This window comes from Ranitomeya imitator, chromosome 6, assembly GCF_032444005.1.
Source record: "Ranitomeya imitator isolate aRanImi1 chromosome 6, aRanImi1.pri, whole genome shotgun sequence".
NCBI classification, from domain to species: Eukaryota; Metazoa; Chordata; class Amphibia; order Anura; family Dendrobatidae; genus Ranitomeya; species Ranitomeya imitator.
This window is the reverse complement of record NC_091287.1, coordinates 281,216,825-281,288,913: the sequence shown is the minus strand read 5'-3', so window position 1 is coordinate 281,288,913 and position 72,089 is coordinate 281,216,825.

The window sequence follows — 72,089 nt, the reverse complement described above, 5'->3', positions numbered from 1 at the left end:
CATGGGAAAGACTGAATTCTCTAGCCCCTTTGAACAATAGATTCGTTCAACATCATAGAAAATTAGTGCATGACTTGTTAAATAATACGCAACCCCTGGCAGATTGTTGGATCTGTACCCATTCACCAGTATCAGCCACAAGTATACCTTTTCTAGCAGTTCCCGTGTCAGCTGAAGAAATATTCGCTTGGCCTAATTGTTCAGACAACCTGGCCAACAACCAACCTGGCAATACTAGACTATGGAATACTACAATCACCATACCAATTGTGGGATGGGTAGAATTTCCTTGGTGGCAGGGCAATCTTACAGGAAAAATAGACAACTTACAATATTTAGCATTCAAGGGAGGAAAATGGGTACCTAGGAATAAGACTGGATTAACTGATTTAGGACAGGTCCCCACTGAAAATCTACAGCTCAGTTTCAGTACAACCACCCCTTCCTCTGATGCTTTCAAACCTACAGTATTGGAAAGATACATACATAATAGAAAATGGGAACATTCTGAGTTGTTCCCCCAAGGTGATGCAGACAGTTGTACAAGTAAGCCGGGGAACCTGGTTTGTAATGAATCCAATGAGTATGTCAACGGAATGAATGTATGTGGGAATCCCGCAGCCGGGTACTGTAGCCCCTTGGGACAAAAACCCTCTTGGTGTATGCTTCAGAATGTATCTAGTTTTGTGGATTTGGCTCACAGATTGGTATTGCAGCACTCAGCTTTGTGGGATCTGCCTGAGGGTACATTTTGGATATGCGGAGAAGGAGCATATAAATGGCTTCCCGTAGGTATAAAGGGTACTTGTACATTAGGACGCCTAACCCCGGCTACTTTCATAATTTCAAATAAACAAGTGAATATGCAAGCCGTGCCCAAGCACACACTGTATAAAAGAGCTGCAGATAACTCACCACGTCCCTCGGGGAGGCCGCATATAGTACAAATGGGAATTCCCAACAAAATTGCTAGTACCATTTTTATTTATCCTATGTTAACACAAATGTGGGATAAATTAGTTAGAGCCACGGATTATCTAGATGATCAGATTTGGGATATATTGGACATATTAAATACTAGTATAGCTGTACAGAATCAGCTTATAATAGTCACTAACCAATATACCCTGGTATTGGATTACCTTACTGCCTCACAAGGGGGTATGTGTCAAATCATCGGACCCACCTGCTGTCATTATATAGACCCGAATAGTACTATGAGTATGAGATTTAAATTAAAAGACGTACAACGACTCAGGGATCAGTATGACAAAGACAATGACCAAAATAAGGATAGCTGGTGGTCAGATACCTTTTCTTTTCTTAACCCGGCCAATTGGTTCAGAGGGATCGGTGGGTGGGTTACCGGGATTATGCAAAGCCTAATACATACAGTTATGGTTATTGTAATTATATATGTATTATTCAAGGTTGTACTCAAGGGTATCTCGGTATGCACAAATAAATTTTGTGTAATGGATGCGAGAATATAAAGTTTTTTTTTTTTTGTAATATCACAAAAAGAATGACTAAAATGATCGACAAGGTTTTGAATGGAATATGTCAAAGGGGGGATTGTGAAGAGCAGAACAAAAATGATTACCTCAATGAACAAAAATAAAAAAAAAGAATTTGTGATAAATATTGACCTGTCCATTCAAGGAAATTTTAGCTATAGTATGAAATCCTGTTTTTCTTGTCTGTGGAATTGCCTTTGTACTGTTTGTTGTGAAACTGCCGCCCACGAAACTGTTTTCTTTTCTTTTCTTTCTTTCCTGTTTTCTCTCTTTGTTTAAACATGCAAAACTTGTATAACCACTAAACCTACTACCTACTGAAACAACTATATAAAGAAGGGATAGCACCTTGAAGGCAGGCGTGCTTCAGAGACTTCCCAGTGATACACTATACAAGACGTGTCTTGTGTATTATTTCTGGTGATTCCCCACTTCCAAAGGCTGCTCCGACTGAGTGTGATCCCGACACCATATATGAGTCAGAAAGGCATGTAGGCATCTTCTCCATGCTGTTCTCATTTAGTTTTAGCTCTTTTCCATCCAGTTCAGCTTTTTTTCTGGCCCCCCGACCTGTTTGTTGGGTCCAGCAGAAAAATATTTGACTTTCCCATTGACTTGCATTGGATTTTTTATTGGATACGAATACACGGATATTAGAAATTATTTGCACCGATTTTCCCGAATCTGAATATTTCACTATTCGCTCAACACTACTCTTATGTAATTGGGTGTACAAACCTGTCTGCCTTCAAAATAAGATAACAATTTACACAGCCAGGACAATGTGGTACTATAAGTTACCTATGTACTAATTTTCAAAGAGCTCACATCAGAATGTATCACCCTATCCCTAATATTTCTATTAAACTTCAATGAAAATAGAGGAGGTTACATAGTCACAGGCAAAGTACCGGAGGGGAGATATGTATCACTGATGTTATTAGCTTCAGTGATGCGAACCTAGAAAAATGTTTTTGCACACTAAGTGCTGAAAGGTGTTATTTGGCAATATTAAGGGCTAGGGCTAGTAAACAGCTGAAAAATAGGTGGGATACTATTCACCATACCTCCACCACAGGGTGTGATATAGGAGGTAAACATTCAGCCTTTTTGAGTAATTTGTGTTCAGTGTGCCTGAGACTCGGCTAAAACACAGTATATATGTGAAAGAAAGAGGAAGCTTGTTGTTTACCCTGAGCGAGCGGTTCTCCACAAGTTTATGGACAGTGCTATAAATTATCTTTTGTTTTGCCGTTATGCCAGAAAGGTCATGTTTATATCGCTGACCTGTGAAATGCTTTATGCTGTACTTTTTAACTAAACAAGAGAAAGTCAAGAAGGATTCCTGCATCTACCTCTGTGAGCAGCTAAGTGAGCCAATTTACCACAAGGGGGATTGCCAAGTTCAATAATTTCAAGTAAACTTTTGCCTAGTTGCACTCACAATTTTTTTCCCTAAAAGAAAACACCATCATTAGTTATTCTGTTTAGGTGTTATTTCATATTTAGGATTTTAAAGAGAAAAGAGTGGTCCATAATATTTTTCTGTTACGCATGTATTTTTATTACTGTGACCTATATTGCTACTCAGTCAGGCAGAGAATGGGTGTATGTGTTGTTCAGCAACTGAGCAGGAATATTCAGCTATCTACTATGGTGTTAGGATCACATAGTGAGGTCGATCCCTGAAGCCTCAGGTCTGAGTTGGCACACGGATCTCTAGCATCGGTGCAGCAGTCAGGAAGACTCATAAGTAGCAAGGAGGACTACTCACACACAGAAATCTAAGGTTTAGTATTGCATATGAAGAGGAACCTCACAAGGATGGATGCGGAGTAAAGGAACAGAATAAAGCAATAGCTTGTTTGCTTACTGCAACCAGTGAATGAATCCAGATATGACAAAGAGAAATTTAACCTACTGAGCTGCAGATTTGCAGGATCGGAGAGAGTTTGCAAGTAAAAGCACAAATAGTGGAGCTTATAAAACACAGCACACTATTGTCTTAATCTAAAGACACAGGTGTTTGTCTTAGTGGGTCTTAAATAGGTCTAGGGAAATTATGTCTTGGAGCCATATCTGACAATTTACAAACTCTAACATGGTGCACAGAGAGAAAGAAGCAGAACCTGGGATATCTTGGGCAAAAAGTGGCAAATGGGGAAGTACCACACTCTACTTAAACTCTCAGCATATCGCTAGGAGTTGCCAATTATAAGTATAGTAGATGGTTGCCTGATTATAACTCATCAGGTATTCTAGAATATGTATGTAGTATATAGCACAGCCACATACTATATTGCACAGCCACGTAGTATATAGCACAGTCCACGCAGTATATAATGCAGCCCACATAGTATAGAGCACAGCCCACATAGTACATTGCACAGCCACGTAGCATATAGCACAGCCCACGTAGTGTAGAGCACAGCGATATAGTATATAACACAGCCCACGCAGTATATAACACAGACCATGCAGTATATAACACAGCCCATGCAGTATATAACACATGTCACATAGTATATAGCAATGTGGGCACCATATCCCTGTTAAAAAAACTATTAAAATAAAAAATAGTTATATACTCACCTGCCGGCGTCCCTCGATCCAGGCCAGGCCTTTACCGATGCTTGTTGCGATGCTCCATTCCCAGTAATGCCTTGCGGCAATAACACGTGATGATGTAGCGGTCTCACGAGACCACTACATCATGTCCGGTCATTGCCGCAATGCATTCTTGGGACCAGAGCATCGCGAGGACCGGGAAAGTCTGGCGTGGATGGCGGAAGGTGAGAATATAATGTTTTTTTTAATTATTATTATTTTTAACATTATATGATTTTACTATCGATGCTGCATAGGCAGCATCAATAGTAAGAAGTTGGGCACACTTACACGGTTAATGGCAGCGTTAACGGACTGCGTTACACCGCATTATGCCGCGCTGTAACGCAGTCCTAAAATGCTATGTGAGCGCTGACTGGAGGGGAGTATGGAGGGCCACTGACTGGACGGAATTAGGGAGGGGCCATTTCAAGGCCGAACTGTGCCTTCTGCTGATTGATCGCGGACAACCGGCTGCGACCAATCAGTGACCCGGGATTTCCATTACACGATTTCCGTTATATGTATGTAGTTTATTTATGAAGTTTTCAGACTAATGCAATTTATACACAGGATTTGGCCGGCCGGGCGTGACCAATTAGCGAAGCGTGGTTCAAATTCCGCGCCAATTCCCAGATGGACTTCTCCTGTTGCTGATTGTTTGCTGCCGGCCGGGCGTGACCAATCAATGAAGCTGCTCCAGGTTTTTGAGGGCCCCAGGTGAAAGAGTCTCAGTGGGCCCCCCTCTTTAACACGATTCATAATGCACAGATACAGCTGAGAAATATAGCACAGCCCACATAGCATATAGCACAGCCACGTAGCATACAACACAGCCCACGTAGTATATAACACAGCCCACGTAGCATATAGCACAGCCCACGTAGCATATAGCATGGTCATGTAGCATATAACACAGCCCACATAGTACACAGCACAGCCCACATAGTATATAGCATAGGCCATGTAGTATATAACACAGTGAAGTAGTATATAGCAGAGCCATGTAGTATATAGCACAGCCCACACAGTATATAGCACAGGCCACGTAGTATATAACAAAGCCAAGTAGTATATAGCACAGCCATGTAGTATATAGCACAGCCCACGCCCGGATCCAGGCCAGGCATTTAGCGATGCTCCTCGTGATGCTCCGGTCCCAAGAATGCATTGCAGTCTCGTGAGATGATGACGTAGTGGTCTGCGAGACCACTACGTTATCATCTCGCTAGACCGCAATGCATTCTTTAGACCGCAGCGTCGCGAGGAGCGGGAAAGGTGCCGGAAGGTGAGAATATAATGATTTTTTATAATTTTTAACATTAGATCTTTTTACTATTGATGCTGCATATGCAGCATCAATAGTAAAAAGTTGGTCACACAGGGTTAATAGCAGCATTAACGGACTGCGTTACACCACAGCAAAACGCGGTGTAACGCAGCCATTAACCATGTGTGAGTGCTGACTGGAGGGGGCACTGATGGAGAGTAGGAAGTTGTGACTTCGCGGCCGGACTGTACCCGTCGCTGATTGGTTGCGGCCTGCCAGCCGAGACCAATTAGCGGCACGGGGTTTCTGTGACAGACAAACTGACAAACAGACAGAAGTGACCCTTAGACGATCATATAGATAGATACTGAACCTGATGATTCTCCTTTTGCTCTGATATCTTACCCTTAAAGCTTCATTCCTATTGATGATCTTGGATGGAATTTACCTTTTGCCCGCTTTACGATTCTGACTCTTACTATGTTCTCCTTGTTCCAACTTTGACTACCTTGCTGATCTTCTTTCTGTAACCTGAATTTTATTTTTCATCTGCCATTCCTGGTTTTGACAAGGCTAACTAAAGTAGCTCTCATCTGCCAACTTGAACATCTGACTGGTAGCTACTTTGAGGACGCAACCTGAGGGACCCTATTGTCAGTTGAGATTCCCACAAAGATCCGTCGCCCCAATCCGCTTTTTCAATTGCGCATGCTCCAAAAAGTAGATACTTTTCCCAGACAACCCCCAAGTAATGGATCCGTCAAAAAAACGGATCCGTTAGAACCGTTTTCTCAACAATTGTGACGGATCCGTCGATCCATCACTATGTCGGAAGTGACTGACGCCAAACAACTGAAGTGTGAAAGAAGCCTAAGAGTAAATCCAGTTTACCTCTGGTTCTTGTTAAGTGGCGTTGCTTGTGCAAAGTCTGTCCATGGAAGCTCTATTAAGATTTGCCAGGTTTCCACTTATACTTGCCTTGTGCATTGTCCTTTTTCAATATTCAGTAAATATATAACTAATATTGTATTATGTTTTAATTATTTAAGTTTGGAAACTTGTTTATCATTTGAGTAGGTTCAGGCCTCATCAGTTTCATGAGCCTGGAATAGAAAAATACATCCATCTAAAGACAAATACTCATGTGACTACACATACAAAACATTATATCCACACTGAGAGTAGCAGTTACAGTCACTGCCCTTCGCAGCTGCACAACGATTATATTCAGACATTTTCATATTAATGAACAAATGGAGTACTTACATTTTTATTATCTTCTTATAATTACTGTAATTAAGATATTCATATGAATGAAGCATGGCATAAATTCCAATAAGTTTCCCTTTGCTAGTAAGATGAATACTTTTTTTACTGCAGTCGACAATTAATAGAGCGCAGTCCTGCAATTTTAATATCCGGCTCTAATAAATCTTTGGGTAAAAATGAAAAATAAATGATGTTTTAGCATCTCAAAGTACAAAATGACTGCTAATAGTAAAGAGTTTTATCTTTTTGTCTGGCATTATAAAACTGACACTATAGTAAATGTAGGTTAGTTTAGCCTTTCAAAATTCAATATGAAAGTGATAAATTGTTAAAATATACTGATGTTCTGTGCTGCAACTCTACAATCTTACTTTTTTTTTGACGGCTTCACTAATGAAGTCCCCCAGGAACGTATTATGTCATATATGGTAAGAACTAAGCAAATGCTCTAAACTACACAGGCATTATCATTAAAAGTAGGAAATTCAATCAAATGAAAAGTCTCTCAACTCCTGTAAGTCTTGCTTAGCAGATTACCAAACTCATTTAATAAATGATTTCTATTCATGAAGATAATAAGAAATGTTTATTATTCAGAGCAGCAAAATAACCCTACAGGGGTTGACCCACAGGTAAAAAAATAACTTGATCTGTTAGATCACACGAAAAATAACAATTTTGCAAAGGCTATATTAAAAAAAAAATAAACAAGAAAAATAAAACCTTCCAACCTAGATACCGCTGTTACATACAGTACTTGTTAAGACACTGTGTGAAATTGTTACACTGCCTGGGTTCCTTAGTACAAGGGTGGGCAGAATGACTCCTGCTATTCTGTTGGCCAGTCAATAAGAATCCCTGAATTAGAAACAGCTTGTTCTCTGTAGCTCTGGATACATTAGATTGACGTGCTGAGAGCAAATCAATAGAACATAAAGCTCCATAAAAATAATACAAAAAAAATTAATGAGATAGAGGGACAAATAATGAAACAGCACTCCATATGGTGAGACAATGGTCAAACTGCAATGTTTTCAATGGGGCCATTCGTAAAGGGAATCTGTCAGTGGGATTCCATACCCTTACAGTATGTGCTTGTAGTAGTTTCAAAGACAAATCCAGCAATACCCCTACCTACAAATTCAGGTTCTACATTCCTGAGAAATCAATGTTTGAATTGATATACACATGAGGATATCAATTTTAATCCTCTGCCACTCCAACTTTATTCCCTGACCAACACTGCCTCTTCTTTCTTGATTGATGTCTCATTTGTCTGTTTTCAAAGAGCCTAGAAGCCATCAGTCAAACAGGAGTAGGCAGTTCTGGGCAGAGCTGTAGTGACAGAAGCTTTAGTCTCATTTATATAGCAATTCAAATACTAATTATTTAGAAAGGGAGGAAGGCACTGGCCATGTAAAAGGTATTTATGAACTTTTCTTTCTAAGAGCTAAATAAATGTGAAGTTTATCTCCCAGAAAATTACTACACTCACACGTTTTGTTATACATTTGTTGATTTCCTTCGTGTGTATTAGGACAACACAAAAAAACTGAGAAAAAAAAGGCAAATTGGACATAATTTCACATAAGTCCCACGAAATGGGTAGGGCAAAATTGATGACACCTTTCCAAAGTTGTGGCTAAGCAATTTTATTTCAAACATGTGATGCTAATTGAAAACTCACTTGTGGTAAGTCACCAATTGTTGGTAATATGAAAATCACACCTGAAACCAGACAAATTGTGGCCTGTTGTCCTCATAAAATTCATTCCTATGCACTATTTCATTAGCATGTTGCATCCGATGCTCTCGCATTGGAGGCCATACGCTAGTCTGACCCCGGTCTAAATCTGTGCATATAGTGTAGTGTAGTGTCAGGGCTCACACTCATCTGCATAAATAAAATTGCTCTGATGTTGTTCCAGAAAAGTAGGACGGGTGTCATGGAAGTTTGATGCGAGTACAATTTTCTCTTCCACCCATTGACTTGCATTGGGGAGTCTTGTCTAATATTTGCGGGCACACGCAGCATGCTGCAAGGGATGGGAGCAGTGTTCTGGATCACTGCGTTGAGAAACACGTGATGGTGTCTCTGCAGTGTTGGAGAAACCATCACGAGGTCATTCATCCTTATGTTTATAGTCCTTTTACTAGGCACTGCTCCTAATAGCCAGTTTCCTACTCCACACTGATGAGGGCCAAATACCCCAAAACAGCTGTCTGTGTTTTGGCATAGGTGGTTTTCCTTTTTGGATGCTGCCCTTCCCATGGTTGTTCTTTCCCGGTGCAAGACCTGGCTATTTATTGCTTGCGTTGAGAAACACGTGATGGTGTCTCCACGGCTTTTCTACATACTTTTGAGTCATTGGCTGCTATGGGCATAAAAGGAGATAAACTCATGGTGTGGCCACCATCTTCCCCTGACCTCAAACCTATAGAGAACCTTTGGAGTATCATCAAACAAAAGATCTTTGAGGGAGGCAGTTTACATCAAAACAGCAGCTCTGGGAGGCTATTCTGACTCCATGCAAAGAAATACAAGCAGAAACTCTCCAAAAACTCACAAGTTCAATGGATGCAAGAATTGTGAAGGTGATATCAAAGAAGGGGTCCTATGTTAACATGTAACTTGACCTGTTAGGATGTTTTGGAGTTAAATAGCTTTTTTTGTTCAGTGAATATGACCTCCTAATGCTGCAAATTCCACAAATGAGCATTTTCAGTTCTTTAAAACATATCAAATGTTTAGAAATTCTACTGTGCCTAATAATTTGGAACAGTGCATTTTGAGTTTTTATTCATTTTGGAGATTATACTGTTATCATTGGGAGGTTTCTTCCATAAAATTTGATGTATACTGTAACGGGTGATGACTTTTATTAGACTGACTGTTATTTGCACTGACCATTTAGGAAAATCTGAGAAAAATGTAATGGTGTAGTCTTCCGAGCATTCACTCGTCACTAGTGTTGAGCGATACCGTCCGATACTTGAAAGTATCGGTATCGGATAGTATCGGCCGATACCCGAAAAATATCGGATATCGCCGATACCGATATCCGATACCAATACAAGTCAATGGGACATCAAGTATCGGAATGTATCCTCATGGATCCCAGGGTCTGAAGGAGAGGAAACTCTCCTTCAGGCCCTGGGATCCATATTAAAGTGTAAAATAAAGAATTAAAATAAAAAATATTGTTATATTCACCTCTCCGGCGGCCCCTGGACATCAGCGGGAGGATCCGGCGTCCGGCACGGCTTCTTTCTTCAAAATGCGCGCCTTCAGGACCTGTGGAATGACGTCCCGGCTTCTGATTGGTCGCGTGCCGCCCATGTGACCGCCACGCGACCAATCAGAAGCCGCGACGTCATTCCTCAGGTCCTAGAAGGCGCTCATTCTAGGACTTTAGCTGAGGAATGACGTCGCGGCTTCTGATTGGTCGCGTGGCGGTCACATGGGCGGCACGCGACCAATCAGAAGCCGGGACGTCATTCCACAGGTCCTGAAGGCGCGCATTTTGAAGAAAGAAGCCGTGCCGGACGCCGGATCCTCCCGCTGATGTCCAGGGGCCGCCGGAGAGGTGAATATAACAATATTTTTTATTTTAATTCTTTATTTTACACTTCCGATACCGATACCCGATATCACAAAAATATCGGATCTCGGTATCGGAATTCCGATACCGCAAGTATCGGCCGATACCCGATACTTGCGGTATCGGAATGCTCAACACTACTCGTCACTGCTACTGCTGGTTACAATAATCTTGGCTGAAGAGCCAGCAGTAACCAGACAAATAACATGAGCCTGAGCAAGATGCTGGGACCGATGTCTATGCTCAGCAGCACTTGCATGGCCAAAGCTGGATGGGAGACTGCAGATGCATGCAAGGCTTGGGATCTACCCTATGTAGCGGGAGAATCCCGGCACCTTACAGACCCCTTCCAACCATATAGCCCAATTAGCCTCCTCTCTCCCGAAGGTGCACTTTTTGGGTTTATGGTAAACCCCGCTTTCCTTAGTGCATCGAGTACCGCCCGGAGCTTTTGTAGGTGACTTCCTCAATCCAGGCTGAAAATCACAATTTTGTCCAAATAAATGGTGGCGTATTTCTTGTGAGAGCCTAGAATTCGGTCAATAGCCCTCTGCAAGGTGGCTGCGGCTCCTTGCAGTCCGAAGGGCATCCGAGTATAATGAATGCACACGTCAAGTGTAGAGAAGGCCGTCTTATCCTTGGCAGTTGGAGACAGGAGAATTTGCCAGTACCTCTTCCATAGGTCCAGGGTAGTGATGTACCTGGCTGACCCTAGCCTCTCAATAAGCACATTGACCCGGGGCATCAGATACATGTCAAACGTGAACACCTCATTGAGATTCCTGTCATCGTTACAGAAGCGCCACTCTACACTTGTCTTTGGCACAGAACAATAGGCCTGGACCAGCCGCACTTTGACTCCTTGATGACACTCAGGCTCAACATTCTCTTCACCTCCTGGAAGATTACCTCACAGCAAGCTTTAGGAATCTGATACAGCCTTTAGTTCACCCTAACATGTGGTTCCATCAGGATCATGTACTCCACCACCTGCGTATATCCTGGTAACTTAAAAAATACCAGTCTCATTTAGTTGAAGTAGCTCATGTCATTGTTGTTTCTGGGCCGGCAACATTGTCTCTTCCACATCATCGACTTTTGATTCAGGATGGGCCCCTAGGCATGATGCTTCTACCAGATCCCTCTCTCGCCATGGTCTCAGCAGGTTAATGTGGTACACTTGGCACAGCTTCCTTCTCCCTGGTTGGTGGACCTTATAATTGACATCACTCAACTTCTTGACCACCTTGTATGGCTCTTGCCACTAGGCCAGGAAATTGCTTTCCACGGTGGGGATCAACACAAGTACCTGTCCCCAGGGCTAAATTGTCTCATCCTTGCTGCCCGGTTGTTGACCCCCGCCTGGGCCATTTGTACTTGAACAAAACTCTCCGCCACATTCGGCATCATATTTGCGATTTGATCCTGCATTTGGGCCACATGCTCAATGATGTTCCGGTGGGGTGTAACTTTTGCTTCCCAAGTCTCCTTCGCAACATCTAGAAGTCCCCAGGGGTGCCGTCTGTATAACAGCTTGAACGGTGAGAACCCCATAGAGGCCTGTAGGACTTACCTGATGGAGAACAGTAAGTATGGTAAGAGGCAATCCCAATTTCATCCATCCTTCTCCACGACCTTCTTCCGCATGGACTAGGTCTCATGCTATAGTTCAGGCGGAGGAGCTTCTCAGGGGTACCACTTCCGGGTACTGCATAGCATAGTCCATTCCCATGAGGATGTATTGATGACCCTGGCAGACTTATTATGGGCCCGACCAGATCCATGGCAATCCGGTTGAATGGGACTTCGATTATTGGTAACGGAACTAGGGGACTACATACTTTTAAAGTATTGTGGTAGATCGGCTCATGTGGCTGCACATGGATGTAGTCAATGGAACACTGTGTTAGGGCTAGCAGAACACACCAAATAATTAGGAAGGTGCGTTCGCACCTCGGGGTCCACAGTGCAGCGATGGAACCTGCTGCTGAGTAGTGACGGACTATATGGTGGTATAATGTGGATACACACACGAGTTAGATTCACCCGGTATGAAGGAAGCGAACCCTGTTGCGTCACAGGGCCGCAATACTGCACAAAGAGCGCAAGCAAGGAGTCACAGAACTCTATCCCAAGACACAAGGAAAGAGTTCCTCTAGACCTCTTGCGCTCGACACCGTTACTGTCAGAGTTTAACAGAAATAATAATTTAATGCACAAGAGTGCGTGCAGTGTCGCTCTGGCGGACGCCACTAACCACCCAGACTTGGGTCAGGAAAGCGCTCTAATAGTGCACAGCGCCACACTTGCGGCACTGCAAACAGATGCTGTATTGTGTGTTAAGTGCAGATTGCATGCATCCACCATTGCATGCATCGGGCGCTAGATAGCATGCATCCACCATTCACGAGCAGTCAACAACACTAGGAAGGGGATGATTAATGAGCGACTTTCACACATCTGCACACACATGTTTTCAAGTATACACTAGCGCATGGCCGAGCCGCCATACGAACCTTTTATTGCAGTAGTGCTATGGGACCTTCCAGATGGTCCAATAGGAGCCGCAACAGGCCTTGAGTATGTGTTCCCTGAGCTCCAATGGGAGGTCGTTTCGTGGGCATGCTCAGTATGGGAAAAGCAGGACTTAGTCCCAGAAAGACCTGCTCGCTGCTGATCAGTGCTGGCTACAAAGGCAGAGCCTGGATGAGCAGCAGTAACCAGTCGCACAGTATCAGCTTGAGCCAGATGCTGGGACCGACATCTCCGCTGAGTAGGCTCCACTGCAGCTGGAGAAGAATGGGAGACCGCAATGGAGATGGTTCGAGATTCACCTGTGCAGAGGCGAAAACTCGACACCTAACATACTGCACCTTCACGGCTGCACTTGGTTTATTAGTACAGCATAAACCAAGTTCTAGAGGTACCGTCACACTCAGCAACTTTGCAAAGAGAATGACATTGCAGCGTCCTGGATAGCGATCTCGCTGTGTTTGACACGCAGCAGCGATCTGGATCCCGCTGTGCCATCGCTGGTCAGAGCTAGAAGTCCAGAACTTTATTTCGTCACCAGGTCGGCGTGTTTTGTCATGTTTGACATCAAAAGCAATGATGGGGGGCGTGGCCTGTCTTCTGATGGTGCAGGTCGCATAGCGCGGGAGCTCCGTTCCCAGGATCACTAAAGCGGCACACAGCGGTGCACGAACGGCACCTTCTCCCCTAAATCTCCCCACACCTATTCCTTACCGGTCGGTGAGTACATAGGGAAGACTAAATCCGGCGCAGGGGACCCCTTTAGGCGCATAGTGGACTTCTTTGCGGCCTCCTCACAACAGCCCCAGAAATCCAAAATGGCGCTGCTGTCTCCCAGATCTTCCCGGGCTGCACGCCGAGGCTCTCATTCCTCTGCTTCAAGTGCAGCAGCGGCTGATCTCTCCGATGCCCCGGTCACAGCAGTGCTGCTCAGAGAAATGCTGGGAGATCTCCGAACCTCCCTGCAAGAAGATATGCGCTCCATGCTGGCAGAGCTCAGGGGGGAGGTGGAGGAGCTGGGGAGTCGCACAGACCATTTAGAAAATAAAATGTCTGAACTGGTAGCTTCACACAATGATTTGTGGGAAGCTCATGATTATCTGCAACTGCTTCCTACCAAGACTCACGCTAAAACCCTGGACCTGGAGGATAGATCTAGGAGGAACAATGTCAAGCTCAGAGGCATCACTGAAACAGTTGGGGCTGATGATCTTAAAGCCTTCCTACAAGACTTTATCCTAGCTGTCCTCCCACTTTATACTAAGGACGGCATCATAATCGACCACATACATCGGATCCCCAAACCTTCAGGACTCGATCCCTCGGTCCCTAGAGATGTACTGGCTAGCATCCATTTTTTTGTTATGAAGGAGGAATTTCTGCAGGCACTGAGAGCAAAGCCGTCGCTGCCTGAACGATTTGCAGCCATTGCTGTTTTCCCCGATCTGTCTCCAGGAACTCTAGCCCTACGTAGGGCGTTTCTACCTTATACCACAATCCTGAGGGAAATAGGTATACTATACCGCTGGGGATTCCCTACCAAGCTCTGCATTCGCAAAGACGGATCAATTACCACCTATCCCCGTCGCAGGCAGCCAAGACTTTGTCACAATGGGGCTTTGACCCTCCCGGACTTCCTCCTGCCTCTGCCCCCTCCAAACCTGGTGGACCTAACCCCCAGAGACGCCGCATCACCCCAGATTGGAAGGTCGCCTGAAGTGTCATCCTTTTCCATCTCCTGGTTGGAAAAATTTCTTTTTTTCCTTTTTCCCGCATAGTTATAATTTTCTTTTTTTTTTCTTTCCGCTGATTTTTTGCTGAGGCTGGCCCCTGGATGGTCCTTCCTCAGCTTATTGCCCCATAGGTGAACTGTTTGCTGTTTTCACCTTGGACTCAGGAATTCCCTGGATGACCCTGTGTTTAAATGTCTGTTTTTTGTTTGTCTGGTTTTCCCCTCCCACTTCCCTCCCCCTTCCCTCTTCACACTTTAGATCAATATCACTTGGTATCTCAGGACGCTATTGCATTCCTTTACTGATCATAAGTTTGCATATCTCCATTGGCAATTTTATATTTGTTTATTATGAGTGTTTCTTTATATTCTATTAATGTTAACGGCCTTAACTCCCCTGGTAAGAGATCACTTGTTTGGCGTCAGCTCGCTAAATCTAAGCATGACATTATATGTTTACAGGAAACACATTTACTAGAACAAGATAACGCAAGAATGTACTCGAATCTATACCCTTACCAATTTTTTGCAAACGGGAAAACAAAAAAAGCTGGGGTGGCAATATTCTTTAGAAAAGCTAACTCTTTCCAGCTAATTAATTCTGTAGTTGACCCTGAGGGCAGATACATTATAATTTTATGTTTAATCAACAATACCCCCTACACCATCGCCTCTGTGTATGGCCCAAACTTTGGTCAGGTTAAGTTTTTAAATAGCTTATTTCAAACACTAGGTAATTTTCAGCATGGTTATAAATTAGTTGCCGGAGATTTTCATATTCCAGTGTCTAGGAATCTGGACTGCTCATCGTCTTCTTTGTCTAGGGGTGAGGCGGCACAGCTGATTAACTCCTGCAACCTCCACGATATTTGTAGATATCTTCATTGCAATGAGAGAGACTACACATTTTGGTCGCCTTGACATGGCTCTTACAGTAGAATTGATTATATCTTAGTAGATAACGTAGCCCTTCCTCACTGTATATCTGCGAATATAGGTAACATCACTTGGTCTGATGATGTACCAGTGTCAGTTACTCTAAAAGACCCTCTTGCAATCAGACCCCCTTCACACTGGCGTCTCAATGACTACCTTCTATCTGAGCAAGTGAACTCTACACTAATTGAAAACTCTTTGCAAGAATTCTTTACTATTAATGATTCTGCGGAAGTGCGTGAGGACTCCCTTTGGTTCGCTCATAAGGCAGTAGCTCGTGGCCTTTTTATTAAAATGGCTGTGACAACTAAATGCAAATATAACTTAAATCTTCAATCTGCCTTAGCTGAAGTGGCCCGATTGGAGTCTTGCCACAAGGCTCATCCCTCTCCCCAGTTATTTTCTAACCTTTCTACTGCACGCCTTCAACTTCGCCAACTCCTCCTTCACAGAGCAGAAAATTCGCTTAGGAAATCGAAGGCTAAAATCTATTCTATGGGTGATAGAGCAGGTACTTTACTTGCTAAACGCGTTAAAAAAAAAGAAGCCCACTCCAAAATTGCTTATCTTCTCAAGTCGGATGGTTTCCGTATTTATAATCCAATCCATATTGCTGAGGAATTTGCTTCATACTATTCTTCGTCATATAATCTCGATTCTGACCCAAACACCCCACAACCTTCTCAAGCTTCAATAGCCGCCTTTCTGAGTAAAGCGAACCTTCCTGTGGTCAATTCGGAGCAGCTATCTTTCCTTAACGCTCCCATTGAGGCTTCTGAAATTTCCCAAATAATCAGAGAGGCCAAAAAACGTTCTGCTCCGGGTCCGGATGGCTTTTCCTTCTCATACTACTCTCAGTTTCTCACTATCCTCTCTCCTTTTCTCATACGTTTATTCAACTACTGGCGCTCCATGGGTACCATCGAGAAAGAGGGATTGGAAGCTTGTATAATAATAATAATAATAATAATAATTTTTATTTATATAGCGCCAACATATTCCGCAGCGCTTTACAAATTATAGAGGGGACTTGTACAGACAATAGACATTACAGCATAACAGAAATACAGTTCAAAACAGATACCAGGAGGAGTGAGGGCCCTGCTCGCAAGCTTACAAACTATGGGGAAAAGGGGAGACACGAGAGGTGGATGGTAACAATTGCTTTAGTTATTCGGACCAGCTATAGTGTAAGGCTCAGGTGTTCATGTAAAGCTGCATGAACCAGTATGTAGCAGTACAGACACAGAGGGCTAATACTGCATAAAGTGTATGAGAACATGATGCGAGGAACCTTTTTTTTTTTTTATTATAAATGGGCCACACAGGGATCGTTAGGTTAATGCATTGAGGCGGTAGGCCAGTCTGAACAAATGAGTTTTTAGGGTACGCTTAAAACTGTGGGGATTGGGGATTAATCGTATTAACCTAGGTAGTGCATTCCAAAAAATCGGCGCAGCACGTGTAAAGTCTTGGAGACGGGAGTGGGAGGTTCTGATTATTGAGGATGCTAACCTGAGGTCATTAGCGGAGCGGAGGGCACGGGTAGGGTGGTAGACTGAGACCAGGGAGGAGATGTAGGGTGGTGCTGAGCCATGGAGTGCTTTTTGGATGAGGGTAGTAGTTTTGTACTGGATTCTGGAGTGGATAGGTAGCCAGTGTAATGACTGGCACAGGGTAGAGGCATCGGTGTAACGGTTGGTGAGGAATATGATCCTGGCTGCAGCATTCAGGACAGATTGGAGCGGGGAGAGTTTTGCAAGAGGGAGGCCGATTAGTAGAGAGTCACAATAGTCCAGACGAGAATGAATAAGTGAAACAGTAAGAGTTTTTGCAGAGTAGAAAGTAAGAAAAGGGCGAATTCTAGAAATGTTTTTGAGATGCAGGCAAGAAGAGCGAGACAGTGATCGGATGTAGGGGGTGAATGAAAGGTCAGAATCAAGGATGACCCCAAGGCAGCGGGCATGTTGCTTTGGAGTAATGGTGGAACCGCACACGGAGATGGCAATGTCAGGCAAAGGTAGGTTAGTAGAATGAGAGAACACGAGGAGTTCAGTTTTTGACAGGTTTAGTTTCAGATAGAGGGAGGACATGATGTTAGAGACAGCGGTAAGACAATCACTGGTGTTTTCTAAAAAGGTCGGTGTGATATCAGGAGAAGAAGTGTATAATTGGGTGTCGTCAGCATAGAGATGGTACTGGAAACCAAATCTACTGATTGTTTGTCCAATAGGGGCAGTATACAACGAGAAGAGGAGGGGGCCTAGGACTGATCCTTGAGGAACCCCAACAGTAAGGGGAAGGTGAGAGGAGGAGGAACCAGCAAAACATACAGTGAAGGATCGGTCAGAGAGATAGGAGGAGAACCAGGAGAGAACGGTGTCCTTGAGGCCGATGGAGCGGAGCATAGTGAGGAGGAGCTGATGATCCACAGTGTCGAATGCTGCAGAGAGATCCAAGAGAATTAGCATGGAGTAGTGACCATTAGATTTAGCTGTTAGTAGGTCATTAGAGACTTTAGTGAGGGCAGTTTCAGTAGAGTGTAAAGAGCGGAAGCCAGATTGAAGAGGGTCGAGAAGAGAGTTTTCTGAGAGATAGCGGGTAAGACGGGAGTGGACCAGGCGTTCGAGGAGTTTAGAGATGAAGGGAAGATTAGAGACAGGTCTATAATTAGCGGCACAGTTTTGATCGAGGGATGGTTTTTTAAGTAATGGATGTATGATGGCATGCTTAAATGAGGAGGGAAAAATACCGGAAGTGAGGGAAAGGTTGAATATTTTTGTTAGGTGAGAGGTGACAGCCGGGGAAAGGGACTGGAGGAGATGTGATGGAATGGGGTCACTGGTGCAAGTGGTCGGGCGAGAAGATGCAAGGAGCCTGCTTACTTCTTCTGTAACTGCTTCAAAGTCAGAGAGTGAACTAGATGCAGTGGGGGAGGGAGGACAGTGCATGGTATGAAGAGATTGGGAGAGGATTTCCTGTCGAATGTGGTCAATTTTTTCTTTGAAGTAATTGGCCAGATCGTCAGCACGGAGATCCGTGGTTGGGGCCTGCTCTCTTGGGTTGAGTAGGGACTGGAACGTGTCAAAGAGATGTTTAGGGTTATTGGACAGGGAGGTGATGAGGGTGTTGAAGTAGGTTTGTTTGGAGAGGTGAAGGGCAGAATTGTATGTCTTTAGCATGAACTTATAATGGATGAAATCTTCGGGTAGATTAGATTTTCTCCACAGACGTTCTGCGCACCTGGAGCACCGCTGCAGGAAACGTGTTTGCAGCATGTGCCACGGTTGTTGCCGTCTGTGCCGAGTTGTTTTATGTATAGGAGGAGCAGCTTCATCCAGAGCACTTTGCAGGGTTTCATTGTAATTCTTCAATGCAGAATCAGGACATGAGATGGAGGAGATAGGGGCCAATGATGACTGCAAGTAGTGTTGAGCATTCCGATACCGCAAGTATCGGGTATCGGCCGATGCACGGTCTCCGTGTGAGCCCAGCTCGCCCTGTAGTCTGTGTGCAGCCATAGCCGGTTGGATTCAGCTCAGGGTTCGTTACTGGCTCATACCTTGAGAAAAATTTTCCTTTTTTTGAAATAGTGCAGCCTGTTTAAAATTTGAAAAAAAAAATTCCTATTAGTGTCTTTCCACCAGTCTCCAGCTCAATTGTGGAAAAACACTACATAGGATAACCTAGAGGGTTTTTTTTGGGCCTTGCAGCGCCGTTTACGGCTGTCTGCACGGTCTCTGTGTGAGCGCAGCTCGCCCTGTAGTCTGTGTGCAGCCATAGCCGGTTGGATTCAGCTCAGGGTGCGTTACTACCTCATACCTTGAAAAACAATTTCCTTTTTTTCAAATAGTGCAGCCAGTTTAAAATTTGAAAAAAAAAATTCCTATTAGTGTCTTTCCACTTGTATCCAGCTAAATAGTGGAAAAACACTATATAGGATAACCTAGAGGAGGGTTTTTTGGCCTTGCAGCGCCGTTTACGGCTGTCTGCACGGTCTCCGTGTGATTTAAACTAGCTCTGTAGCCCGATCTGCACCAAAAAAAAACACTTGTGTAGGCCACATTTGAAAAATAATAAAGTTTAGTCCACAATTTACAACATTAGTGTTTCTTACACCTGTTAGGAGGAGCATTACAGGAATAAGCACACTAAGGCCTTAGTACTTTTCTGCTTATCTTTATCTGTCAACCAAGATGAAGAGGGCAGGGAGTAAGGCACGTGGGCGTGGGCGCGGAGCAGGGAGAGGAGCAGGGAGAGGACGTGGTGATTCTGTGCCTGCTGCGGGCGCCGGTGACTCGTCGTCACTCAGTTTCAGCAGGGAACAGTCCTTCATGCGCAGCTTTGTCGGAGAGCGCCGTGCACCGCTGCTGCGTGAAGACCAAATTGAAGCCGTTGTCGGGTGGATGGCAGCTAACGCCTCGGCATCGACTTCAGTTAGTGCCACATCCTCTCAGGCACAGAGCACTGGAGAGCAGCCATCTGTCTCTTCACCACCTGCCAAATTGGCCAGGCAGTCAGAGAGCCCAGGACAGGAGCCGTCTCTACTTCTGTTCTCTGAATCTCTTGGCTTGGAAACAGGGGGCCAGCCAAGCAGCATTGGAGAAATGGAAGAAGAGGCAGTGTGCAGTGATGCCCAACACCTTTTTCTCTCTGACTCTGAAGAGGCAGGTGGGCCAGTGCCTCCGGTGACCACAGCGCAGTACGCATCTGATGATGAAACTCAGGTGCCGCTTTCTCGTGCGTACTGTGCTGCTGAGACTACCCAGGAGGAGCAGTTGGTGGCAGAGGGTAGTGGAGATGATGAGGTCCTTGACCCATCGTGGCGTGAGGAACAGGAAGGTGGTGGGAGCAGCTCAGAGGAAGAGCTTCCTCTTACGGGCCAAAGAGGGAGAGGGAGGGGGAAGACTGCGGAGCCTGTAGCCTCCACTTTGGCACCCGTTAGGAGCCTGTCTCTTTCCAAAGCCAAAAAGGGCGCTCCCAAGACTTGCAGTGCCTGGTCCTTTTTTGACACAGTTGCAGATGACATTTGTTTTGTCAAATGCAAGCTGTGTCATCATAAAGTAAAAAGAGGGAAAAATGTCAGCAACCTCAATACCACAAATATGTGGAAACATGTGCGGACCAGGCACGCGGTGGAGTTACAGAAACACACTGAAGATGTAGGCCAACCAACAGCGGCAGCTACCACCTCTTCAGCTCGTGTTGCCTCTTCCTCCAGCTCACGCACAGCTGGTTTGTCTTCCTCCCAGAGACCTTGTGTAATTCCACCCACAGCACCACCTTCCCAGTCATCCTCACACTCCCAGTCTACTCTACAGCCATCGGTAGTACAGGCATGGGAGAAAAGGCGGGCATTCTCGGCCAACCACCCCCGAGCACAGGCTCTGAATGCAGGCATTGCCAAACTGTTGTCCCTGGAAATGCTCTCGTTCAGGCTGGTGGAGACTGACAGCTTCCGTGACTTGATGGCATTGGCAGTCCCACAGTACAAGGTGCCCAGCCGCTTTTACTTCAGCAGGCAGGCTGTCCCTGCCCTGCACAGGCATGTTGAGGCAAACATAAAACATGCGCTACTGAACGCCGTCAGTAGCAAGGTCCACCTCACCACCGATGCGTGGACCAGTCAGCATGGACAGGGGCGATATGTTTCCCTCACTGCCCATTGGGTTAATGTTGTTGAGCCAGGTACAGATCGTGCGAGTGGCGCAGGACGTGTCCTGCCCACTCCAAGGATTGCAGGAATCCAGTCTGTACACATCGACTCCTCCTCTTACACCAGTTCCTCTGATTCCTCTCTGCAGGATCCGTCACAGTCCACCCCCACATGGACCCATGAACGTTTACCTATGACCGACATGAGCACAGCCGTGGCCAAACGTCAGCAGGCCGTCTTGAAACTAGTTTCATTGGGGCATCGAAGCCACACAGCGCAGGAGCTCTGGAATGCCATCAAGCAGGAGAGCGATGTGTGGTTACTGCCAGCGAATCTCCAGCCAGGCATGGTAGTGTGTGACAATGGCCGAAATCTGGTGGCAGCTTTGGCCCTTGGCAACCTCACTCACATCCCATGTCTGGCACATGTGCTCAATTTGGTTGTGCAGAGTTTTCTGAGGGACTATCCGGATCTTGATGCCCTGCTGCACAAGGTCCGCCTAGAGTGTGCTCACTTGCGGCGTTCCAGCTTGGCCAGATCCCGCATTGCTGCTCTGCAGCGCAGATTCCGCCTTCCGGAACACCGCATCATATGTGACCTACCTACCCGGTGGAATTCCACGTTACATATGTTGGAGCGGTTGTGTGAGCAGCAGCAAGCAGTTATGGAGTACCAGCTGCATCAGGCGCAAAGAAGTCGCAGTCAGCGCCGATCAGACTTCACAACCACAGAGTGGGCCACTCTGAAGGACGTCTGCCAGGTTTTGCTTCCTTTTGATTATTCCACGCGGATGGCAAGTGCAGATGATGCACTAGTCAGCATGACTGTCCCCCTTATCTGCCTGCTTCAGCAAACTTTGCAAGGGTTAAGGGATGATGTGGTGGAAGAGGTGGAGGATGAGGAGTCACCTTTTCCATCAGCTTCTGGAGAGTCAGCGCCACGTGGTTCCTCACAAAGGGGTACGCAGGGGCCAATTTGTGAGGAGGATGAGGAGGAGTCAATGGACGAGGAAGAGCTCCGTCCAGAGGAGGGAGCGACACAATTGTCCAGTGGTCAGTGTGTACAGCGAGGGTGGGGTGATGACGAGCGGGCAGAGATCATGTCTCAAGCAGGGGACAGCGTTTCTGGGCCAGTTGGCACTCTGCAGCACATGGTGGATTTTATGCTGCAGTGCCTGAGAAATGACCGCCGCATCGACCACATTCTCAACATGCCTGATTATTGGGTGTTCACCCTCCTCGATCCTCGCTACCGGGACAACGTCCAAAACCTCATCCCTGCGTTGACCCGGGAACGTAAATTGCGGGAGTACCACGACACACTGGTGAATTCCATCATCTTCTCCTGTCCAACTGAGAGGAGTGCTGCTAGTGCTTTACAAAGCAGCTCAGTGCGTCGAGGCAGTGGGGGAGGCTCTGCCCAAAGAGGGAGCAGAAGCAGTGCCTCTGCCCAAGGCAAGCCGAGTATGGCACAACTCTGGCACACTTTTGTGTGCCCGCCCCAAATGTCTACACCATCACCGGCGGCTCCAGTCAGCAGGAGGCAACGGTTCCGTCAGATGGTGACAGACTACATGGCTTGCCCTCTTACTGTACTCCCCGACGGCTCTTCCCCGTTCAAGTTTTGGGTCTCTAAGCTGGATACATGGCCAGAGCTAAGTCAGTATGCATTGGAGGTGCTGGCTTGCCCTGCGGCTAGTGTCTTATCGGAACGTGTCTTTAGTGCCGCAGGTGGTGTACTAACAGACCGTCGCATGCGACTATCCTCCGATAACGTTGACCGGCTTACTTTCCTGAAAATGAACCAGGCCTGGATCTCGGAGGAATTTGCCACTCCTCTGCCTGATTAATTAATTAGGTGTCATCCAGGTCTTCTGCTGTATTCATCTTTCTACCACCTGAAATGCTATTCCTGGGCTCCAACACCGCCAGTTGCGGCTCAGAAGTGCAGGCTGCACAGTCAAAGCATACGACCCAGTGTTATTGGGTTTCAGTAACGTCAGCTGATCCCCAGCTGTGTAGCCGGCAATGTGTCCTGCGACCGCTACGCTGGCACAACAACCTGAATGTAAGGGAACCTGCCCCCCCCCCCCCGTCGTTTGTTACTGAAAGAGCCATCTTGTGCAGCAGTAATGCCGCACAAGGAAAAGGTAGCTATTTTTTTTGGGCTCCTTGCACACGCAGAACTTAACACTTATAAAATGTGTTCACTGATACCGTTATACCGTCCCAGAGCTGGGACTTTCCTTCGTAATGTGACGCAGCACAGCCGTCATTCCTACCCCCTTGGTGCCATGCGCTGCCTCCTCAGCGTTGTTTTAAGCTGTCACGGAGCCTGCGCTGTTCTGTTATCCCTTGGCCATGCCCTATTTGCGCTGCCTGTCTTCTGAGATAATTTGGTGTCAGGCTGGCTGCGCCTGTGCGGCCGCGCTGCCATAGATCCCGCCTCGCAGTGTCTTCTGATTGAGTCACACTGCGGGCCTGGGATCCATGGGCATGCGCAGTGCATATCTTCCCCTCGGGCTCTCGCTCATTTCCCTCCGCCTTCTTTAGACTGTGCGCCGTCAGCTGATCCCTAATAGCATGCCACGGCCGTGACAACGCACAGTCTGAAGAAGAGGGAAGGAGGGCAGTGAGAGTCGAGGATATGCACTGTGCATGCCCATGGATCCAAGGCCCGCAGTGGGATTACGTTAGACGAGACTGCGAGGTGGGATCTGGAGCAGCGTGGACGCACAGGCACTGACAGCCTGACACCAAATTATGTCAGAAGACAGGCAGCGCTAATTGGGCATGGCCAAGGGATAACAGAACAGCGCAGGCTCCGTGACAGCTTAAAACAACGCTGAGGAGGCAGCACACGGCACCAAGGGGATAGGAATGACAGCTGTGCTGTGTCCCATTACGAAGGAAATTCGCACCTCCGTGACGGTTTAACGGTATAAGGGGACACATTTTTAGTGTTTACTTCTGTGTTTGCAAGGAGCATAATTAAAAGAGCAACCTTTTCCTTTTGCATCCTTAGCGCTGCACAAGATGGCTCTTTCAGCTACAAACGTCTTGGGGGGAGTTAAAGGTTCCCTTTCAACTTGCTCCAATCAGGCTTCGGCCTACACTCTGTTCCTCTGCTCCTCCTGCTGTCCCTGGGCTCTAACACCGCCAGTTGGTGCCTGGAAGTGCTGTCTGCACAGTCAACAGTCGCTCCTCTGTTATTGGGGTTCAGTAACGTCAGCTGATCCCCAGTTGTGTGTGCGGCAATACCTCCAATCTGCTCCTCCTGCTGTCCCTGGGCTCTAACACTGCCAGTTGGTGCCTGGAAGTGCTGTGTGCACAGTCAACAGTCGCTCCTCTGTTATTGGGGTTCAGTAACGTCAGCTGATCCCCAGCTGTGTGTGCGGCAATACCTCCAATCTGCTCCTCCTGCTGTCCCTGGGCTCTAACACCGCCAGTTGGTGCCTGGAAGTGCTGTGTGCACAGTCAACAGTCGCTCCTCTGTTATTGGGGTTCAGTAACGTCAGCTGATCCCCAGCTGTGTGTGCGGCAATACCTCCAATCTGCTCCTCCTGCTGTCCCTGGGCTCTAACACCGCCAGTTGGTGCCTGGAAGTGCTGTGTGCACAGTCAACAGTCGCTCCTCTGTTATTGGGGTTCAGTAACGTCAGCTGATCCCCAGCTGTGTGTGCGGTAATACCTCCAATCTGCTCCTCCTGCTGTCCCTGGGCTCTAACACCGCCAGTTGGTGCCTGGAAGTGCTGTGTGCACAGTCAACAGTCGCTCCTCTGTTATTGGGGTTCAGTAACGTCAGCTGATCCCCAGCTGTGTATCCGGCAACGTGTCATGCGACCGCCACGCTGGCACAACTAAAATGTAAGGGGACCTGTGCCCCCCCCCCCCCCCTAGGCGTTTGTTACTGAAAGAGCCACCATGTGCAGCACTAATACTGCACAAGGGAAAGGTCGCTCTTGAAATTATGCTCCTTGGAAACGCTGAACTACACACTCATGTAATGTGTCCCCTCACACCGTCCAACCGTCCCAGAGGTGGGACTTTCCTTTGTAATGTGACGCAGCACAGCCGTCATTGCTACCCCCTTGGCACCGTGCGCTGCCTCCTTAGCGTTGTTTGATTCCGTCATGGACCCTGCACTGTTATGTTATCCCTTGGCCATGCACAGTTTGCGCTGCCCGTCCTCTGACATCATTTGTTGTCGTTCTGGCTGCGCCTGTGCGTCCACGCTGCCCGAAATCCCACCTCGCAGTGTCGTCTAATGTGATCCCACAGTGGGCCTGGTATCCATGGCCATGCGCAGTGCATATACTAGCCTCTCATTCCCCTTCTTCATGCTTCTTGAGACTAGGCGGCGTCAGCTGATCCCTAATAGCATGCCACGGCCGTGACGCCGCACAGTCTGAAGAAGCATGAAGGAGGTGAGTGAGAGGCGATGATATGCACTGCGCATGCCCATGGATCCCTGGCCCGCAGTGGGATTACATTTGATGACACTGCAAGGTTGGATCTCGGGCAGCATGACGCACAGGCACTGCCAGCCTGACACCTAAATGATGTCAGAAGACGGGCACCGCTAACTGTGCATGGCCAAGGGATAACATTACAGCGCAGGCTCCGTGACAGAACCAAACAACGTTGAGGAGGTGGCGCACGGCACCAAGGGGGTTGGAATGACGGCTGTGCTGTGTCACATTACAAAGGAAAGTCCCACTTCCGGGATGGTTTGACGGTGTGAGGGGACACATTATATGAGTGTGTACTTCAGCGTTTGCAAGGAGCATTATTTTCGGAGCCACCATTTTCCATGTGCAGTATTACTGCTGTACAAGATGGCTCTTTCAGCAACAAATGCCTGGGGGGGGGGTGTTAAAGGTTCCCTTTACACTTGCTCCACTGCAGGCTTCGGCCTACACTCTGCTCCTCTTTGATTCCCTGGGTTTCAACACTGTCAGTTGACACCTGGAAGTGTTGTCTACACAGAAAAAACACTAGGTGATGTGTCAGTGGGGTTCAGCACCGCCAGCTGTTCCCCTGCTGTGTAGTCGGCATCGTGTCCAGCACAAGCCACGCTGGCACAACCGACCAAAAGCTTCCACCAGTGCAGGCTTCGGCCTACACTTTGCTCCTCTCCTCCTCCTGCTGACCCTGGGCTCAAACACCGCTAGTTTTTGCCCGGAAATGCTAGCTGCACAGAGAAAAACACCAGCCAATGTGTTAGTGGGGTTCAGCAACGCCAGCTGTTCCCCTGCTGTGTAGCTGGCAACGTGTCCTGCAAACGCCACGCAGGCACATGAACTGAAATTGAAGGGAGCCTGGCCCCCTCTTCCCCAGGTGTTTCTATGTATAACAGCCACCTTGTACAGCAGTACTGCTGCATTTGTACAAGGTGGCTGACTTTTTATCCTTGCCCACGTGGAACTCAACACGTACAAAATGTGTCTCTTTGAGACCATTCCACTGTCCCTGAGGTGTGACTTTCCTTTCTAATGATACGCAGCACCCCCCTTGGTAGCGCTTCCCGTCTTCTGACATCATCGGTTGGCTAGTTGCGCCTGTGCGTCCGCCCTGCCTGAATAAAATGCTCCTCGTTGTCTTAATTATTTTGACTGCGAGGGTGTGATTGATGGGCACGAGCAGTGCATATCTTCGCCTGTCTTAACTCATCTCCTTCCGCCTTCTTCAGACTGTGCAGCCTCATGGCCGCGGCATGCGAGAAGGGATCAGATGAGGCCGCCCAGTCTGAAGCAGGTGTAAGGACATGTGTGAGCGGCAAACATATTTAGTGCACCAGGGCACGAATCCCAGCACCGCAGTGTGATTTTTTAAAAACACACTGTGGGTCTGGGATTCATGTCCACCGCTAACCGCAACGGCCAACATGAAATGAGGTCATAAGACAGGAAGCGCTCACAGCGCATGGCCAAAGGATCACAAGAGCGCAGACTCCTGTACAGCAACTAACAACGCTCAGGAAGCTGCGTCCATGCAAAAAGGTGTTGTTTTCGACACCTGTGCTGCTTTTCTTTAAAAAGACAAGTCATGCCTCCACTACTGTTTAACAGTATAATGGGCTAAATAGTGTACGTGTTGCATTCAGCGTGTGCAAGTAGACAAATTAATAGAGCAACCTTTTACTTGTGCAGCATTAATGCTGCAGAAGGAGTGGCTCTTGTACTTTGTAACACCTGAGGGGGGGTTAAAGGTAACCTTTGAAATTGGTTCAACTAGGCTTCGGCCTACACTCTGCTCCTCTCCTCCTCCTTCTGACCCTGGGCTCTAACAACGCTAGTTTTTGCCCGGAAATGCTAGCTGCACAGAGAAAAACGCCAGCCAATGTGTTAGTGGGGTTCAGCAACGCCAGCTGTTTCCCTGCTGTGTAGCTTGCATCGTGTCCAGCACAAGCCACGCTGGCACAACCGACCAAAAGCTGCCACCAGTGCAGGCTTCGGCCTACACTTTGCTCCTCTCCTCCTCCTCCTGCTGACCCTGGGCTCTAACACCGCTAGTTTTTGCCCGGACATGCAATCTGCACAGAGAAAAACACCAGTCAATGTGTCAGTGGGGTTCAGCAACGCCAGCTGTTCCCCTGCTGTGTAGCTTGCAACGTGACCTGCAAACGCCACGCAGGCACATGAACTGAAATTGAAGGGAGCCTGCCCCCCACCCCCAGGTGTTTCTATGTATAACAGCCACCTTGTACAGCAGTACTGCTGCATTTGTACAAGGTGGCTGACTTTTTCTCCTTGCCCACGTGGAACTCAACATGTACAAAATGTGTCTCATTAGAGACCATTACAATGTCCCTGAGGTGTGACTTTCCTTTGTAATGACACGCAGCACCACCCTTGTTAGCGCTGCCCGTCTTTTGACATCATTGGTTAGCTGGCTGCGCCTGTGCATCTCCCCTGCTCGAAACAACGCCCCTCGGTGTCTTATTTTTTTGGACAGCGAGGGTGTGATTGATGGGCATGTGCAGTGCATATGTTTGCCTGTGTTCACTCATCTCCTTCCGCCTTCTTCAGACTGGGTGTCCTCATGGCCGCGGCAGGCGATAAGGGATCAGATGAGGCCGCCCAGTCTGAAGCAGGTGTAAGGACATGTGTGAGCGTCAAACATATTTACTGCACAAGGCCACGAATCCCAGCCACGCAGTGTGATTTTTTGAAAACACACTGTGGGTCTGGGATTCATGTCCATCGCTAACCGCAACGGCCAACATAAAATGAGGTCAGAAGACAGGAAGCGCTCACAGCGCATGGCCAAGGGATCACACAATAGCGCAGACTCCTGTACAGCAAATAACAACGCTCAGGAATCTGCGCACAGCAGCTATGTGTTAATTTTGACACCTGTGCTGCATCTCCGTAAAAAGGAAAGTCACGCCTCCACTACTGTTTGACAGTATAATGGGCTAAATAGTGTACGTGTTTTATTCATCGTGTGCAAGGAGCAAATTAAATAGAGCAACCTTTTACTTGTGCAGCATTAATGCTGCACAAGGTGTGGCTCTTGTACCTTGCAACACCTGAGGGGGGGTTAAAGGTAACCTTTGAAATTGGTTCAACTAGGCTTCGGCCTACACTCTGCTCCTCTACTCCTCCTGCTGACCCTGGGCTCTAACAACGCTAGTTTTTGCCCGGAAATGCTAGCTGCACAGAGAAAAACACCAGCCAATGTGTTAGTGGGGTTCAGCAACGCCCGCTGTTCCCCCGCTGTGTAGCCGGCATCGTGTCCAGCAAAAGCCACGCTGGCACAACCGACCAAAAGCTGCCACCAGTGCAGGCTTCGGCCTACACTTTGCTCCTCTCCTCCTCCTGCTGACCCTGGGCTCAAACACCGCTAGTTTTTGCCCGGAAATGCTAGCTGCACAGAGAAAAACACCAGCCAATGTGTTAGTGGGGTTCAGCAACGCCAGCTGTTTCCCTGCTGTGTAGCTTGCATCGTGTCCAGCACAAGCCACGCTGGCACAACCGACCAAAAGCTGCCACCAGTGCAGGCTTCGGCCTACACTTTGCTCCTCTCCTCCTCCTCCTGCTGACCCTGGGCTCTAACACCGCTAGTTTTTGCCCGGACATGCAATCTGCACAGAGAAAAACACCAGTCAATGTGTCAGTGGGGTTCAGCAACGCCAGCTGTTCCCCTGCTGTGTAGCTTGCAACGTGACCTGCAAACGCCACGCAGGCACATGAACTGAAATTGAAGGGAGCCTGCCCCCCACCCCCAGGTGTTTCTATGTATAACAGCCACCTTGTACAGCAGTACTGCTGCATTTGTACAAGGTGGCTGATGTTTTCTCCTTGCCCACGTGGAACTCAACACGTACAAAATGTGTCTCATTAGAGACCAATGCTAATGTCCCTGAGGTGTGACTTTCCTTTTTAATGACACGCAGCACCCCCATTGTTAGCGCTGCCCGTCTTCTGACATCATTGGTTGGCTGCCTGTGCCTGTGCGTCCGCCCTGCCCGACACAACGCCCCTCGTTGTCTCATATTTTGGATGCGAGGGTGTTATTGATGGGCATGTGCAGTGCATATGTTCGCCTGTTTTAAGTCACCTCCTTCCGCCTTCTTCAGACTGGGTGTCCTCATGGCCGCGGCATGCGATAAGGGATCAGATGAGGCCGCCCAGTCTGAAGCAGGTGTAAGGACATGTGTGAGCGGCAAACATATTTAGTGCACAAGGGCAAGAATCCCAGCACCGCAGTGTGATTTTTTAAAAAAACACTGTGGGTCTGGGATTCATGTCCACCGCTAACCGCAACGGCCAACATGAAATGAGGTCATAAGACAGGAAGCGCTCACAGCGCATAGCCAAAGGATCACAAGAGCGCAGACTCCTGTACAGCAACTAACAACGCTCAGGAAGCTGCGCCCATGCAAAAAGGTGTTATTTTCGACACCTGTGCTGCTTTTCTTTAAAAAGACAAGTCACGCCTCCACTACTGTTTAACAGTATAATGGGCTAAATAGTGTACGTGTTGCATTCAGCGTGTGCAAGTGGACAAATTAATAGAGCAACCTTTTACTTGTGCAGCATTAATGCTGCAGAAGGAGTGGCTCTTGTACTTTGTAACACCTGAGGGGGGGTTAAAGGTAACCTTTGAAATTGGTTCAACTAGGCTTCGGCCTACACTCTGCTCCTCTCCTCCTCCTGCTGACCCTGGGCTCTAACAACGCTAGTTTTTGCCCGGAAATGCTAGCTGCACAGAGAAAAACACCAGCCAATGTGTTAGTGGGGTTCAGCACCGCCAGCTGTTCCCCCGCTGTGTAGCCGGCATCGTGTCCAGCAAAAGCCACGCTGGCACAACCGACCAAAAGCTGCCACCAGTGCAGGCTTCGGCCTACACTTTGCTCCTCTCCTCCTCCTGCTGACCCTGGGCTCAAACACCGCTAGTTTTTGCCCGGAAATGCTAGCTGCACAGAGAAAAACACCAGCCAATGTGTTAGTGGGGTTCAGCACCGCCAGCTGTTCCCCCGCTGTGTAGCCGGCATCGTGTCCAGCACAAGCCACGCTGGCACAACCGACCAAAAGCTGCCACCAGTGCAGGCTTCGGCCTACACTTTGCTCCTCTCCTCCTCCTCCTGCTGACCCTGGGCTCTAACACCGCTAGTTTTTGCCCGGACATGCAATCTGCACAGAGAAAAACACCAGTCAATGTGTCAGTGGGGTTCAGCAACGCCAGCTGTTCCCCTGCTGTGTAGCTTGCAACGTGACCTGCAAACGCCACGCAGGCACATGAACTGAAATTGAAGGGAGCCTGCCCCCCACCCCCAGGTGTTTCTATGTATAACAGCCACCTTGTACAGCAGTACTGCTGCATTTGTACAAGGTGGCTGACTTTTTCTCCTTGCCCACGTGGAACTCAACACGTACAAAATGTGTCTCATTAGAGACCATTACCATGTCCCTGAGGTGTGACTTTCCTTTGTAATGACACGCAGCACCAACCTTGTTAGCGCTGCCCGTCTTTTGACATCATTGGTTAGCTGGCTGCGCCTGTGCATCTCCCCTGCTCGAAACAACGCCCCTCGGTGTCTTATTTTTTTGGACAGCGAGGGTGTGATTGATGGGCATGTGCAGTGCATATGTTTGCCTGTGTTCACTCATCTCCTTCCGCCTTCTTCAGACTGGGTGTCCTCATGGCCGCGGCATGCGATAAGGGATCAGATGAGGCCGCCCAGTCTGAAGCAGGTGTAAGGACATGTGTGAGCGGCAAACATATTTAGTGCACAAGGGCAAGAATCCCAGCACCGCAGTGTGATTTTTTAAAAAAACACTGTGGGTCTGGGATTCATGTCCACCGCTAACCGCAACGGCCAACATGAAATGAGGTCATAAGACAGGAAGCGCTCACAGCGCATAGCCAAGGGATCACAAGAGCGCAGACTCCTGTACAGCAACTAACAATGCTCAGGAAGCTGCGCCCATGCAAAAAGGTGTTATTTTCGACACCTGTGCTGCTTTTCTTTAAAAAGACAAGTCACGCCTCCACTACTGTTTAACAGTATAATGGGCTAAATAGTGTACGTGTTGCATTCAGCGTGTGCAAGTAGACAAATTAATAGAGCAACCTTTTACTTGTGCAGCATTAATGCTGCAGAAGGAGTGGGTCTTGTACTTTGTAACACCTGAGGGGGGGTTAAAGGTAACCTTTGAAATTGGTTCAACTAGGCTTCGGCCTACACTTTGCTCCTCTCCTCCTCCTGCTGACCCTGGGCTCAAACACCGCTAGTTTTTGCCCGGAAATGCTAGCTGCACAGAGAAAAACACCAGCCAATGTGTTAGTGGGGTTCAGCACCGCCAGCTGTTCCCCCGCTGTGTAGCCGGCATCGTGTCCAGCACAAGCCACGCTGGCACAACCGACCAAAAGCTGCCACCAGTGCAGGCTTCGGCCTACACTTTGCTCCTCTCCTCCTCCTCCTGCTGACCCTGGGCTCTAACACCACTAGTTTTTGCCCGGACATGCGATCTGCACAGAGAAAAACACCAGTCAATGTGTCAGTGGGGTTCAGCAACGCCAGCTGTTCCCCTGCTGTGTAGCTTGCAACGTGACCTGCAAACGCCACGCAGGCACATGAACTGAAATTGAAGGGAGCCTGCCCCCCACCCCCAGGTGTTTCTATGTATAACAGCCACCTTGTACAGCAGTACTGCTGCATTTGTACAAGGTGGCTGATGTTTTCTCCTTGCCCACGTGGAACTCAACACGTACAAAATGTGTCTCTTTGAGACCATTCCACTGTCCCTGAGGTGTGACTTTCCTTTCTAATGATACGCAGCACCCCCCTTGGTAGCGCTTCCCGTCTTCTGACATCATTGGTTGGCTACTTGCGCCTGTTCGTCCGCCCTGCCTGAATAAAATGCTCCTCGTTGTCTTACTTATTTTGACTGCGAGGGTGTGATTGATGGGCATGTGCAGTGCATATGTTTGCCTGTGTTCACTCATATCCTTCCGCCTTCTTCAGACTGTGCAGCCTCATGGCCGCGGCATGCGAGAAGGGATCAGCAGAGGCCGCCCAGTCTGAAGCAGGTGTAAGGACGTGTGTGAGCGGCCAAAATATTTACTGCTCAAGGCCACGAATCCCAGCACCGCAGTGTGGCTTTATGAAAAGACACTGTGGGTCTGGGATTTATGGCCATCGTTAACCGCACCGGCCAACATGAAATGATGTCATAAGATGGGCAGCGCTAACAGGGCATTGCCAAGGGATAACACAAGAGCGCAGACTCCTGTACAGCAAATAACAACGCTCAGGAAGCTGCGCCAAGCACCAAGGCGTTCTTTTGGACACCTGTGCTGCGTCTCATCAAAAAACCAAGTCACGCATCCACTACAGTTTGACTGTAGAATGGGGTAAATTGTGTATGTCTATCATTCAGCGTGTGCAAGTAGACAAATTAATAGAGCAACCTTTCACTTGTGCAGCATTAATACTGCACAAGGTGTGTCTCTTGTACTTTGTAACACCTGAGGGGGGGGTTAAAGGTTTCCTTTGAAATTGGTTCAACTAGGCTTCGGCCTACACTCTGCTCCTCTCCTCCTCCTCCTGCTTCAACACGGGCTCTAACATCGCTAGTTTTTGCCCGCAAGTGCTAGCTGCACAGAGAAAAACACACGCCATTGTGTTAGTGGGGTTCAGCAACGCCAGCTGTTCCCCCAGTGTGTAGCCGGCAAAGTGTCCTGCAAACGCAACGCAGACACAAAGCTGCCTCCAGTGCAGGCTTCGGCCTACACTCATCTCCCCCTGCTTACCCTTTGCTCCAACACCGCTAGTTGGGGCTCTAGGAAGACAATCTTTAATAGGCAACGCATCTGGGTTCCAGCACCGCCAGCTGGTTCTCGGCAGTGTTCTTGTCACAGGTACTCCCTCGTGCCAAGCCTGGTTTCAGCACCGTCAGCTGTTTCCGGGTTGTGTCAACTTCACTGAGACGCCTATGCTTGCCCCGTCGTGGTGCGGTCGAGTTAGCCAACTCCAGGGTGCCTCCAGTTTAGGAGCTTCCTATGTGGGCTGCGTGAACTGGTAGTCAAGGCTGGTTCTGTAGTGCCAGTAGGCCCTGCTCCCCCTGTAGGACTGTTGGGGTTCGGTAACTGCGGCTGCCTCGCGGCCTAGCTGTTCTCTCCTCTCCTGTGGACCTTCGGGTCCACCACCTGGTTCCAGCACCGTCAGCTGGTTCCGGGCCGAGCCTTTGGCTTAGGTGCCTCCTCCTGGGTATCCGAGTTCCGCCAACGCCAGGCGGTCCTTGGTAGTGCTTTTAAGCGCGGGCACCTACAGCTTAGTAACCGGGTTCCAGCACCGTCAGCTGGTCCTCGGTCGTGCCATTGGCTCTTGCACACTGGGGCAACGCATCCGGGTTCCAGCACCGCCAGCTGGTTCTCGGCAGTGTTCTTGTCACAGGTACTCCCTCGTGCCAAGCCTGGTTTCAGCACCGTCAGCTGTTTCCGGGTTGTGTCAAGCTCACTGAGACGCCTATGCTTGCCCCGTCGTGGTGCGGTCGAGTTAGCCAACTCCAGGGTGCCTCCAGTTTAGGAGCTTCCTATGTGGGCTGCGTGAACTGGTAGTCAAGGCTGGTTCTGTAGTGCCAGTAGGCCCAGCTCCCCCTGTAGGACTGTTGGGGTTCGGTAACTGCGGCTGCCTCGCGGCCTAGCTGTTCTCTCCTCTCCTGTGGACCTTCGGGTCCACCACCTGGTTCCAGCACCGTCAGCTGGCTCCGGGCCGAGCCTTTGGCTTAGGTGCCTCCTCCTGGGTATCCGAGTTCCGCCAACGCCAGGCGGTCCTTGGTAGTGCTTTTAAGCGCGGGCACCTACAGCTTAGTAACCGGGTTCCAGCACCGTCAGCTGGTCCTCGGTCGTGCCATTGGCTCTTGCACACTGGGGCAACGCATCCGGGTTCCAGCACCGCCAGCTGGTTCTCGGCAGTGTTCTTGTCACAGGTACTCCCTCGTGCCAAGCCTGGTTTCAGCACCGTCAGCTGTTTCCGGGTTGTGTCAAGCTCACTGAGACACCAATGCTTGCCCCGTTGTGGTGCGGTCGAGTTAGCCAACTCCAGGGTGCCTCCAGTTTAGGAGCTTCCTATGTGGGCTGCGTGAACTGGTAGTCAAGGCTGGTTCTGTAGTGCCAGTAGGCCCAGCTCCCCCTGTAGGACTGTTGGGGTTCGGTAACTGCGGCTGCCTCGCGGCCTAGCTGTTCTCTCCTCTCCTGTGGACCTTCGGGTCCACCACCTGGTTCCAGCACCGTCAGCTGGTTCCGGGCCGAGCCTTTGGCTTAGGTGCCTCCTCCTGGGTATCCGAGTTCCGCCAACGCCAGGCGGTCCTTGGTAGTGCTTTTAAGCGCGGGCACCTACAGCTTAGTAACCGGGTTCCAGCACCGTCAGCTGGTCCTCGGTCGTGCCATTGGCTCTTGCACACTGGGGCAACGCATCCGTGTTCCAGCACCGCCAGCTGGTTCTCGGCAGTGTTCTTGTCCCAGGTACTCCCTCGTGCCAAGCCTGGTTTCAGCACCGTCAGCTGTTTCCGGGTTGTGTCAAGCTCACTGAGACGCCTATGCTTGCCCCGTCGTGGTGCGGTCGAGTTAGCCAACTCCAGGGTGCCTCCAGTTTAGGAGCTTCCTATGTGGGCTGCGTGAACTGGTAGTCAAGGCTGGTTCTGTAGTGCCAGTAGGCCCAGCTCCCCCTGTAGGACTGTTGGGGTTCGGTAACTGCGGCTGCCTCGCGGCCTAGCTGTTCTCTCCTCTCCTGTGGACCTTCGGGTCCACCACCTGGTTCCAGCACCGTCAGCTGGTTCCGGGCCGAGCCTTTGGCTTAGGTGCCTCCTCCTGGGTATCCGAGTTCCGCCAACGCCAGGCTGTCCTTGGTAGTGCTTTTAAGCGCGGGCACCTACAGCTTAGTAACCGGGTTCCAGCACCGTCAGCTGGTCTTCGGTCGTGCCATTGGCTCTTGCACACTGGGGCAACGCATCCGGGTTCCAGCACCGCCAGCTGGTTCTCGGCAGTGTTCTTGTCACAGGTACTCCCTCGTGCCAAGCCTGGTTTCAGCACCGTCAGCTGTTTCCGGGTTGTGTCAAGCTCACTGAGACGCCTATGCTTGCCCCGTCGTGGTGCGGTCGAGTTAGCCAACTCCAGGGTGCCTCCAGTTTAGGAGCTTCCTATGTGGGCTGCGTGAACTGGTAGTCAAGGCTGGTTCTGTAGTGCCAGTAGGCCCAGCTCCCCCTGTAGGACTGTTGGGGTTCGGTAACTGCGGCTGCCTCGCGGCCTAGCTGTTCTCTCCTCTCCTGTGGACCTTCGGGTCCACCACCTGGTTCCAGCACCGTCAGCTGGTTCCGGGCCGAGCCTTTGGCTTAGGTGCCTCCTCCTGGGTATCCGAGTTCCGCCAACGCCAGGCGGTCCTTGGTAGTGCTTTTAAGCGCGGGCACCTACAGCTTAGTAACCGGGTTCCAGCACCGTCAGCTGGTCTTCGGTCGTGCCATTGGCTCTTGCACACTGGGGCAACGCATCCGGGTTCCAGCACCGCCAGCTGGTTCTCGGCAGTGTTCTTGTCACAGGTACTCCCTCGTGCCAAGCCTGGTTTCAGCACCGTCAGCTGTTTCCGGGTTGTGTCAAGCTCACTGAGACGCCTATGCTTGCCCCGTCGTGGTGCGGTCGAGTTAGCCAACTCCAGGGTGCCTCCAGTTTAGGAGCTTCCTATGTGGGCTGCGTGAACTGGTAGTCAAGGCTGGTTCTGTAGTGCCAGTAGGCCCAGCTCCCCCTGTAGGACTGTTGGGGTTCGGTAACTGCGGCTGCCTCGCGGCCTAGCTGTTCTCTCCTCTCCTGTGGACCTTCGGGTCCACCACCTGGTTCCAGCACCGTCAGCTGGTTCCGGGCCGAGCCTTTGGCTTAGGTGCCTCCTCCTGGGTATCCGAGTTCCGCCAACGCCAGGCGGTCCTTGGTAGTGCTTTTAAGCGCGGGCACCTACAGCTTAGTAACCGGGTTCCTGCACCGTCAGCTGGTCCTCCGTCGTGCCATTGGCTCTTGCACACTGGGGCAACGCATCCGGGTTCCAGCACCGCCAGCTGGTTCTCGGCAGTGTTCTTGTCACAGCTACTCCCTCGTGCCAAGCCTGGTTTCAGCACCGTCAGCTGTTTCCGGGTTGTGTCAAGCTCACTGAGACGCCTATGCTTGCCCCGTCGTGGTGCGGTCGAGTTAGCCAACTCCAGGGTGCCTCCAGTTTAGGAGCTTCCTATGTAGGCTGCGTGAACTGGTAGTCAAGGCTGGTTCTGTAGTGCCAGTAGGCCCAGCTCCCCCTGTAGGACTGTTGGGGTTCGGTATCTGCGGCTGCCTCGCGGCCTAGCTGTTCTCTCCTCTCCTGTGGACCTTCGGGTCCACCACCTGGTTCCAGCACCGTCAGCTGGTTCCGGGCCGAGCCTTTGGCTTAGGTGCCTCCTCCTGGGTATCCGAGTTCCGCCAACGCCAGGTGGTCCTTGGTAGTGCTTTTAAGCGCGGGCACCTACAGCTTAGTAACCGGGTTCCAGCACCGTCAGCTGGTCCTCGGTCGTGCCATTGGCTCTTGCACACTGGGGCAACGCATCCGGGTTCCAGCACCGCCAGCTGGTTCTCGGCAGTGTTCTTGTCACAGGTACTCCCTCGTGCCAAGCCTGGTTTCAGCACCGTCAGCTGTTTCCGGGTTGTGTCAACTTCACTGAGACGCCTATGCTTGCCCCGTCGTGGTGCGGTCGAGTTAGCCAACTCCAGGGTGCCTCCAGTTTAGGAGCTTCCTATGTGGGCTGCGTGAACTGGTAGTCAAGGCTGGTTCTGTAGTGCCAGTAGGCCCAGCTCCCCCTGTAGGACTGTTGGGGTTCGGTAACTGCGGCTGCCTCGCGGCCTAGCTGTTCTCTCCTCTCCTGTGGGCCTTCGGGTCCACCACCTGGTTCCAGCACCGTCAGCTGGTTCTAGGCAGTGTCTTTTGCTCTTGTACCTTCTGCTCCCCATCCTGGTTCCAGTAACGTCAGCTGGTTCCGGGCAGAGCCTTTGGCTTAGGTGCCTCCTTCTGGGTATCCAAGTTCCACCAACGTCAGGTGGTCCTTGGTAGTGCTTTCAGGCACGGGTACCTCCTGCTTAGTAACCGGGTTCCAGTAACGTCAGCTGGTCCTCGGTAGTTCCATTGGCTCTTGGACCTTCGGCTACCCATCCGGGTTCCAGTACCGTCAGCTGGTTCTCGGCAGTGTCTTTTGCTCTTGTACCTTCTGCTCCCCATCCTGGTTCCAGTAACGTCAGCTGGTTCCGGGCAGAGCCTTTGGCTTAGGTGCCTCCTTCTGGGTATCCGAGTTCCGCCAACGTCAGGCGGTCCTTGGTAGTGCTTTTTAGCACGGGTACCTCCTGCTTAGTAACCGGGTTCCAGTAACGTCAGCTGGTCCTCGGTAGTTCCATAGGCTCTTGAACCTTCGGGTAGCCATCCGAGTTCCAGTTCCATCAGCTGGTTCTTGGCATTTTCTCAGCCTTCTAGTACCTTCTGCTACATTTCCAAGTTTAAGACCCTAAAGTCGACGACCCGGAAGACCACCCCGATGACGACGACGACGACGACCCGGAGACCACCCCGATGACTACGACGACGACGGCGGAGACGACGACGACGACGGCGGAGACGACGACGGCGGAGACGACGACGGCGGAGACGACGACGGCGGAGATGACGACACTGAAGACGACGACCCTGGAGACGACGACATGGAAGACCGAGAAGCAGAAGAACAAGAGGCTGCAGAACAAAGAGCAGAAGAACATTAAGCATAACACTTAATATCAGAGCAAAAGATATTATCTAAATTATATGCAGAAGAAGACTAAGCAGTGTATGGGGGTGAGTCCGTTCCTCCTCGTGGTGCCCCTGGATAAAGCCTGATGCTGCAGGCCAAACTGAACGCGGACAAATGTAACTTTTGTGACTGACAGAACGGAAGGTGTAATCTTCCAACTTTTATAGATAACAACTACGGGAATGCCTGTCACAAATGAGAATATGATGAAGAAGTAGAATAGGAAAAATAATAACAGTGGAATAAAAAGAATATGTAGAATAGGAAGAATAATAATAGTTGAAGAAAATGAATATGAAGAATGTAATAAAAAAAAAAATAGGTAGAAGATGAAGAAGAAGATGAATAAGGTGAAGAAGTTGATGTCAAAGATGCTGATGATGATGAAGATGAAAGTGTGGGAAAAGGAAAAAAAAGAAGGGGAAGGTCGTGGAATAGTGAAACATCAATATCTGACAAAATAAAAAAAAATTTACATAGTCAATATCTTTTTCAATCCGAACGTCTTTTAAAAAAAAAAAAAATCATGCTATTTTATTTGATTGGGCTAATCCTCATTGCCTTTAATGTCTCCGCCACCTCCCCCAATACATCCTACATTATTCTTAGTTGTTTTCCTTCATGTAGAATGAACCTACAAGGAAAGAAAGGGTTTATTTTAATTCCGATATTTTGGTCCCATTGACTTGCATTGGGATCGGGTATCGGTATCGGCGATATCCGATATTTTTTGAATATCGGCCGATCCAAACCGATACCGATACTTTCCGATATCGGAAGGTATCGCTCAACACTAACTGCAAGTTCTTCATAAGTTTCTGGGTGTTAATGGCCTGTATGTTTCTATAAGTGTGGAAAGTGGGGGTGACCTGAGCGGGATGGCAGTTCTTGATAGAGAATGAAAGAAGGTTGTGGTCAGAGAGTGGGAGAGGGGAGTTTGTGAAATCATCCACTGAGCAAAGTCGGGAGAAGACCAAATCAAGGGAGTTTCCATCTTCATGTGTTGGAGAGTTAGAATGCTGCGAGAGGCCAAAAGAGGAGGATAGAGATAAAAGGTGAGAAGCAGATGGGGAGAGGGGAGAGGCAATGGGGATGTTGAAATCACCCATGATAAGGGTGGGGGTGTCACAGGAAAGAAAGTGTGGAAGCCAGGTGGCAAAGTGATCCAGGAACTGATGAGAGGGGCCGGGAGGACGATACACCACCGCCACTTGCATGGAGAAGGGGACGTAGAGTCTGACCACATGGACCTCAAAGGAAGGGAAGACAAGTGAGGGTACTTGGGGGATAACTTGGAAAGTACATTTGGGTGAAAGGAGCAGGCCAACGCCTCCACCTGCTCTGTTGTCTGATCTTGGGGTATGGGAAAAGTGTAGTCCACCATATGAAAGAGCAGCAGCAGCAGTGGTGTCTGACTGCTGGATCCAGGTTTCAGTAAGAGCCAGGAGATTAAGAGAATTAGAAAGGAAGAAGTCATGAATGAAGGAGAGTTTATTACACACAGAGCGAGAATTCCAAAGGGCACAATTGAAAGAGACAGAAGGCATGCAGGGAATATTAATAAGGTTAGAGGGGTTTCTGGGTGTAGCAATTGGGAGGTTTGACTGGCTATAACATGGGGGACCGGGGTTTGGAGATATGTCTCCAGCGACTAGGAGAAGGACTCTCTCCTAGCGACCCTTCCTAAACCTGGGAAACCTATGACCACTCCTGGTAACTTCCGTCCCATCGCCCTCCTAAATTGTGATGTAAAAATCTATGCTAAGGTCTGGGCCAATAGGTTACTGTTGGTTCTTCCATCCTTGGTTCACTCAGATCAGGTCGGTTTTGTCCCGGGTAGGCAGACTAGAGACGGCACGAGACGCCTGATTGACCTACTGGATGTGGTAGAGAGGGGAAGCCTCCCCAGTGTGTTCTTGTCACTCGACGCGGAGAAAGCGTTTGACAGAGTGCACTGGGGTTATATTGCATCTACTTTGCACAAATTTGGTCTCACTGCCAAATCTTCTCAGCCATTATGGCTTTGTACTCCAATCCATGTGCATCTGTCCGCTCAGCCGCCTTCAAATCCCGCATCTTCTCCATTTCAAACGGGACCCGGCAGGGTTGCCCCCTCTCCCCCATCATCTTTGCTTTAGTTATGGAGCCACTAGCGGCAGCTGTGAGGCAGTGCTCTGATATTGAGAGGGTGATGCTGGGAAGTCACGAACACAAAATTGGCCTCTACGCTGATGATGTAGTGTTGTCTTGTTCTGCTCCCCTACGTTCGCTGTCTGCGGTTTCTTCCATTCTCTCTCAATTTGCCGAAGCCTCCTATTATAAGCTTAATCTGTCCAAATCCACAATCTTTCCCTTGTTTATTTCATCCTCCCTCCAATTACAGATTCAAGCTAAATATCCATTCATTCGGTCCCCTCTTGGTTTTACGTATCTAGGCATTCAAATTACCCATATTAAAAACATTGTTCGTATTAATTGTGACTCGACCCTTCTCAAAATTAAAAAGGAAATAGACCAACTCGCTAGCTCTCACCTATCCTGGATGGCTAGGATATAAACGTCCAAAATGTTAATCCTCCCTAAACTTATATATCTTTTTAGATGCCTCCCCCTCACTATTCCCTCTAGGCACCTCTGTGCTTTTCAATCAGTTATTGACCGTTTTATTTGGAATAACAAACCCCATAGAATGAAACGCTTATTAATGACTCTTCCATACTCAAGGGATGGTCTTAGAGCTCCCAGAATCCAACTATATCATACAGCTGCCCTTCTAGAGCCCCTTAAGATTTGGTGGGAAGGGAATTCTTCACTCCAGTGGTTTCATATTGAATCAGAGTTTGCCCCTAGGGGCTCCCTCAAATTGTTATTGGAGCTTTGCTTGCTCCATCCGCCTAGATGGGGCTCGTCTCTCAAAACAATCTGCTCTGCTTCTAAAGCTTGGGCAAGTCTTTGCCCTTCTCATTTTCCATTTTTATTTGATTATGTCTCTATTCATGCCCTAGAGAATGCGATAGAGGGACTGTCTCTCTCCGCCTGGGGGGACTGCGGAATACATCGGGTGAATGATCTCTGCAACGAGTCTGGCCTGAGGTCATTTTCGGACCTTACTGCTTGTTACAACCAGCCCCCCAGGGCCTTCTTTCAGTATTTTCAAATTTTCGTAGCTTCCTGAAACATCGAAGTTCTTTCGATGTGGCTGCGTCCCCCTTGGGGGAGGAGACTCTATTCCAGAGATTTTTCAGACCAAACACTTTGATCCCACACGGTATTTCTATAATCTATAAATCTCTCCTTTCCCATGACTTTTATGATAGACTCCCATTTATGTCCACTTGGGAGGCAGCCCTTACATTCGAAGCTTCTTTGGAGGATTGGAGCATGGCTATGCGGCATCCTTCGAAATTCTCTTCGTGTCTTGGTCACCTCGAACAAAGCAAACAAATTCAACTCCAATGGTATTTCACTCCTGCTAAATTAGCTAAATTTTATCCCACCTCTTCCTATTTTTGTTGGAAAAACTGCAATCTCACTGGTTCGCTGGCTCATGTGTGGTGGAGTTGCCCTCGTGTGCAACTATTTTGGCGTCAGGTTGAAGCTATCCTTTCGGAGGTAACCCGTCTTCCCGTCAACCTAACTGGCCCTTTAGCAGTATTGGGTATATCCCTCTTAGACTTCCCACCTCCCCTCCAACCCATTATTTCTAATATTCTTGTTGCAGCCAGACAATGCATTTCAAAACATTGGAGATCTCCTATTGTCCCCTCAAGATCTGAAATAATATCCAAAATTAATCGCCACTTTAGTTATGAATCAATCACAGCTGACTGTCTCTCAAAAAAAATAAGGTCCTTACATGGTGGGATCCTTGGATTTCATCACCCTTTATTTCCTCTCCAGACCATCATAACCCTTCCTCCTCTAGCTAAGCAAAATGTAACTTGTCATTACTATGTTTGCACTTATGTCTTGTAATTAGTAATTGGACTCCTTCTTTGTCGTGGACATTTCATAACTGTCTACATCCCCTCCCCCATTCCCCTTTTGCACTTTGCATGTGTTTTGTTTATTCAATAAAAATTTGATTGGTTTAAAAAAAAAGCAACGACGCCAGCAACGAGCATAGGGCCCCTAGATGTGTGTCGGATCGGTACCTTCCGGCTGTTTGACATGGAGCTAACAACCAGCGAGAATGAGAAGTGAGTCGCCGTTACGTCACTGGATCACTCCTGCATCGTTCTGGAGTTGCGGTGTTTGACGTTTCTACAGCGACCTAAACAGCGACGCTCCAGCGATCTAATTTAGGTCGGCTCGTTGTCTATATCGCTGCAGCGTCGCTGAGTGTGACGGTACCTTTAAGCACAAAAATAAATATGGCCCTTTGGGCAAAACAAGACAAAATGGTAGCACTTCATGCAGTCCTTGCACTAATGGGGGTCAGCCCACTCAGGGTCAACAATGTTCTTACACAAACACTCTGTGCACCAACACTCTCCTGGACTCTTCCTCTTCAGGTCCTTAACAGCCCAGACTAACCTTGGAGCTCAGCTTTTTAAAGCCAGACTATGTGACTCTCCATCATTTGACTGATCACATGATTCTGACATCACACAGGCCCTGTAAGGACATTACAAGGGAGATACGTGGACGTTCTCCCTCCTATGAATGTCCACTAAAAGCCCAATATAACTTGCAGTAAACAGACCCAACAAGTAGTGTCCTGGAGGAAACTATTCTGGTTTTACATCACTGACACCATCATGAGCAGTGATACGTATCTCCCTTTCACCACTTCACCAGTGAATCTGTCACAGTACGTACATAAAGTCACTATGTTAATTGAGTGATGGCGGTGCTGCGTCTGCATTAGGAGGGAAAGTCCTGCCTCCAGGACTGTTTCAAGGTATTTTGGACAAATTGCAAAATTGATTATTTCTGCAGTTACAGCACCAAGAACTAAAAGAGCCACCTTGTCAGAATGCACAATTAGTGCTGCACAAGGTGGCTCTTTTAGTTACAAACTCCAGGGGGGGGGGGGGGGGTGACAGGTTCCCTTTAATCTGTATACTGCTGTGGTGGCATTGTAGGGGATTTATATCCAATGACAAGTGCTTTTAAAGAAGTGAACAAATATTTCTAGTCACGTGCACCTCACTAAATATAACTAAAAATAAATAAGACATAAGCACAGTATATATATATATATATATATATATATATATATATAAATATATATATATTTATAAAAAAATAAAGGGAACACTTAAACAACAGAATATAACTTCAAGTAAATCAAAGCTCTGTGAAATCAAACTGTCCACTTAGGAAGCAGCACTGTTTGACAATCAATTTCACATGTTGTTCTGCAAATGGAATAGGATGGAAATTATTGGCAATTATCAAGGCACACTCAATAAAGGAGTGGTTCGGCAGGTGGAGACCACAGACCACTTCTCAGTACCAATGCTTTCTGGCTGATGTTTTGGTCACTTTTGAATGTTGGTTGTGCATTCACACTTTTGGTAGCATGAGACGGACTCTACAACCCACACAAGTGGCTCAGGTAGTGCAGCTGATCCAGGATGGCACATCAGCATGTCAGCATAGTGCCCAGAGGCTGGAGGCACTACCTGCAGACAGGCCAGTACATCAGGAGATGTGGAAGGGGCTGTAGGAGGGCAGCAACCCAGCAGCAGGGCAGCTACTTCAGCCTTTGTGGAAGGAGGAACAGGAGGAGCACTGCCAGAGCTCTGCAAAAAGACCTCCAGCAGGCCACAAATGTGCATGTGTCTGCACAAGCGGTTAGAAACTGACTCCATGAGGATGATCTGAATGCTCGACGTCCACAGATGGGGTTGTCCTCACAGCCCAACACCGTGCAGCATGCCTGGCATTTGCCATAGAACACCAGGTTTGGCAAATTTGCCACTGGCGCCCTGTGCTCTTCACAGAGGAAAGCAGGTTCACACTGAGTCTGGAGTCTGGAGACGCTGTGGGGAGTGATCTGCTGCCTGCAATATCCTTCAGCATGATCAGTTTGGCAGTGGGTCAGTAATGGTGTGAGGTGGCATTTCTTTCGAGGGCCGCACAGCCCTCCATGTGCTCATCAGAGGTAGCCTGACTAACATTAGGTACCGAGATAAGATCCTCAGACCCCTTGTGAGACCATATGCTGTTGCGTTTGGCCCTGGGTTCCTCCTAATGCATGACAATGCCAGACCTCATGTGGCTGGAGTGTGTAATGCAGTTCCTGCCAGATGAAGGCATTGAAGCTATGGACAGACCAGCTTGTTCCCCAGACTTGAATCCGATTGAACACATCTGGGACATCATGTCTCGCACCATCCACCAACGTCACATTACACCACAGACTGTGCAGGAGTTGGCGGATGCTTTAGTCTAAATCTGGGAGGAGATCCCTCAGGAGACCATCTGCCGCCTCATCAGGAGCATGCCCAGGCATTGTAGGGAAGTCATACAGGCATGTGGAGGCAATACACACTACTGAGCATTATTTCCTTGTCTTGAGGCATTTCCACTGAAGTTGGATAAGCCTGTAACTTCATTTTCCACTTTGATTTTGAGCATCATTCCAACTCCATACCTCTGTGGGATATTAGTTGTGATTGTAAGGATTAAAGATTTGCAACTGGAATATTTCATGCAGTGATATCTAGAATGCAGGATTTTAGTGGTCCCTTTATTTTTTTGAGCAGTTTATATTATATATCACCAAAAGATGATATGTGACAGAAAGCCATAGGCTTTGTCTCCATATTCAGGATTCCCTGCGCTTTTGAAGCAGCTGATACTCTGCTTCACCCAAAGTGCCACCCCCTGTTGTACACACGGTGATTCTGCATGTGTTCATTGAAGTCTGTCCATCCATTAAAAAGCCAAGAAGTAGAAGTTCAGGCAAAATATCGGAGTCAACAAGACGGCTCTTCACAAGGTCCATCAGATCTGGAGTGAGAAACATGGCAGTGAAGCTGGTTCGTAACAGTGAGATCACAGACATCCATGTAAGCACCATATGACATATGTTGCACAAGTCTGCAATGGTGGCCTGAAAAAGTGAAGAAGCCTCAACTTCAATATCATCATAAATGGGTGACTTGGAGAGATGAGATGAAAGTCAATAGACTAGGCTCTAATGGGTGCAGAAAAAAAGAAAAAGGAAGAAAAAAGGAAAAAAAAGGGGCTAATGGATCAAGAAATTAAAGGAACTTTCAAATTCGGTGGAGGAAGCCTGATTATATAGGGTTGATTTACAGCTAAAGTCATTGGATATTTGACCAGGATAGATGCTTGTCTGAATGCTGAGCTATATTCAGAGGAGGACATACCGCCAGTGCAGCCCGTGCAACTGCACTGAGGCCTAAAAGTGGAGGGGGCCCCTGCAGGCCATGGTGTAAAGCCCATTGCGGCAGAATATTCAGCCGCTATGAGGCCACTCAGTCATGATTTTGGGCTGGAGTGAGAGGTGCCCTGGGTATTCCATAATAATGTGTATGCCTAGAGCCAGGGAGAGAGCAGAGCAGAATGCAGGAGTTCAAAAGGGGGCATGTCATGCAGGGAAAGACGCTGGCCAATAAACATTTTCCCAACCAGACTGATGAAAGCGCTCACTGGCAACCATCTTTGTCCAGCATGATGTGTCCCAATAGTGAGTGCTCACCTGCAGTCAGGAGGGCCGGGCCGCACAGCACACAGGGGACAAAAGTGGAGGAAGTAGTTACAGGTAACCTCAAGCACTCAAATGATTTCAGTCCATAGTAAGAGAAGTAAAGTATATGTTTTATTTAGGGAATCCACAGCTGACAATGAAAAACAGGAAAGACGGATTTCACACTGGTAACGCTCTTTTAATGAGTCCACGACAGCACCCACATGAGAGAGAGGTGATCTGCCCATAGGAACAGGAAACCTACAGAATAAAAAGAGGTGGTCCCCCTCTCCTCCTCAGTTTAGTTTTCAGAGTACAAGAGGAACCGCAAGGTTTTAGTTCAATAATGTAAATGCCTTAAAAATACTCTACATTGTGATTTATTTGTCAGTTTTAAAAGGAAAAAAACGTGTATGACTAGGGAGGGTAGTGAATGGGTGCTGTCATGGACTCATTAAAAGAGCATTACCGGTAAGTAATCCGGCTTTTTACCCTTCGCCACGACAGCACCCACATGAGAGACTTTCAGAGAACCGGCACCTGGGTGGGATTACTGTGCTAAGGACAGCTCTACTAAAGGCTAAGTCAGAAAATGTGGATAGATCGAGTCTATAATGGTTGTAAAAAGTAGAAGGTGTCGACCAGGTTGCAGCCTTACATATTAAATCAATTGGCACGTCTGCTATCTCCGCCCAAAAGGATTCCATGGCTCGTGCAGAATTTGCTTTTATGCCCTCCGGAGGAACTTCGCCTTTTCATGAGTAAGCCAAGCAGACAGCTTCTCTGATCCATTGGGATAAGGTAGCTTTTGTGACCCCACGTCCTTTCCTGTGGCCCTAGAAGGACACAAACAGAGCCCTACTCTGCCTCCAGGCCTGAGACCTTTCTATATAGGCTAAGGTGGCTCTTTTACCATCTAGTATATGGAACTTTTGTTGTTCTGGAGTTACTGGAGCCTCAAAGATGGAAGGAAGAAATATTTCTTGTTACCTATGATAGCTAGAAGAGACTTTAGGAAGGTATGAGGGGTTTGGTTTAAGGATTACCCAATCTTGGAATACTAACAGGAAGGGTGGGTCTATGGAGAGGGCCTGGATATCACTGACCCTTCTGGCTGATGTTAAAGCTACCAACAGCGCTACCTTATATGTCAAAATATTTAAGGAAATAGAATCTAGTGGTTCAAATGGAGAATTAGTTAAGGCATCGAGGACTAGGTTCAAATCTCATGGAGGTAAATGTGGAATGTGGACCGGGTTACTTCGCTCACATACCCTAATGAATCTTGCGACCCATCTATCTCCTGCTATATTGCACCCATACAGGGCCCCTAAGGCTGAAACCTGTACTCTTAATGTGTTTACTGATAACCCCAGTTCTTGTCCTTTCTGTAAACATTCTAGGATGGCCAAGACTGGAGCCTGTCTAGTGAAAGGTTCCGTATGAAAATTCAAAAATTTTTTCCACACTCTGCTGTATATTAACGTAGTAGATTTTTTCCTTCTTAATAACAGAGTGTTTACAAGGTCCTCAGAGAAGCCTCTTGAACTTAATAGCTGCCTCTCAAATTCCTCACTGTCAAGTGTAGTCCCTTCACTTGAGGGTGGAAGAATGGGCCTTGAGATAGCAGTTTCGGGTCTGATGGAAGAATCCAAGGGTCACAGAGTGACATAGCTCGGAGACAAGAGAACCACGGTCTCTTCGGCCAAAAGGGTGCGATAAGGATCACCCTTGCTTTCTCCCTCCTGATCTTCCTGAGCACTAGCGGAATTAGAGTCATTGAAGGAAAAGCCTATGCTAGATCGAACTTCCAGGGGTACTGGAGTGAGTCCAACATGTCCGGGTGGTCTACTTTGTTCTCCCTGGTGTCGAATAAATCTATTTGTGGAGTACCCCATAATTTTACTATTTTTTTGAATATATAAGTGCTGAGAGTCCACTGTTCTTGTGTTCTCTATTCCTTTGATATGAAGAGCTGTTAGGGATGAAAGATGGGTTTCTGCTAGTTGAAAGATATCTGCTGCTATGGACATTAGATTTTCTGACCATGTTCCCCCTTGATGGATCACGTATGCCACTGTGGTGGAATTGTCCATCAAGATTTTTACATGTGTTCCCTGAATCTGTGGAAGAAAATTATATAAAGCATGATAAACCGCTTATATCTCTTTCCAATTTGAAGAGTAGAGTAACTGCAGGATTCCAGAGATCCTGTGCTAAATTGTCCCCCCATGTGGGCACCCCATCCCGAGGGGCTAGCGTCTGGGGTGATTATTCTGGAAGGCTCTATTATCCAGGGTACTCCCCTGGAAAGGTGGTCTATATCCAACCACTAGGCCAGGGATTCTATTACACTTTGGGAATGAGTTAGTTTCCTTTCCAGATGACCCTGTGAGATCTCTTGAACATATAGGATTTCATTTTGTAAGGATCTAATATTATACTGGGCCCATGGAACTGCTGGAATACATGAGGTTAGGGATCCCAGTAAAGACATAGCCTCCCTTAGTTACATCTTAGGGTTTTTCCTTGCTAGTGTCATCTTTGATGTTATAGTCAATTTGTTTGACTCTGGAAGAAAACACCTCTTACTTAAGGAGTCTAGATGTAGTCCCAGGAAGGACTGAAAGGTTTCTGGAACCAATCTGGATTTTTTTAAATTGATGATCCATCCTAACTCCTGCAGGGATGAAATTGTATTAGATAGATGGTTCTCACACTGAGAGACAGATTTTCCTACTACTAGAAAATCATCTAGGTAGGGTACAATTAAAGTATCTTGTTGGCGCAAATAAGCCATCAACTCTAGCATTACTTTTGTGAGTACATGAGGATCCATCGACAAACCAAAGGGCATTGCTGCATATTGGAAGTGACAAATTTGTTCTGCCAGGTTGACTGCCACTCTCAGGTACCGTTGGTGCTTGGTGTGTATGGGAAGATGGTAATAGGCATTTTTTAAGACTATTCCCACCATCACACATCTAGGAAATAAAAGTTTGATAGTAGAACCAATGGACTCCATCTTAAAGGTACGGTTATATAAAAAGGAATTTAATTTTTTTAGATTAATGGTTTGGAATAAACTGTCCAGTTTATTGATCAAAAACAAGGGGGAATAAAATCCCTTTCCTTCTTGATCTTTGGGAACTTCTATCAAAACTTTTTTAGACAATAAAGACAGGATCTCTAATTCAAGAGCCTTTTGTTGTTCTGGTCTTCTGGGAGATGTTACTATAAATAAATCCGGAGGGATTCGTTCAAATTCTAATTTTAACCCGAACTCTATTATGTCAAGATACCACTGACTTAATGTTATAAGCTTCCATATGTGGAAAAAATGTTTTAGTCTACCACCAACTTGAATATTAGCGGAACTTATTATGCCTTGCGTTAGAGGATCCACTAAACAATGCACCTTTTTGTTTTGTGTCCTTTGTTTCCCAATGATCTCTTTTGGTTTTGAACGCTTTATTCCTGATAAAGGGACATCTTCTAAAGGCTCTCCTGTAAGAAGGACGAGATTGATTAGGAAATCCTTTCTTCCTCTCCGCTGCCTTGGTTAGAAAAATGTAAATTATTGGAGAAAGCTTGAACTTGATGGATCTATGTTTTTTTCAACTTATGAAACTTTGTGTGATCAACATGACGTAAGTTTACTTCATAGGTAAGAAGGGGCATGAAGGGATTAAGAGGACACTCAGGTGTCATTATTTGTTGAAGGGGACACTTTGGCATTATTACAAAGGAGTTTATGGGGCTTTATTAGTTGAGGGGCAAAAAGGGGCATTAATACTTTCTATGTGTCACTATTATTTTTAGATATGCTCTCAACCTTGTACGCTGTTGCTGTATCATTTTTGAGGGGAGGGATAATTATTGTAATAACACAACTTGAAACTGTAGAGTTTATAAGAAACGCACAACTGACTTCTTATATTTCCAGCATCATCTCCACCTGTTCTGAACTTACAAAAACTCCTTATCCTGCCTGCACTCACTGTTTTAGAAGGGCTGGGGTCACCATCATTCTGTGCAAGAGGTGTTGTCATACCATCATAATGTGTGGGGTGAGCTTTGGTGGCTATCATACTGTTTGAGGGGGCAAAATTGTCCGTCATACTGGAAGAAGCCGTAGGTGCAGGGAGGATGAGGAGTTTTTGTATGTGTGCAATAAATTGAGATGGTCGTTTAACCTGTTCTTTGGAAAATTGTGTGTTAGTATAACTACATTTAAAAAAGTATACTAATGCAATTAGGATGTAATCCCATGTATTCTGATACAAATAGCACACTACTCACTATACTCTCCAGGGTGATGAAAAGTTCCATTTCTAGTATTAAATACATGTTTATCCAGGTCTAATAAATACCAAGTTTCTTGCTTCATTCTTGCTTAAACCATCATTTGTAGAGATAATTAAATCGATCCACAGAAAATCAAATTTGAGTCTCATTTCTTGAAAAGGCAAGCTTTCCCTTAATGCCTTGCAGCTATCACATCGCAAGGTGTAGTGCAGCCAATTAGTGGAGACTATCATAGCTAGTATAAAAGAGAAGGGCTGGCCAAGCAATGCCAATTTGGGACAAATTGTTATCTCAATTTCAGTCACTCTATCTCTCAAAATTAAACTGCTAGAACTCTGAAAAAAAAATTGCGGAATTTAGAAAATTTTAATTTTAATAGGTTTGTTCTTCTTTAATCTTTTGCCTTTGACTTACTATATAAATGTTGTCTTTCCTTAAAAAAGTTGTCCAGTACTTGGACAACCCCATCTGAATCCCTATATTCCCCCCCCCCTGTTGTGAATTCTGTTGTTGAACTCCCTCCTGTGGTCGTGAATGGTACTTCGGCGAGTTCTGTCCATGGACTCCCTCTGGTGGCTGTGAGTGAAGCTGCTGCTTCTGAGGTTCCTTACACAGGTGACGTGGTTTATCCTTTGGTTGGCTGCTCTATTTAACCCCACTCAGATCGTTACTCCAGGCCAGATGTCAATGTTCCTGTGCTGGTTCAGTTCGCTCCTGGATCTTTCTGGAGACCTGTCTGTTCCTGCAAGAAGCTAAGTCCCCGTTTGTTATTTTCTGTTCATGGTTTTCTAGTCCAGCTTGCTTTCATGATTTTGTCTTGCTCGCTGGAAGCTCTGGGATGCAGGGTGGCGCCTCCGCACCGTGAGTCGGTGCGGGGGTCTTTTTGCACACTCTGCGTGGTCTTTTGTAGTTTTTGTGCTGACCGCAAAGATACCTTTCCTATCCTCTGTCTATTTAGTTAGTTTGGCCTCCCTGTGCTAAAACCTGTTTCATTTCTGTGTTTGTGACTTTCATCTTATCTCACAGTTAATATTTGTGGGGGGCTGCCTTTTCCTTTGGGGAAATTTCTCTGAGGCAAGGTAGGCTTTATTTTCTATCTCCAGGGCTAGCTAATTCTTAGGCTGTGCCGAGGCGTCTAGGCCTGTTAGGTACGCTCCATGGCTATTTCTAGTGTGTGTGATAGGATTAGGGATTGCGGTCAGCAAAGTTCCCACTTCCCAGAGCTTGTCCTGTGAGTTTAACCATCAGGTCATTCCTGGTGTCCTGTGAGTTTAACCATCAGGTCATTCCTGGTGCTCCTAACCACCAGGTCATAACACCCCCCCCAGTAAAATAATAACACTTATCCTCACTTCTGTTGCCGGCGTCATTCCAGAGGTACTGGCACTGTCTCTTTTGGGGCTCCCATGACATTATATTATGAGATCTCTATGACTAATCAGTTATTGCCTCACTCTCCTTCAGACAAATAAAGATATCTAGAGGAAGTCAGATATGCTGCTGTCCTCTCTTCCTCTGGATGTCATCTGTAGGACAGGAAAGTGCAGCCAGCGCTGAATGAACACAGAGATCATGTGGCATAACAATGTCAATGGAGCCCCAGGAGAGCCAGTGTCATCAGTACTGATGCCGGCAATGGTGGTGAGTATGAGTGTTAATATTTTACTGGGGGGATGACATACTGTCTGGGGGCAGACACAACTTGGACAACCACTTTAACCCCTTAACAACCGCCGTTATGCCTTTTAACAGCGGTAGTTAAGGGTACTTAAACCACAGCGCCCCCCAGTGTATAGCGCCCCCCAGAGTCAGATTTTCTCTGGGGTCTTGGCTGTCAGGGGTAGCCGAGACCCCAGAGAACATAATTTGGGTCGGCTTTTACCAACCCCCGGGTTACAATCGTCTAACGGCTAATGCAAAAAGAGTGATTTCCATTTAATTTTTCTGTCCTCTGATATGATCGCACATCAGTGGACAGAGAAATAGGGTCTCCTATCTCTCCCCGATGCTTACCAATGTCTCTCAGTGTCCCTGGATCCTCGCACCCGGCAACAATAGGAAGATTTTTCCTATTGGTTCATTTTGGGCACTGTGATAGACCCTTTCACAGTGATCAAAATAAAAAAAGTAAATTAACCCCTCCTTTATCACCCCTTTAGATAGAGAAAAATAATAAAACAAAGAAAATATATTTATTTCCATTTTCCCATTAAGGTTACAGTTGGGCTAAAGTGAGTTGGGCTAAAGTTAGGGTTAGGGTTGGGGCTAAAGTTAGCGTTCGAGTTTTAATTAGGGTTGGGGTTGTGATCTGTGTTAGGGTTGTGATTAGGGTTTGGATTAGGGTTAGGGTTGAGATTAGGGTTGGGATTAGAGTTAGAGTTGGGATTATGGTTAGGTTTGTAGTTAGGGTTGGGATTAGGGTTAGGGGTGTGTTGGGATTAAGGTTGAGATTAGGGTTAAGAGTGTGATATGATTAGGGTTGGGATTATGGTTAGGGTTGGGATTAGGGTTGGGATTAGGGTTAGGGTTGGGTTTAGGGTTAGAGGTGTGTTGGGGTTAGGGTTGTGATTAGGGTTATGCTTAGGGTTGGGATTAGGGTTAGGAGTGTGTTGGGATTAGGGTTGGGATTAGGATTAGGGTTGGGTTTAGGGTTGGGGTTAGGGTTGGGTTTAGGGTTAGGGGTGTGTTGGGGTTTGGTTTGTGATTAGGTTTATGGTTAGATTTGTGTTGGGATTAGGGTTAGGGGTGTGTTGAGGTTAGGGTTGTGATTAGGGTTATGGTTGGGATTAGGATTAGGGGTGTGTTGGGATTAGGGTTATGATTATTGTTGGGATTAGGGTTAGGGGTGTGTTGAGGTTAGGGTTGTGATTAGGGTTATAGTTGGGATTAGGATTAGGGGTGTGTTGGGATTAGGGTTATGATTAGTGTTGGAATTAGGGTTAGGGGTGTGTTGTAGTTAGGGTTGTGATTAGGGTTATGGTTAGGATTGGAATTAATGTTAGCATTTGTTGGGGTTAAGTTTGGAGTTAGAATTGGGGAGTTTCCACTGTTTAGGTACATAAGGGGGTCTCCAAGCGTGACATGGTGCCAACATTGATTCCAGCCAATTTTGCCTTCAAAAATGCAAATGGTGGTCCCTCACTTTGGAGCTCTGCTGTGTGCCCAAACAGTGGTTTACCCCCACAAATAGGGCATCAGTGTACTCAGGATAAATTGTGCAACAACTTTTGGGGTCCAGTTTCTCCTGTTACTCTTGGGAAAATAACAAATTGCGGGCTTATAAATTATTTTTGTGGGAAAAAAGGATTTTTTATTTTTACGGGTCTGCATTATAAACTTCTGTGAAGCACTTGGGCATTCAAAGTGCTCACAACACATCTAGATAAGTTCCTTGGGTGGGTCTAGTTTCCAAAATGGGGTCACTTGTGGGGGGTTTCTACTGTTTAGGCACATCAAGGGCTCTGCAAACGCAACATGAAGCCAGCAGACCATTCTATCAAAGTCTGCGTTCAAAAAATTACTACTTCCCTTTTGAGCCCTGACTTGTGCCCAAACATGAGTTTTCTCCCACATATTGGGTATCAGCGTACTCAAGACAAATTGTACAACAACTTTGGGGTCCAATTTCTGCTGTTACTCTTGGGAAAATAACAAATTGCAGGCTAAATTCATTTTTGTGGAAAAAGAAAAGATTTTTTTTTCCCGGCTCTACATTATAAACTTTAGTGAAACACTTGGGGGTTCAAAGTTCACACAACACATCCAGATAAGTTCTATTGGGGTCACTTGTAGGGAGTTTGTACTGTTTGGGCACATCAGGGGCTCTGCAAACGCAATATGATGCCGGCAGACCATTCTGTCAAAGTCTGCATTCCAAAATGGTGCTCCTTCCCTTCTGAGCTCTGCCATGCCCCGAAACAGTGGTCCCCCAACATATAGGGTATGAGAGTACTCAGGACAAATTGCTCCACAACATTGGAGGTCCAATTTCTCCTGTTACTCTTGTGAAAGTAAAAATTTTGGGGTGAAAAAATAGTTTTCGCGGAAAAAATATGATATTTTTATTTCCACAGATCTACGTTATAAACTTCTGTGAAGCACTTGGGGGTTCACAGTGCTCACCACTAGTGTTGAGCATTCCGATACCGCAAATATCGGGTATCGGCCGATATTTGCGGTATCGGAATTCCGATACCGAATTCCGATACTTCCCGCGTATCGGATACCGGAATCGGAAGTTCCCAGAATTCAAACTGAACGCAGCAGCCAATGAGGAATGATTGGAAGTGTGGGCACATCCTGTTTAGCATGGTGGGCATGTAAGTACTGGCAAGGCTTGGATTGGCTGCTGAAATGATGTCACTCTGCACTATAAAAAACGCTGCCGCCATTTTGCGCTCACTCTGCTGTGATTTCAGTTAGGGACAGGACGCTGTGTTCTAACTGAGGGCCAGTCGAGCTAGCTAATTGCTTTATTTTCCTTTCCAAAGGCTAATTTAGCAAAACGCTGTGTGTTCTTCACTGTTCACCTTGCTCTTGCCTTGCAGCGCTGTTTTAACAGCGTTCTGCAAGGTCTCTGTGTGTGTGTGTGTGCAGCTCACTCTGTAGTCTGTGTGCAGCCATATACCCGGTTGTATTCAGCTCAGGGGGGGTTCACACTGCCTCACACAGTTGTCCTTTTTTGCTCTTAGTGCAGCCTGCTGCACATTTTTTCTCAAATTTCCTATTAGTGTTTCTCCACCAGTCTCCAGCTCTATTGTGGAAAAACACTACATAGGATAACCTAGAGGGGGGTTTTTGGGCCTTGCAGCGCCGTTTACGGCTGTCTGCACGGTCTCCGTGTGAGCCCAGCTCGCCCTGTAGTCTGTGTGCAGCCATAGCCGGTTGGATTCAGCTCAGGGTTCGTTACTGGCTCATACCTTGAGAAAAATTTTACTTTTTTTCAAATAGTGCAGCCTGTTTAAAATTTGAAAAAAAAAATTCCTATTAGTGTCTTTCCACTCGTATCCAGCTAAATAGTGGAAAAACACTATATAGGATAACCTAGAGGAGGGTTTTTTGGCCTTGCAGCACCGTTTACGGCTGTCTGCACGGTCTCCGTGTGAGCCCAGCTCGCCCTGTAGTCTGTGTGCAGCCATAGCCGGTTGGATTCAGCTCAGAGTTCGTTACTGGCTCATACCTAGAGAAAAATTTTACTTTTTTTCAAATAGTGCAGCCTGTTTAAAATTTGAAAAACAAAAATTCCTATTAGTGTCTTTTCACTCGTATCCAGCTAAATAGTGGAAAAACACTATATAGGATAACCTAGAGGAGGGTTTTTTGGCCTTGCAGCGCCGTTTACGGCTGTCTGCACGGTCTCTGTGTGAGCGCAGCTCGCCCTGTAGTCTGTGTGCAGCCATAGCCGGTTGGATTCAGCTCAGGGTGCGTTACTGCCTCATACCTTGAAAAACAATTTCCTTTTTTTCAAATAGTGCAGCCAGTTTAAAATTTGAAAAAAAAAATTCCTATTAGTGTCTTTCCACTCGTATCCAGCTAAATAGTGGAAAAACACTATATAGGATAACCTAGAGGAGGTTTTTTTGGCCTTGCAGCGCCGTTTACGGCTGTCTGCACGGTCTCCGTGTGAGCCCAGCTCGCCCTGTAGTCTGTGTGCAGCCATAGCCGGTTGGATTCAGCTCAGGGTTCGTTACTGCCTCATACCTTGAAAAAATTTTACTTTTTTTCAAATAGTGCAGCCTGTTTAAAATTTGAAAAAAAAAATTCCTATTAGTGTCTCTCCACTCGTATCCAGCTAAATAGTGGAAAAACACTATATAGGATAACCTAGAGGAGGGTTTGTTGGCCTTGCAGCGCCGTTTACGGCTGTCTGCACGGTCTCTGTGTGAGCGCAGCTCGCCCTGTAGTCTGTGTGCAGCCATAGCCGGTTGGATTCAGCTCAGGGTGCGTTACTGCCTCATACCTTGAAAAACAATTTCCTTTTTTTCAAATAGTGCAGCCAGTTTAAAATTTGAAAAAAAAAATTCCTATTAGTGTCTTTCCACTCGTATCCAGCTAAATAGTGGAAAAACACTATATAGGATAACCGAGAGGAGGGTTTTTTGGCCTTGCAGCGCCGTTTACGGCTGTCTACACGGTCTCCGTGTGATTTAAACTAGCTCTGTAGCCCGATCTGCACCAAAAAAAAAGTTAAGTTCACCAAACACAACTTAACACTTGTGTAGGCCACATTTGAAAAATAATAAAGTTTAGTCCACAATTTACAACATTAGTGTTTCTTACACCTGTTAGGAGGAGCATTTCAGGAATAAGCACACTAAGGCCTTAGTACTTTTCTGCTTATCTTTATCTGTCAACCAAGATGAAGAGGGCAGGGAGTAAGGCACGTGGGCGTGGGCGCGGAGCAGGGAGAGGAGCAGGGAGAGGACGTGGTGATTCTGTGCCTGCTGCGGGCGCCGGTGACTTGTCGTCACTCAGTTTCAGCAGGGAACAGTCCTTCATGCGCAGCTTTGTCGGAGAGCGCCGTGCACCGCTGCTACGTGAAGACCAAATTGAAGCCGTTGTCGGGTGGATGGCAGCTAACGCCTCGGCATCGACTTCAGTTAGTGCCACATCCTCTCAGGCACAGAGCACTGGAGAGCAGCCATCTGTCTCTTCACCACCTGCCAAATTGGCCAGGCAGTCAGAGAGCCCAGGACAGGAGCCGTCTCTACTTCTGTTCTCTGAATCTCTTGGCTTGGAAACAGGGGGCCAGCCAAGCAGCATTGGAGAAATGGAAGAAGAGGCAGTGTGCAGTGATGCCCAAAAGCTTTATCTCTCTGACTCTGAAGAGGCAGGTGGGCCAGTGCCTCCGGTGACCACAGCGCAGTACGCATCTGATGATGAAATTCAGGTGCCGCTTTCTGATGCGTACTGTGCTGCCGAGACTACCCAGGAGGAGCAGTTGGTGGCAGAGGGTAGTGGAGATGATGAGGTCCTTGACCCATCGTGGCGTGAGGAACAGGAAGGTGGTGGGAGCAGCTCTGAGGAAGAGCTTCCCCTTACGGGCCAAAGAGGGAGAGGGAGGGGGAAGACTGCGGAGCCTGTAGCCTCCACTTTGGCACCCGTTAGGAGCCTGTCTCTTTCCAAAGCCAAAAAGGGCGCTCCCAAGACTTGCAGTGCCTGGTCCTTTTTTGACACAGTTGCAGATGACATTTGTTTTGTCAAATGCAAGCTGTGTCATCAGAAAGTAAAAAGAGGTAAAAGTGTCAGCAACCTCAATACCACAAATATGTGGAAACATGTGCGGAACAGGCACGCGGTGGAGTTACAGAAACACAGTGAAGACGTAGGCCAACCAACAGCGGCAGCTACCACCTCTTCATCTCGTGTTGCCTCTTCCTCCACTGTTGTCCAGAGACCTAGTGTAATTCCACCCACAGCACCACCTTTCCAGTCATCCTCACACTCCCAGTCTACTCTACAGCCATCGGTAGTCCAGGCATGGGAGAAAAGGCGGGCATTCTCGGCCAACCACCCCCGAGCACAGGCTCTGAATGCAGGCATTGCCAAACTGTTGTCCCTGGAAATGCTCTCGTTCAGGCTGGTGGAGACTGACAGCTTCCGTGACTTGATGGCATTGGCAGTCCCACAGTACAAGGTGCCCAGCCGCTTTTACTTCAGCAGGCAGGCTGTCCCTGCCCTGCACAGGCATGTTGAGGCAAACATAAAACATGCGCTACTGAACGCCGTCAGTAGCAAGGTCCACCTCACCACCGATGCGTGGACCAGTCAGCATGGACAGGGGCGATATGTTTCCCTCACTGCCCATTGGGTTAATGTTGTTGAGCCAGGTACAGATCGTGCGAGTGGCGCAGGACGTGTCCTGCCCACTCCAAGGATTGCAGGAATCCAGTCTGTACGCATCGACTCCTCCTCTTACACCAGTTCCTCTGATTCCTCTCTGCAGGATCCGTCACAGTCCACCTCCACATGGACCCGTGAACGTTTACCTATGACCGACATGAGCACAGCCGTGGCCAAACGTCAGCAGGCCGTCTTGAAACTAGTTTCATTGGGGCATCGAAGCCACACAGCGCAGGAGCTCTGGAATGCCATCAAGCAGGAGAGCGATGTGTGGTTACTGCCAGCGAATCTCCAGCCAGGCATGGTAGTGTGTGACAATGGCCGAAATCTGGTGGCAGCTTTGGCCCTTGGCAACCTCACTCACATCCCATGTCTGGCACATGTGCTCAATTTGGTTGTGCAGAGTTTTCTGAGGGACTATCCGGATCTTGATGCCCTGCTGCACAAGGTCCGCCTAGAGTGTGCTCACTTGCGGCGTTCCAGCTTGGCCAGATCCCGCATTGCTGCTCTGCAGCGCCGATTCCGCCTTCCGGAACACCGCATCATATGTGACCTACCTACCCGGTGGAATTCCACGTTACATATGTTGGAGCGGTTGTGTGAGCAGCAGCAAGCAGTTATGGAGTACCAGCTGCATCAGGCGCAAAGAAGTCGCAGTCAGCGCCGATCAGACTTCACAACCACAGAGTGGGCCACTATGAAGGACGTCTGCCAGGTTTTGCGTCCTTTTGATTATTCCACGCGAATGGCAAGTGCAGATGATGCACTAGTCAGCATGACTGTCCCCCTTATCTGCCTGCTTCAGCAAACTTTGCAAGGGTTAAGGGATGATGTGGTGGAAGAGGTGGAGGATGAGGAGTCACCTTTTCCATCAGCTTCTGGAGAGTCAGCGCCACGTGGTTCCTCACAAAGGGGTACGCAGGGGCCAATTTGTGAGGAGGATGAGGAGGAGTCAATGGAGGAGGAAGAGCTCCGTCCAGAGGAGGGAGCGACACAATTGTCCAGTGGTCAGTGTGTACAGCGAGGGTGGGGTGATGACGAGCGGGCAGAGATCATGTCTCAAGCAGGGGACAGCGTTTCTGGGCCAGTTGGCACTCTGCAGCACATGGTGGATTTCATGCTGCAGTGCCTGAGAAACGACCGCCGCATCGACCACATTCTCAACATGCCTGATTATTGGGTGTTCACCCACCTCGATCCTCGCTACCGGGACAACGTCCAAAACCTCATCCCTGCGTTGACCCGGGAGCGTAAATTGCGGGAGTACCACGACACACTGGTGAATTCCATCATCTTCTCCTGTCCAACTGAGAGGAGTGCTGCTAGTGCTTTACAAAGCAGCTCAGTGCGTCGAGGCAGTGGGGGAGGCTCTGCCCAAAGAGGGAGCAGAAGCAGTGCCTCTGCCCAAGGCAAGCCCAGTATGGCACAACTCTGGCACACTTTTGTGTGCCCGCCCCAAATGTCTACACCATCACCGGCGGCTCCAGTCAGCAGGAGGCAACGGTTCCATCAGATGGTGACAGACTACATGGCTTGCCCTCTTACTGTACTCCCAGACGGCTCTTCCCCGTTCAAGTTTTGGGTCTCTAAGCTGGATACATGGCCAGAGCTAAGCCAGTATGCATTGGAGGTGCTGGCTTGCCCTGCGGCTAGTGTCTTATCGGAACGTGTCTTTAGTGCCGCAGGTGGTGTACTAACAGACCGTCGCATGCGACTATCCTCCGATAACGTTGACCGGCTTACTTTCCTGAAAATGAACCAGGCCTGGATCTCGCAGGAATTTGCCACTCCTCTGCCTGATTAAGTAATTGGGTGTCATCCAGGTCTCCTGCTGTGTTCATCTTTCTACCACCTGAACTGCTATTCCTGGGCTCCAACACCGCCAGTTGCGGCTCAGAAGTGCAGGCTGCACAGTAAAAACATACGACCCAGTGTTATTGGGTTTCAGTAACGTCAGCTGATCCCCAGCTGTGTAGCCGGCAATGTGTCCTGCGACCGCCACGCTGGCACAACAACCTAAATGTAAGGGAACCTGTCCCCCCCCCCCCGTCGTTTGTTACTGAAAGAGCCATCTTGTGCAGCAGTAATGCTGCACAAGGAAAAGGTAGCTCTTTTTTCTTAGCTCTTTGCACACGCAGAACTTAACACTTATAAAATGTGTTCACTGATACCGTTATACCGTCCCGGAGCTGGGACTTTCTTTCGTAATGTGACGCAGCACAGCCGTCATTCCTACCCCCTTGGTGCCATGCGCTGCCTCCTCAGCGTTGTTTTAAGCTGTCACGGAGCCTGCGCTGTTCTGTTATCCCTTGGGCATGCCCTATTTGCGCTGCCTGTCTTCTGACATAATTTGGTGTCAGGCTGGCTGCGCCTGTGCGGCCGCGCTGCCCGAGATCCCGCCTCGCAGTGTCTTCTGATTGAGTCACACTGCGGGCCTGGGATCCATGGGCATGCGCAGTGCATATCTTCCCCTCGGGCTCTCGCTCATTTCCCTCCGCCTTCTTTAGACTGTGCGCCGTCAGCTGATCCCTAATAGCATGCCACGGCCGTGACACCGCACAGTCTGAAGAAGAGGGAAGGAGGGGAGTGAGAGTCGAGTATATGCAATGTGCATGCCCATGGATCCAAGGCCCGCAGTGGGATTACGTTAGACGAGACTGCGAGGTGGGATCTGGAGCAGCGTGGACGCACAGGCACTGACAGCCTGACACCAAATTATGTCAGAAGACAGGCAGCGCTAATTGGGCATGGCCAAGGGCTAACAGAACTGCGCAGGCTCCATGACAGCTTAAAACAACGCTGAGGAGGCAGCGCACGGCATCAAGGGGATAGGAATGACAGCTGTGCTGTGTCCCATTACGAAGGAAATTCGCACCTCTGGAACGGTTTAACGGTATAAAGGGACACATTTTTAGTGTTTACTTCGGTGTTTGCAAGGAGCATAACTAAAAGAGCAACCTTTTCCTTTTGCATCCTTAGTGCTGCACAAGATGGCTCTTTCAGCTACAAACGTCTTGGGGGGGGGGGGTTAATGGTTTCCTTTCAACTTGCTCCAATCAGGCTTCGGCCTACACTCTGTTCCTCTGCTCCTCCTGCTGTCCCTGGGCTCTAACACCGCCAGTTGGTGCCTGGAAGTGCTGTGTGCACAGTCAACAGTCGCTCCTCTGTTATTGGGGTTCAGTAACGTCAGCTGATCCCCAGCTGTGTGTGCGGCAATACCTCCAATCTGCTCCTCCTGCTGTCCCTGGGCTCAAACACCACCAGTTGGTGCCTGGAAGTGCTGTGTGCACAGTCAACAGTCGCTCCTCTGTTATTGGGGTTCAGTAACGTCAGCTGATCCCCAGCTGTGTGTGCGGCAATACCTCCAATCTGCTCCTCCTGCTGTCCCTGGGCTCTAACACCGCCAGTTGGTGCCTGGAAGTGCTGTGTGCACAGTCAACAGTCGCTCCTCTATTATTGGGGTTCAGTAACGTCAGCTGATCCCCAGCTGTGTGTGCGGCAATACCTCCAATCTGCTCCTCCTGCTGTCCCTGGGCTCTAACACCGCCAGTTGGTGCCTGGAAGTGCTGTGTGCACAGTCAACAGTCGCTCCTCTGTTATTGAGGTTCAGTAACGTCAGCTGATCCCCAGCTGTGTATCCGGCAACGTGTCATGCGACCGCCACGCTGGCACAACTAAAATGTAAGGGGACCTGTTCCCCCCCCCCTAGGCGTTTGTTACTGAAAGAGCCACCATGTGCAGCACTAATACTGCACAAGGGAAAGGTCGCTCTTGAAATTATGCTCCTTGCAAACGCTGAACTACACACTCATGTAATGTGTCCCCTCACACCGTCCAACCGTCCCGGAGGTGGGACTTTCCTTTGTAATGTGACGCAGCACAGCCGTCATTGCTACCCCCTTGGCACCGTGCGCTGCCTCCTTAGCGTTGTTTGATTCCGTCATGGACCCTGCGCTGTTATGTTATCCCTTGGCCATGCACAGTTTGCGCTGCCCGTCCTCTGACATCATTTGTTGTCGTCCTGGCTGTGCCTGTGCGTCCACGCTGCCCGAAATCACACCTCGCAGTGTCGTCTAATGTGATCCCACAGTGGGCCTGGTATCCATGGCCATGTGCAGTGCATATACTAGCCTCTCACTCCCCTTCTTCACGCTTCTTCAGACTAGGCGGCGTCAGCTGATCCCTAATAGCATGCCACGGCCGTGACGCCGCACAGTCTGAAGAAGCAGGAAGGAGGTGAGTGAGAGGCGATGATATGCACTGCGCATGCCCATGGATCCCTGGCCCGCCGTGGGACTACATTAGATGACACTGCAAGGTTGGATCTCGGGCAGCTTGGACGCACAGGCACTGCCAGCCTGACACCTACATGATGTCAGAAGACGGGCACCGCTAACTGTGCATGGCCAAGGGATAACATTACAGCGCGGGCTCCGTGACAGAACCAAACAACGTTGAGGAGGTGGCGCCCGGCACCAAGGGGGTTGGAATGACGGCTGTGCTGTGTCACATTACAAAGGAAAGTCCCACTTCCGGGATGGTTTGACGGTGTGAGGGGACACATTATATGAGTGTGTACTTCAGCGTTTGCAAGGAGCATAATTTTCGGAGCCACCATTTTCCATGTGCAGTATTACTGCTGTACAAGATGGCTCTTTCAGCAACAAATGCCTGGGGGGGGGGTTAAAGGTTCCTTTCAACTTGCTCCACTGCAGGCTTCGGCCTACACTCTGCTCCTCTTTGATTCCCTGGGTTTCAACACTGTCAGTTGCCACCTGAAAGTGTTGTCTACACAGAAAAAACACTAGGTGATGTGTCAGTGGGGTTCAGCACCGCCAGCTGTTCCCCTGCTGTGTAGTCGGCAACGTGTCCAGCACAAGCCACGCTGGCACAACAGAACAAAAGCTGCCACCAGTGCAGGCTTCGGCCTACACTCTGCTCCTCTCCTCCTCCTGCTGACCCTGGGCTCAAACACCGCTAGTTTTTGCCCGGAAGTGCTAGCTGCACAGAGAAAAACACCAGCCAATGTGTTAGTGGGGTTCAGCAACGCCAGCTGTTCCCCTGCTGTGTAGCCGGCAACGTGACCTGCAAACGCCACGCAGGCACATGAACTGAAATTAAAGGGAACCTGGCCCCACCCCCCCAGGTGTTTCTATGTATAACAGCCACCTAGTACAGCAGTACTGCTGCATTTGTACAAGGTGGCGGACTTTTTCTCCTTGCCCACGTGGAACTCAACACGTACAAAATGTGTCTCATTGAGACCATTCCACTGTCCCTGAGGTGTGACTTTCCTTTCTAATGATACGCAGCACCCCCCTTGGTAGCGTTTCCCGTCTTTTGTCATCATGGTTAGCTGGCTGCGCCTGTGCATCCGCCCTGCTAGAAACAACGCCCCTCGTTGTCATATTTATTTTGTCAGCGAGGGTGTGGTTTATGGGCACGAGCAGTGCATATGTTCGCCTGTCTTAACTCATCTCCTTCCGCCTTCTTCAGACTGTGCGGCCTCCTGGCCGTTGTAGGCGATAAGGGATCAGCTGAGGCCGCCCAGTCTGGAGCAGGTGTAAGGACATGTGTAAGCGGCAAACCTATTTACTGCACAAGGCCACGAATCCCAGCCACGCAGTGTGATTTTTTGAAAACACACTGTGGGTCTGGGATTCATGTCCATCGCTAACCGCAACGGCCGAAATGAAATGAGGTCAGAAGACAGGAAGCGCTCACAGCGCATGGCCAAGGGATCACAATAGCGCAGACTCCTGTACAGCAAATAACAACGCTCAGGAATCTGCGCCCAGTACCTAGGTGCAAATTTTGACACCTGTGCTGCGTCTCCTTAAAAAGACAAGTCACGCCTCCACAACTGTTTGACAGTATAATGGGCTAAATAGTGTACGTGTTTTAGTCAGCGTGTGCAAGGAGCAAAACAAATAGAGCAACCTTTTACTTGTGCAGCATTAATGCTGCACAAGGTGTGGCTCTTGTACCTTGCAACACCTGAGGGGGGTTAAAGGTAACCTTTGAAATTGGTTCAACTAGGCTTCGGCCTACACTCTGCTCCTCTCCTGCTGACCCTGGGCTCAAACACCGCTAGTTTTTGCCCGGAACTGCTAGCTGCACAGAGAAAAACACCAGTCAATGTGTTAGTGAGGTTCAGCACCGCCAGCTGTTCCCCTGCTGTGTAGTCGGCATCGTGTCCAGCACAAGCCACGCTGGCACAACTGACCAAAAGCTGCCACCAGTGCAGGCTTCGGCCTACACTATGCTCCTCTCCTCCTCCTGCTGACCCTGGGCTCAAACACCGCCAGTTTCTGCCCGGAAGTGCTAGCTGCACAGAGAAAAACACCAGCCAATGTGTTAGTGGGGTTCAGCACCGCCAGCTGTTCCCCCGCTGTGTAGCCGGCATCGTGTCCAGCACAAGCCACGCTGGCACAACTGACCAAAAGCTGCCACCAGTGCAGGCTTCGGCCTACACATTGCTCCTCTCCTCCTCCTGCTGACCCTGGGCTCTAACACCGCCAGTTTTTGCCCGGACATGCGAGCTGCACAGAGAAAAACACCAGTCAATGTGTCAGTGGGGTTCAGCACCGCCAGCTGTTCCCCTGCTGTGTAGCTTGCAACGTGACCTGCAAACGCCACGCAGGCACATGAACTGAAATTGAAGGGAGCCTGCCCCCCACCCCCAGGTGTTTCTATGTAAAACAGCCACCTTGTACAGCAGTACTGCTGCATTTGTACAAGGTGGCTGACTTTTTCTCCTTGCCCACGTGGAACTCAACACGTACAAAATGTGTCTCATTGAGACCATTCCACTGTCCCTGAGGTGTGACTTTCCTTTCTAATGATACGCAGCACCACCCTTGTTAGCACTGCCCGTCTTTTGACATCATTGGTTAGCTGGCTGCGCCTGTGCGTCTGCCCTGCTCTAAACAACGCCCCTCGGTGTCTTATTTTTTTGAACAGCGAGGGTGTGATTGATGGGCATGTGCAGTGCATATGTTTGCCTGTGTTCACTCATCTCCTTCCGCCTTCTTCAGACTGGGTGTCCTCATGGCCGCGGCAGGCGATAAGGGATCAGATGAGGCCGCCCAGTCTGAAGCAGGTGTAAGGACATGTGTGAGCATCAAACATATTTACTGAACAAGGCCACGAATCCCAGCCACGCAGTGTGATTTTTTGAAAACACACTGTGGGTCTGGGATTCATGTCCATCGCTAACCGTAACGGCCGACATTAAATGAGGTCAGAAGACAGGAAGCGCTCACAGCGCATGGCCAAGGGATCCCAATAGCGCAGACTCCTGTACAGCAAATAACAACGCTCAGGAATCTGCGCACAGCAGCTAGGTGTAAATTTTGACACCTGTGCTGCATCTCCTTAAAAAGACTAGTAGTCACGCCTCCACTACTGTTTGACAGTATAATGGGCTAAATAGTGTACGTGTTTTATTCAGCGTGTGCAAGGAGCAAAATTAAATAGAGCAACCTTTGACTTGTGCATCATTAATGCTGTTCAAGGTGTGGCTCTTGTACCGTGCAACACCTGAGGGGGGGGGTTAAAGGTAACCTTTGAAATTGGTTCAACTAGGCTTCGGCCTACACTCTGCTCCTCTACTCCTCCTGCTGACCCTGGGCTCAAACACCGCTAGTTTTTGCCCGGAACTGCTAGCTGCACAGAGAAAAACACCAGTCAATGTGTTAGTGGGGTTCAGCAACACCAGCTGTTCTCCTGCTGTGTAGTCGGCAACGTGTCCAGCACAAGCCACGCTGGCACAACAGAACAAAAGCTGCCACCAGTGCAGGCTTCGGCCTACACTTTGCTCCTCTCCTCCTCCTGCTGACCCTGGGCTCAAACAACGCCAGTTTCTGCCCGGACATGCTAGCTGCACAGAGAAAAACACCAGCCAATGTGTTAGTGGGGTTCAGCACCGCCAGCTGTTCCCCTGCTGTGTAGTCGGCATCGTGTCCAGCACAAGCCACGCTGGCACAACTGACCAAAAGCTGCCACCAGTGCAGGCTTCGGCCTACACTTTGCTCCTCTCCTCCTCCTGCTGACCCTGGGCTCAAACACCGCCAGTTTCTGCCCGGACATGCTAGCTGCACAGAGAAAAACACCAGCCAATGTGTTAGTGGAGTTCAGCACCGCCAGCTGTTCCCCTGCTGTGTAGCTGGCAACGTGTCCTGCAAACGCCACGCAGGCACATGAACTGAAATTGAAGGGAGCCTGCCCCCCACCCCTAGGTGTTTCTATGTAAAACAGCCACCTTGTACAGCAGTACTGCTGCATTTGTACAAGGTGGCTGACTTTTTCTCCTTGCCCACGTGGAACTCAACACGTACAAAATGTGTCTCATTGAGACCATTCCACTGTCCCTGAGGTGTGACTTTCCTTTCTAATGATACGCAGCACCACCCTTGTTAGCACTGCCCGTCTTTTGACATCATTGGTTAGCTGGCTGCGCCTGTGCGTCTGCCCTGCTCGAAACAACGCCCCTCGGTGTCTTATTTTTTTGAACAGCGAGGGTGTCATTGATGGGCATATGCAGTGCATATGTTTGCCTGTGTTCACTCATATCCTTCCGCCTTCTTCAGACTGGGTGTCCTCATGGCCGCGGCAGGCGATAAGGGATCAGATGAGGCCGCCCAGTCTGAAGCAGGTGTAAGGACATGTGTGAGCGTCAAACATATTTACTGAACAAGGCCACGAATCCCAGCCACGCAGTGTGATTTTTTGAAAACACACTCTGGGTCTGGGATTCATGTCCATCGCTAACCGTAACGGCCGACATTAAATGAGGTCAGAAGACAGGAAGCGCTCACAGCGCATGGCCAAGGGATCCCAATAGCGCAGACTCCTGTACAGCAAATAACAACGCTCAGGAATCTGCGCACAGCAGCTAGGTGTAAATTTTGACACCTGTGCTGCATCTCCTTAAAAAGACTAGTAGTCACGCCTCCACTACTGTTTGACAGTATAATGGGCTAAATAGTGTACGTGTTTTATTCAGCGTGTGCAAGGAGCAAAATTAAATAGAGCAACCTTTGACTTGTGCATCATTAATGCTGTTCAAGGTGTGGCTCTTGTACCGTGCAACACCTGAGGGGGGGGTTAAAGGTAACCTTTGAAATTGGTTCAACTAGGCTTCGGCCTACAATCTGCTCCTCTCCTCCTCCTGCTGACCCTGGGCTCAAACAACACCAGCCAATGTGTTAGTGGGGTTCAGCACCGCCAGCTGTTCCCCTGCTGTGTAGCTGGCAACGTGTCCTGCAAACGCCACGCAGGCACATGAACTGAAATTGAAGGGGGCCTGCCCCCCAGGTGTTTCTATGTATAACAGCCACCTTGTACAGCAGTACTGCTGCATTTGTACAAGGTGGCTGACTTTTTCTCCTTGCACACCTGGAACTCAACAAGTACAAAATGTGTCTCATTACAGACCATTACAATGTCCCTGAGGTGTGACTTTCCTTTTTAATGACACGCAGCACCCCCATTGTTAGCGCTGCCCGTCTCCTGACATCATTGGTTGGCTGGCTGTGCCTGTGCGTCCCCGCTGCCCGACACAACGCCCCCCGTTGTCTCATATATTTTGACTGCGAGGGTGTGATTGATGGGCACGAGCAGTGCATATGTTCCCCTGTCTTCACTCCCCTCCTTCCGCCTTCTTCTGACTGTGCGGCCTCATGGCCGCGGCATGCGATAAGGGATCAGCTGAGGCCGCCCAGTCTGAAGCAGGTGTAAGGACATGTGTGAGCGGCGAACATATTTACTGCACAAGGCCACGAATTCCAGCACCGCAGTGTGACTTTAGGAAAAGCCACTGTGGGTCTGGGATTTATGGCCATCGTTAACCGCAACGGCCAACATGAAATGAGGTCATGAGACGGCCTGCACTAACAGGGTATTGCCAAGGGATAACACAAGAGCGCAGTTTCCTGTACTACAAATAACAACGGTAAGGAATCTGCGCACAGCACCTAGGTGTAAATTTGTACACCTGTGCTGCGTCTCCTTAAAAAGACTAGTAGACTAGTCACGCCTCCACTACTGTTTGACAGTATAATGGGCTAAATAGTGTACGTGTTTTATTCAGCATGTGCAAGGAGCAAAATTAAATAGAGCAACCTTTGACTTGTGCATCATTAATGCTGTTCAAGGTGTGGCTCTTGTACCTTGCAACACCTGAGGGGGGGTTAAAGGTAACCTTTGAAATTGGTTCAACTAGGCTTCGGCCTACACTCTGCTCCTCTACTCCTCCTGCTGACCCTGGGCTCAAACACCGCTAGTTTTTGCCCGGAACTGCTAGCTGCACAGAGAAAAACACCAGTCAATGTGTTAGTGGGGTTCAGCAACACCAGCTGTTCTCCTGCTGTGTAGTCGGCAACGTGTCCAGCACAAGCCACGCTGGCACAACAGAACAAAAGCTGCCACCAGTGCAGGCTTCGGCCTACACTTTGCTCCTCTCCTCCTCCTGCTGACCCTGGGCTCAAACAACGCCAGTTTCTGCCCGGACATGCTAGCTGCACAGAGAAAAACACCAGCCAATGTGTTAGTGGGGTTCAGCACCGCCAGCTGTTCCCCTGCTGTGTAGTCGGCATCGTGTCCAGCACAAGCCACGCTGGCACAACTGAACAAAAGCTGCCACCAGTGCAGACTTCGGCCTACACTTTGCTCCTCTCCTCCTCCTCCTGACCCTGGGCTCAAACAACGCCAGTTTCTGCCCGGACATGCTAGCTGCACAGAGAAAAACACCAGCCAATGTGTTAGTGGGGTTCAGCACCGCCAGCTGTTCCCCTGCTGTGTAGCTGGCAACGTGTCCTACAAACGCCACGCAGGCACATGAACTGAAATTGAAGGGAGCCTGCCCCCCACCCCCAGGTGTTTCTATGTACAACAGCCACCTTGTACAGCAGTACTGCTGCATGTGTACAAGGTGGCTGACTTTTTGTCCTTGCCCACGTGGAACTCAAAACGTACAAAATGTGTCTCATTGAGACCATTCCACTGTCCCTGAGGTGTGACTTTCCTTTCTAATGATACGCAGCACCCCCCTTGGTAGCGCTTCCCGTCTTCTGACATCATTGGTTGGCTTGTTGCGCCTGTGCGTCTGCCCTGCCTGAAACAATGCTCCTCGTTGTCTTATTTTGACTGCGAGGGTGTGATTGATGGGCACGAGCAGTGCATATCTTCACCTGTCTTAACTCATCTCCTTCCGCCTTCTTCAGACTGTGCAGCCTCATGGCCGCGGCATGCGAGAAGGGATCAGCAGAGGCCGCCCAGTCTGAAGCAGGTGTAAGGACGTGTGTGAGCGGCCAAAATATTTACTGCTCAAGGCCACGAATCACAGCACCGCAGTGTGACTTTATGAAAAGGCACTGTGGGTCTGGGATTTATGGCCATCGTTAACCGCACCGGCCAACATGAAATGAGGTCATAAGACGGGCAGCTCTAACAGGGCATTGCCAAGGGATAACACAAGAGCGCAGACTCCTGTACAGCAAATAACAACGCTCAGGAAGCTGCGCCAAGCACCAAGGCGTTATTTGGGACACCTGTGCTGCGTCACCTTAAAAAGCCAAGTCACGCATCCACTACAGTTTGACTGTAGAATGGGCTAAATTGTGTACGTCTTTCATTCAGCGTGTGCAAGTAGACAAATTAATAGAGCAACCTTTCACTTGTGCAGCATTAATACTGCACAAGGTGTGTCTCTTGTACTTTGTAACACCTGAGGGGGGGTTAAAGGTTTCCTTTGAAATTGGTTTAAATAGGCTTCGGCCTACACTCTGCTCCTCTCCTCCTCCTCCTGCTTCAACACGGGCTCTAACATCGCTAGTTTTTGACCGCAAGTGCTAGCTGCACAGAGAAAAACACACGCCATTGTGTTAGTGGGGTTCAGCAACGCCAGCTGTTCCCCCACTGTGTAGCCGGCAAAGTGTCCTGCAAACGCAACGCAGACACAAATCTGCCTCCAGTGCAGGCTTCGGCCTACACTCTGCTCCCCCTGCTTACCCTTAGCTCCAACACCGCTAGTTGGGGCTCTAAGAAGACAATCTTTAATAGGCAACGCATCTGGGTTCCAGCACCGCCAGCTGGTTCTCGGCAGTGTTCTTGTCACAGGTACTCCCTCGTGCCAAGCCTGGTTTCAGCACCGTCAGCTGTTTCCGGGTTGTGTCAAGCTCACTGAGACGCCTATGCTTGCCCCGTCGTGGTGCGGTCGGGTTAGCCAACTCCAGGGTGCCTCCAGTTTAGGAGCTTCCTATGTGGGCTGCGTGAACTGGTAGTCAAGGCTGGTTCTGTAGTGCCAGTAGGCCCAGCTCCCCCTGTAGGACTGTTGGGGTTCGGTAACTGCGGCTGCCTCGCGGCCTAGCTGTTCTCTCCTCTCCTGTGGGCCTTGGGGTCCACCACCTGGTTCCAGCACCGTCAGCTGGTTCCAGGCCGAGCCTTTGGCTTAGGTGCCTCCTCCTGGGTATCCGAGTTCCGCCAACGTCAGGCGGTCCTTGGTAGTGCTTTTAAGCACGGGCACCTACAGCTTAGTAACCGGGTTCCAGCACCGCCAGCTGGTCCTCGGTCGTGCCATTGGCTCTTGCACACTGGGGCAACGCATCTGGGTTCCAGCACCGCCAGCTGGTTCTCGGCAGTGTTCTTGTCACAGGTACTCCCTCGTGCCAAGCCTGGTTTCAGCACCGTCAGCTGTTTCCGGGTTGTGTCAAGCTCACTGAGACGCCTATGCTTGCCCCGTCGTGGTGCGGTCGGGTTAGCAAACTCCAGGGTGCCTCCAGTTTAGGAGCTTCCTATGTGGGCTGCGTGAACTGGTAGTCAAGGCTGGTTCTGTAGTGCCAGTAGGCCCACCTCCCCCTGTAGGACTGTTGGGGTTCGGTAACTGCGGCTGCCTCGCGGCCTAGCTGTTCTCTCCTCTCCTGTGGGCCTTGGGGTCCACCACCTGGTTCCAGCACCGTCAGCTGGTTCCAGGCCGAGCCTTTGGCTTAGGTGCCTCCTCCTGGGTATCCGAGTTCCGCCAACGTCAGGCGGTCCTTGGTAGTGCTTTTAAGCGCGGGCACCTACAGCTTAGTAACCGGGTTCCAGCACCGCCAGCTGGTCCTCGGTCGTGCCATTGGCTCTTGCACACTGGGGCAACGCATCTGGGTTCCAGCACCGCCAGCTGGTTCTCGGCAGTGTTCTTGTCACAGGTACTCCCTCGTGCCAAGCCTGGTTTCAGCACCGTCAGCTGTTTCCGGGGTGTGTCAAACTTGCTGAGACGCCTATGTTTGCCCCGTAGTGTTGCAGTCGGGTTAGCCAACTCCAGGGTGCCTCCAGTTTAGGAGCTTCCTATGTGGGCTGCATGAACTGGTAGTCAAGGCTGGTTCTGTAGTGCCAGTAGGCCCAGCTCCCCCTGTAGGACTGTTGTGGTTCCGTAACTGCGGCTGCCTCGCGGCCTAGTTGTTCTCTCCTCTCCTGTGGGCCTTGGGGTCCACCACCTGGTTCCAGCACCGTCAGCTGTTTCCGGGCCGAGCCTTTGGCTTAGGTGCTTCCTCCTGGGTATCCGAGTTCCGCCAACGTCAGGCGGTCCTTGGTAGTGCTTTTAAGCGCGGGCACCTACAGCTTAGTAACCGTGTTCCAGCACCGTCAGCTGGTCCTCGGTCGTGCCATTGGCTCTTGCACACTGGGGCAACGCATCTGGGTTCCAGCACCGCCAGCTGGTTCTCGGCAGTGTTCTTGACACAGGTACTCCCTCGTGCCAAGCCTGGTTTCAGCACCGCCAGCTGTTTCCGGGTTGTGTCAAGCTCACTGAGACGCCTATGCTTGCCCCGTCGTGGTGCGGTCGGGTTAGCCAACTCCAGGGTGCCTCCAGTTTAG